Source organism: Zingiber officinale, chromosome 2A, assembly GCF_018446385.1.
Source record: "Zingiber officinale cultivar Zhangliang chromosome 2A, Zo_v1.1, whole genome shotgun sequence".
Classification (NCBI taxonomy): Eukaryota; Viridiplantae; Streptophyta; class Magnoliopsida; order Zingiberales; family Zingiberaceae; genus Zingiber; species Zingiber officinale.
The window spans coordinates 168,162,743-168,213,749 of record NC_055988.1 but is presented as its reverse complement, the minus strand read 5'-3'; the positions used below and the strand labels follow the sequence as shown (position 1 = coordinate 168,213,749).

Below are 51,007 nucleotides of genomic sequence, written 5' to 3'. Positions count from 1 at the left end.
AATGGGCAAGTGAATGTAATCTTCTCTTGATTACTTGGGTGAATTGGAATTTAATAAAAACTTGAATATCCATCCAAGTAGCAGTAATGTGAGTGTTTGGTCAAGCGCTCTAACATTTGATCGATAAAAGGTAAGGAGAAATGGTCTTTTCTAGTTTTCTTGCTCAATTTCTAATAATTGCTGCACATTCGCCACCTTGTGACTATTCTAATGGGAACAGCTCATTGTTTATATTGTTGGTGTAGGTTGTACTAACAGTCTGATTTTGATGTATGACAAATAGGTTAAAGTTAGATGGGTTGTTTGTCTAACGCTTTTACCAAGTGTGCAAGAGTTGACTAGTCTGAAAGACCTGACACCAGGTTAAAATCAAGCTAGGTCTGTGGGGCTCAATAGCTGGTGGAAAATCCAACTAGGTCCGCGAGGTCCGATTGCTGGTGTAAAGTCCAGATAGGTCTGTGGGACCTGATATCTGGCGTGAAGTCCAGTTGGACCCGCGGGACCTGACAACCCACCGAAATCCAGTTGGATCTGCGGACTTGACAACTGGAGAGAAGACTTGGTGGGTCAAAAGCAAGTTGAGTGACTGCAAGTGGTAAGTAAAGGTAAGCAATTGGAAGAGAGATCTAGTGAGAAAGTGTTCCCCGTTGAGAGAACTGTGAGCGTCGGTCCAACTTATGTCCATTTAGGAAACCTAAGATGAGATCTTGACTAGATCCTAGTCTCGAGGAGATAGGATCTAATTACTACTCATAATCTATTATGTTGTGCTAACTCTATTTTGCAGGATAACATATATCTTTTGATTGCCTGGACTAACGAACCTTTTCTTGTAAGTGGAAAGGCTGAAGAAAAGGGGTCCGAGCGCCCGGACTAGGCTCGCCTGGGCAGGGTCGTGGGCGCCCAGGTGGCCCGGGCGCCCAAACTCGGTCCAAGCGTCCGGACTGAAAAATTGATCCACAAGCTAACGTGGAGCGCATCGATTGGCTAAGCCACGTGGTCCAAGCACCCGAAATGGACTTATTTAAAGGTCTTTAATTCGGAGTTTCAGAACGACAACTGCAATGACTTTCTCTTCTGCTCGGTGCTCCGAAAAGGCTCCCGCAACACTGCTACGCTTCATAGACAACTAGACTTCAGCTTTAATTAGTTTTTTATTGTCGGTAATTTATATATATATATAGTTCTTGTACTTGCAATTTGTAACCATTTTGAACTATTAGTGGATTGCCCAATGAAAGCACTCGACGAATGCGGACCTTGGAGTAGAAGTCGTCAAAGGCTCCGAATCAAGTAAAAACTTGGTCGTATTAGCATTGCTTCTTATTTTTCCGCTATGTATCTGTTTTAAAATCGAATTTTCGATGATCGCTATTCACCCCCCTAGTGTTCTTTCTGATCCTATACATATTTTTCACTACTGTCATTCTCCTTTTTTCGAGACTACATGAACCGGGCTCACCCATTCACTATATGAAATAGGGTAATCACTCCTGCATCTAATAATTTAAATACCTCATTCCGAACTACCTCCTTCATATTTAGGTTCAACCGTCTTTGATGTTTTATGAAAATGTGTAATCATTTTCAAGTACAATTTTATGTATTCCATAAGATGGGTTAATGTCTTTTATATTTTCAATTGTGTATCCTAGGACTTTTCGATGAGATATGAGCTCCTCAAGTAATCTCTGGGTTTTTAATTCATTCAATTCAGCATTCATAATCATAGGATAAGTGGAGCTCGGTCCAAGAAATTCATACCTAAGGTTCCAAGAAAGTAGCTTCAACTCAACAAAAGGAACTTTCACCTTTATTTCTCCATTTTTTCTGATTGAGAACTTCTCAGACTCTCCTCAACCATAAATAAATCTAGATTTTCATCTATCCCCCTTGAGGAGTCAAGATCTCCCTCATCTTCATATGCCTTTTCATTTATCTTTTTTTATACAATTCTATGTAAAACTTTCACACTGCAATAAGTATCCACTTCAGATGGTAATTTAATAGCCTTGGACATGTCAAATTTAACTTTTTCTCCCGTTATCATCAACGAGAGTTGGGGGTTCTTGACATAAATTACCACACCGATTGTGTCTAAAATTGGTCTCCCTAATATGAGAGGGATATGCATATCTTCTTCCATGTCCAATATCATAAAATCTATAGGCACTACATAACCTCCGGTCTTTATTGGTATGTCCTCAATTCTTCCCACGAGATATTGGACTAAATGATTCACCAACTATAAGAATACATTTGTGGGTTCCAATTCAGTAAGTCCAATTCTTTTGCATAATGTATGCGGTATAAGACTCACACTAGATTTAAATCACAAATAGCTCTATCAATACTGGCGTTACCAATAGTACAAGGTATTGAAAAACTCCTAGGATCTTTTAATTTGGGTAGTAAGTAATTTTGAATTAGAGTGATATATTCTTTAGATAATGTGATAGTACTTTGTTCCTCCAATTTCACTTTTAGAGATCATCCATCTTTTAGGAACTTTGCATAACTAGGCATTTGCGACATCTTATTTGGTGAAATTGTCTCGGTATGAAGTTTCTTCCTAACTTCCAGGACCTTGCTCTTTTTGCAATCCGACTTGCCCAACATTATCTCAAATGGAGCAAGGTATTGATTTGAACAATCTAGCAAAAGATCTATCCCCTTGGACACAAGTCTCTCAACTCTTTCCTTTATCTTGTTGATTCTCTGATTCATAACCTCAACATTTTTCTTTATTTTCTCCAAATTACTTTCTAGAATCATTCTGTGCTCGACTACACATTGTGTTGTTATATCAACATCGTCTTCGTCTTCATTATAGGGATTCTCTCTTTTATCCTTCCCCCATAAGTTTAAATTTGATGTTTATCCTCAATAAGCAAATAAGCCTCTTCCACATTTTTCCTCGTCAAAGAACTTCATGCTACCAAATCTAGTCAAATCATTACTGCATTGGATATCTCCATATATAACAGATGAATTATGAACCATTCTTTAAGACCATGATGGAGGCACTGCAACAGTAGTCACTTGAGTCTTTCCCAAGCCTCGAACAATGATTCTCCTTTCGACCATTTGAACTTTGTGATTTGGCTTCTCAATTTTGCTATCTTGGTTGATAGAAAATATTTATTAAGAAAATACTTCTTCATTTGTCCCCAAGTTGTGATACTTCCTGATGGGAGCAAATATAATGAATCACTAGCTTTACGTGTTAAAGAGAAACTAAATCCATTAATTTGATTACAGCTTTGGAAACATTATCCTACTTCACTATATCACAACATGTCAGAAAGTTGTTCAAATATCGGTATGGATCTTCTGAAAATATGTCTTTGAATTATTGTTGTTGGATAATAAGGATCAAATCGAGGTTCAATTCGAAATCCCTAGCTTTGATTAGAGGTCTGATAGTGCAAGACCTCAAGAGAGGCATAAAAACATCTTTGAGAAGTTTAGCACAGTAAGCCACCCTCATTGCAATCCACTTGATTTGATAGCTTAATTCAAATTTAAAATCTCCTGAAAAGATGAATAACAATATTAAAATAAATATGTAAACAATTGAAAATGGAAATTATATAAAAAAAAAGTTTAATCCTTAATAATGTAAATGACACAAAATTATTTGGGCTTACTAAAAAAAATTATTTTCAAAAGTATCTGCTACTTGTATCAATTTCACAACATCAATTATTTTCAAAAGTATCTGCTACTTGTATCAATTTCACAACATCAATTATTTTCAAAAGTATACTTTCTGCACAATTGGGGGGGGGGGGGTTCATTCATGGAAGCAAAGGGATTTGGTTTGTAGATTTGTAAAGGGCTTGTCGTTCGTAATCGCTCTTTCGACAACAAGAACGAAGTGTTGGACCCCATGGTTATTTTGATGTGATCAACCAAGTTAAGTTAGGTCATGTTTTGTGTTGATCCTTGTGTCTAAGTGTGCAGGAGCTTAGGAACACAAGAAGTCAAGCGGAAGACGCAACTAGCAAGAAGGATGACACGGGAAGGGAGCTGACGGGCTTGGTGCATCCGAGGGATGAGATACTGTGGAAGAGTACACTGGTGGACGAGAAGAATGTACGCGATGAGGCACGAGAAGCCAGAGTGAAAGTATGCTAGAGAAGAAGGCTAGAAATTGGGTTCGGGTGAGCCCTATTTCGGTTGGCCGCAATCATCCAGGCGATCAGAGCAGCAACGAAACAGAGAGAGACTGTAAAGACTGTTGGAGGCACCCTCAACAAGGGTTGAAGGTGCCTCTGAGGCACGCCCGCGCCTCCGCCACCTTCAGGAGGAAGGCGCCCTCCATAAGCATGGAGGGCGCCCTCCATACTTATGAGAGGCGCCCTCGACCAAATTTCAAGTCGTTGTCAAAGGATAAAGTTTTATCCTTTGACGCCTCGTTGGAGGCGCCCTCCAAGTCCTTGGGAGGCACCCTCAAGCTACGGATAGGATTTTCATGAGCTATAAAAATACCCCTGGAGCTAGGAAATAACACAACAACTGTTGTAATCAATTTTCTAGTCTTTTCTGAGCTTTTCATAGATTGTAAGAGGCTTCTCCGCCTACACGAAGGAGATATTTCTAGTGGAGCTTTGCAATCACTTTAGATTAACAATCACCTAGGTTGTAACCAAGTTAAATAGCCTCTTTTAATTGTATTAGTTGTTTATTTGAATTTATAATTATTGTGATAGTGATACTAATCTTAGTTGAAAAAATAGATAAAGGTTTTGTTTTATTTTTTAACAAACGCTGCACCCTCTTACCGGCCCCGCTGAGCCAACATGAAGAACACAAGATCATCAGAAAACTTTATTCTCCAATTTCTTCGACGGATCACTATAAGTGTTTACAATTTTTCTTTCTTTCACAATTAGATTTCATGCATCTTAGAATCAGCAATGGTATCAGAGCAGTTTGAGTTATAAGAGCATTGAACTTATCCCATTGAATAATACTATTTTCTGACTCGATCATAGTCGTGGATCTATTTATTCTCTCCAACTCAATTAATACTCAAGAGTTGTGAGATCGAATTTATTATTATCTCTCCGACTCCACGAATATATGGGAGTCGTGAGATCGATCTTATTATTCTCTCCCGACTCGGATATAATCGTGGATCGAGTTATCCTCTCTCCGACTCTACGAATACTCGAGAGTCGCAAGATCGATATTATTATTCTCTCCCGACTTGAACATAGTCGTGGATTGAGTTATTATCTTTCCAACTCCACCAATACTCGGGAGTCATAGATTGGGCTTATTATTATCTCTCCAGCTCCGCAAATATTCGGGAGTCGCGAGATCAACCTTATTATTATCTCTCAAATTGGATATAGTCGTAGAAACTAATAGATAGAGGAAAGAAATAGAATAGAGAATAATTCTTTTATATGTGATTTACTAAAACCAATATGCTTATTTATGCAAGTTGTCCAAACAATAATGTAAAGATTAAATATGACACACAATTATAGACATAGTAATAAATATAATAGATTTGAAAGTATTATTTTTGCTATTTGATTCATGTTAATCTTGATTGTGATACTGATTTTGATTATGATGTCAAATATAATAAATCTCAATTGATTAAAATTAATTTGAGATTATTTTCCATTATTGTCATTACCTCCGACAAATTCAACGGGACTGCCTAAATGTTAAGTTTGAGTGCTAACTTAGTAAAACCTTATCTGGATAATAGCTTGGTAAATATATCAGCAATTTGATCTTCAGTAGATATGTAAGAAACTGAAAGTTGTTGAGTTTCCACACACTCACAAAGAAATGAAAATCAACCTCTACATGCTTGGTACGAGCATGAAAAATAAGATTTGCTGCAAGATAAGTAGCTTCAATATTATCATACCATATTTTGGGCATAGCAGCTGGGGAAGTGTAATTCCGAAAAAATAAATTGTAGACAAATAATTTCTAACATCGCATTAGTTATAGCTTTATATTCAGCTTCAGTACTTACTGTAGGTTGCTTCTTTGAAAGTCAGGAAATAAGATTTCACCCAAGAAATATGGCGTATCCACTAGTAGAGTGTCTATCTTCGAGAGATGCAGCCCAATCTACATCACTATAGGCAATCAACTCTCATGAGAACTGATGATATAAAAGAAGACCATATAGAATAGTGTCTTTGAGATATCAAAGAATTCTCTTAACACCTTCCTAATGGTGTTCAGTAGGAGCATACATAAATTGACAGGGATAATTGACGTTGAAAGCAATATCGGGTCGTGTAATTATGAGATATTGTAGGACGCCAACAATACTTCAGTAGATATGGGAGTTAGTCATTGAAGAGGAGGATGAAAGTGTAGTGAAATCACCTTCAATGATTTGTGTGGAAATAGGGCGTGCACCATCTATTTTAGCTCATTGTAGAAGTCCAGTAATATATTTTCTCTAAGAGAGAAAACAACCTTCAGAATGTGAGAAAAACTCTATACTAAGGAAAAAATGAACATTGCTAAGATCCCGAATAGGAAACTCTTGATAAAAAAGATGGAGTAAAGAAGTAATGTCATTTTGATCACTACCAGTTATTAAGATATCATCCACATAAATCAGAATAAATATTGAAAATTCCTCATTTTGTAGAATAGGGAAGAGTCAGTTTTTTAGCCAGAAAATGTTGAGGTTGCAAGGTTGCAAACATAGTCCCACATTAAAAACACATGGGAAAGATCATGGGTTTATAAGAGAAAAGATATCTCCATTGGCATAAGACCTTTTGGGTAGAGCCCAAGAGCAAAATCATGAGGGCTTAGGCCTAAAGTGGGCAATATCATACCATTGTGAAGATATCTATGTAGGACCGTTAGATTCGATAGAGGGGGGGTGAATATCGATGCAAAAACTTAGAGTATAAACGCAGCGGAAAAGTAAAATAGACACAAATGTTTTTTACTTCGTTCGGAGCCTGTGACGACTCCTACTCGAAGGCCCGTGGTCCTTGACCACTTTCGTTGGGCAATCACTAACAAATCGAAATGTGATTACAGAATGAATATAGGAAATGCTAGTGAAAATAAAGCAATACCGACAAGGAAATTAAATAAAAACTGAAGGAGCACTTTGTCGGAGCGTTGTTGGCGTCGCACTGAACGTCGAGCAGCAAGACCAGCAGTAGAAGAGTTCTCAGATGAATTGTTGATGAAGCTCCTGCCTGGGGCTTCTTTTATATGCTGTTCCAGGCGCCTGGAATGCGACGTAGCTGCACAAACTGTGATGCTCCACGTGGCGACGACTCGGCTGGATATAATTTGCCTTCCGGGCGCCCGGATCCCTTCCGGGCGCCCGGACCACCTTGTTCCAGAAATCTCCTTTTTCCTGCAAAACAAAGTTAGTCTGAGGCAATATATATCCTGCAAAACAGATTATTAGCACATTTATAATAGTATGAATTAGCATAAGTTAGTATGACTTAGATTCCGTCTTTCCGAGACCGGAATCTAGTCACGATCTCGACTTAGACATCCGAAATGGATCTAAGCCGGATCGACGCCTAATGTTCCCTTCCCGGGAACGCGTCCTCGCAGTCACTCCCCTCCAGTGACTTACCTCACTTACCTGCCAGACGTCCGGTCAGCCCTTCGACCCGTCTGGACTTCTTGCCAGCTATCCGGTCAGCCCGTCGACCTAGCTGGACTTCTTGCTAGCTATCCGGTCAGCCCATCGACCTAGCTAGACTTCTTGCTAGCTATCCGGTCAGCCCGTCGACCTAGCTAGACTTCTCGCCAAGCGTCCGATCAGCCCGTCGACCCGCTTGGACTTCTCGCCAGCTATCCGGTCAGCCCGTCGACCTAGCTGGACTTATCCTGCACACTCGATCAGAGTGTTAGATAACGACGAACCTAACTTAACCTGATTTGTCATTCATTAAAACCAGAGTTAGACCGTTAGTGCTAACCGCACCAACAATCTCCCCCTTTTTGATGGAATGACAACCTGGTTAAGTTAGTGATAAATATATGCAAAAATCAAGCATGATTTTCGAGGTTTTTAAGTTAGTTTTTCAAGTTTGCATTTAGTTGCTCTAACTTAACCACCTAACCCTCCCCCTTTGGCATTCAACAAAAAAAAACACGGGTACACATAGTGTAGAGTTACTGTAAAACAGCTGATCTTGAAAAATATCTGAGTTCAGTTCAAAAATTCAAGAAAAAATCCAAGTAAAAAAAATTTTTAAATCAGGTTTTTTTTTACTTTTCAAAAAAATTTTGGTTTAAGTAACATTTACTTTTACTTTTCACTTTTTCAAAACAAAGCAAAAATTAAGTGAGATTAAATTTTGCCAAAAAATATATATATATATATATATATTTAAGGCTAATTTGATAAAAGCTAAATTTGTAAAGTTTAATAGTCAACTTTTTAAATCAGGTTTGGAAATTAGGTGGAATTAATCTTCCAAGTTTTTCAAACACTTAGTTAAGTTTAACTTTTTGTAAACATAAAACATTTTTCAAACACACAAATTTTAGTTAACTCTCCCCCTGAACTTGATACTTAAATTTAACCAGCTGTCTAACCAATTAGGTACTAACTGACTATCAGAAGATAGTAGCTTTCACTTGGTTAGTCAGATTAAGTTGACTTGACTGATCAACTTAATCTGATTAATATCTGAGTTGTATTTAACATCCAGACTTATGCTGATGCACTGAAATAAGCATCTTAAGTCCAGACAATTGGCCTATGCATCTCACCCTTTTCTATGTTTGTCAAACACAAGCAAGGTAAACCTAAGGTGTTGGTGAGATGCTCAAAAACTAGACCTATGGGTACATGCTTTCTAAGAATTCAAAACTAGTCTAAGGCCAAAACTGTTTTTGAAATCTAAAAATGAAAAGTTTTGAAAACAAACAAGTTTTAACTTATAAGTTAAAAAAAATTATTTTAAAAGTAGTTTAAAAAAAAATCCTAGTCTATTAGGCACATCCCTAATTGTCGCCGTAAGTTGCTAAATTCACTTTCAGGGAGTGGTTTTGTAAAAATGTCAGCTAAATTTGATTTGGACTCAATGTATTTGAGTTCAATATCACCTTTAGTAACATGATCCCTGATGAAGTGGTGCCTAATTTCAATATGTTTGGTTCTTGAATGATGCACAGGATTCTTGGTTAAGTTAATTGAACTTATATTGTCAATTAATACTTTTACATTTGTGATATTTAAGTTGAAATCTTTTAGAGTATGCATCATCCATAATAATTGTGCAACACATTCGCCTATAGCTATGTATTCTGACTCAGTTGTAGATAGAGCAACACAATGTTGCTTTCTACTAAACCAGCTAACAAGTGATGAACCTAATAATTGGCATCCACCACTTGTGCTTTTGCGGTCTAATTTGCATCCAACATAATCTGAGTCAGAATACCCTATTAGTTCAAAATTATTTGTCCTAGGATACCAGATTCCTACATTTGTTGTTCCTTTAAGATATCTAAAAATTCTTTTGACTTGTGTCAAATGGGATTCCTTAGCACAGGTTTGGTATCTAGCACACATACTAACTGCAAATAAAATATCAGGTCGGCTTGCAGTTAAGTACAGTAGGCTACCTATTGCACTTCTATAATGTTTTAAATCAATTGGTTTTCCATTTGGGTCACTGTCTAAGATTGTGTTTACTGCCATAGGTGTTTTTATTTCTTTTGTATTTTCCATTCCGAATTTTTTAAGTAATTCTTTGGTGTATTTATGTTGATAGATATAATTTCCTTCATTTGTTTGTTTGATTTGTAATCCTAAGAAATAGGTTAATTTTCCCACTAAGCTCATTTCAAATTCTTTTTCCATTAGATTAATAAATTCTTCTAAAAATTCTGAATTTGTTGAGCCAAATATTATATCATCTACATATATTTGTGCAATAAATATGTCTGTATTTAATGATTTAACAAACAAGGTTGGGTCAATTTGACCTTGTTTGAATCCTTTAGATGTTAAGTAAGATGTTAGCCTCTCATACCATGCCCTGGGTGCTTGTTTAAGTCCATATAGTGCTTTCTTTAATTTAAAAACATAATCAGGATGTTCTAGACTTTCAAACCCAGGAGACTGACCTACATAAACTTCTTCTTTAATTAGTCCATTAAGAAAGACAGACTTAACATCCATTTGGTATAGTTTGAATCCCTTATGGGCTGCATAACTTAGTAACATTCTGATGGACTCTAATCTGGCTACTGGGGCATATGTTTCATCATAGTCAAGTCCTTCAACTTGATTAAATCCTTTGGCAACCAGCCTAGCCTTATTTCTAGTAATTTCCCCAGTTTCACTTAGTTTGTTTCTGAATACCCATTTTGTTTCTATTATTTTCTTATTCTTAGGTGGTGGGACTAGGTCCCAAACCTCATTACGCTCAAATTAGGCTAGTTCTTCTTGCATAGCTATAATCCAATCTGGGTCTAGTAAGGATTCATCCACAGTTTTGGGTTCAATTTTTGAAATTAATGAAATTTGACTTAGGTTTCGAAAAGATGATCTGGTTTGAACTCTTAAGTCTGGGTCACCGATTATTTGATCAAATGGATGATTTGGATTGACCCTTATTGTTCTAGGGGGTTGACTCTCTTGATGTTGTTCCTCCTATTCATGACTTAAAGTTTGGTTGGTTTCTGGAACAAACTTAGGTATTTGTGTAGGTTCTATGTCTTGTTTAGTTTCTTCAAATTTTACATTAGTAGTTTCTTCAATTTTTAAGGTAACCTTATTGTAAATTCTGTAGCCTCTACTATTTAGGGAATATCCTACAAAAATTCCATTTTCAATTTTAGAGGTGAATTTTCCTAAGTGTTCTCTTGTATTTAAGATAAAGACTGGGCACCCAAATACTTTAAAATATTTTATATTAGGTTGTTTATTATAAAACATTTCGAAGAATGTTTTGTTATGAGTTTTATTTATTGTTGTTCTGTTCTGTACATAGCAGGCTGTACTAACGGCTTTTGCCCAAAAGTATTTAGGTAGGTTATACTCATTTAACATTGTTCTAGAAGCTTCAAGTAAGGTTCTATTTTTTCTTTCTACAATTCCATTTTGTTGGGGGGTTTTAGGGCATGAGAACTCATGATGGTAACCGTTTTCTAGACAAAAACTGTTAAGGTTGTGATTTTTAAATTCTCCCCCGTTGTCACTCCTAATTCTTTTAATTTTAATATCTTTTTCGTTTTCAATCTGTTTACAAAAATTTGTAAAAATTTCAAAAGTTTCATCTTTATGTTTTAAGAATTTTACCCAAGTAAACCTAGAATAATCGTTTATAATTACTAAGCAATATAAGTTTCCATTTATAGATTTGACTCCATGGGAGTCAAAAAGGTCTAAATGTAGGAGTTCTAAGATTGAGTTAGTTTATGGTTGATTTGTTTGTTTGTGGGTTGATTTAGTTTGTTTGCCTTGTTGACAAGCATTACATATAGTTGAATCTAAGTTAGGTAGCTTTGGTAAGCCTTTTACAAGTCCATTTAGTTTACTTATATTTCTAAAGTTGGTGTGAGACATCTTCCTATGTCATAACCAAGTTTCTTCTTTTTGTGTTAAATAACACTTAATGGAAGAAATGGTTAGGTTGATGGCATAGATGTTGTCTTTTCTAAAACCTTTTAGGCTTATGGTAGGATTATCTAGATGTTTGATTAAACACTCTGTAGATAGAAATTTGACCTTATACCTAGTATCACACAATTGACTTATACTTAGAAGATTATATTTAAAATTTTCAACAAGTAAAACATTTGTAATTATAAAGTCTAATTTTAATTCAATATTACCTATACCAATTACCTTGAGTTTGCCGTTGTTTCCAAAGGTGACTGTTCCTAGGCTTTAGTAAGTGAGTTGAGTGAAATTGGTGTGATCTCCAGTCATATGTTTGGAGCAACCACTGTCCAAAATCCACTTAGTTTCCTACAGTAAATAAGATTTAAAGTTAGTCTTTTGAGCATGCATTACTTAAGTGTAAAATTAATTTAAGTTTGAAATTAATTAAAAATAAAATTTTTAAGTTTTTAAGATTAAAAAAAAATTAATTTTTAATTTAAAATTAAAATTTTGAAAGTAATTTTAAGTTTAAAATTAAAATTGAAATTAATTTTTAAGTTTAAAATTTTGAAATTAATTTTTAAAATTAAAATTTTGAAATTAATTTTTAAGTTTAAAATTTTGAAATTAATTTTTAAGTTTAAAATTAAAATTTTGAAATTAATTTTTAAGTTTAAAATTAAAATTGAAATTAATTTTTAAGTTTAAAATTAAAATTGAAATTAATTTTTAAGTTTAAAATTAAAATTGAAATTAATTTTTAAGTTTAAAATTAAAATTTTGAAATTAACTTTTAAGTTTAAAATTAAAATTTTGAAATTAATTTTTAAGTTTAAAATTAAAATTGAAATTAATTTTTAAGTTTAAAATTAAAATTTTGAAATTAACTTTTAAGTTTAAAATTAAAATTTTGAAATTAATTTTAAGTTTAAAATTAAAATTTTGAAATTAATTTTAAGTTTAAAATTAAATTAATTTTTAAGTTTAAAATAAAATTTTGAAATTAATTTTTAAGTTTAAAATTAAAATTTGAAATTAATTTTTAAGTTTAAAATTAAAATTTTGAAATTAATTTTAAGTTTAAAATTAAAATTTTAATAAAAATTAATTTTTAAGTTTAAAATTAAAATTTTGAAATTAATTTTTAAGTTTAAAATTAAAATTGAAATTAATTTTTAAGTTTAAAATTAAAATTTTGAAATTAATTTTAAGTTTAAAATTAAAATTTTGAAATTAATTTTAAGTTTAAAATTAAAATTGAAATTAATTTTAAGTTAAATTAAAATTTTGAAATTAATTTTAAGTTTAAAATTAAAATTGAAATTAATTTTAAGTTTAAAATTAAAATTTTGAAATTAATTTTTAAGTTTAAAATTAAAATTGAAATTAATTTTTAAGTTTAAAATTAAAATTTTGAAATTAATTTTTAAGTTTAAAATTAAAATTTTGAAATTAATTTTTAAGTTTAAAATTAAAATTGAAATTAATTTTTAAGTTTAAAATTAAAATTTTGAAATTAATTTTTAAGTTTAAAATTAAAATTGAAATTAATTTTTAATTTTAAAATTAAAATTTTGAAATTAATTTTTAAGTTTAAAATTAAAATTTTGAAATTAATTTTTAAGTTTAAAATTAAAATTGAAATTAATTTTTAAGTTTAAAATTAAAATTTTGAAATTAATTTTTAAGTTTAAAATTAAAATTGAAATTAATTTTTAAGTTTAAAATTAAAATTTTGAAATTAGTTTTTAAGTTTAAAATTAAAATTGAAATTAATTTTTAAGTTTAAAATTAAAATTTAGCCTTATTCATCTCACCCGATCTATATTATCAATCAGGGAATCCTATGATTTCGTGAGATGAAATTGGATTTTTAATTATGGAGTTTTGGTTTAACGTGTGTTAGATTCAGATTTAATTTTGGTTTCCACAAATAGGCATTCTTCGGATAAACTTCTAAGCTTGGTGAGTCACATGGACATCATTAGAAGTAACCAACCTTTCGAGGTTTTCCGAATAGTCCTATCCACGGAACTTAGTACTAAATCTTGGTCTAACTGGTTAGGATTCATTTAAGGGTAGCTTCGGTCAGTTCCACTTGGCCAAATGTACCAGATCGAAGCCATATCTTTCTAGACATGCGATGCCCAAGCTTCCCTAACGTACTATCATCCAAAAATTTCACCAGTACCATGATTCAAGTTAAACTTGGTCTCTAATTCTAATTACCCTGTCGGGTAAATTAGTTTTGAAGGTGCCAGCTATTCTGGAGCCTCCCCCTGAATTATTGGCCTTTAATAAATTTTGATTTTAGGCTTGTGTCGATTCTTTTTATAGTTATGGTTAACTTGGTGATAATATTGTTGATTTTTAAACTGTTTAGATTTTGAATTTGATTTAGGTTTGTATTTTGGATTTTGGTTTGGTTTATTTGATTTTATATAATGTATTTTTTCTTTAGGTATATAATATTGATTGAGTCCTACTTGCGTGGTTAAGCACGCTTTCGGAACCCACGCTTGATTAGTTGATTTGTATTGAGTTATTAACGACTTAAAAGTTTTATTTGAGTTTGACTTGTATCCGAGTCCGGTTTTATTATAACATGCTTTTTGATTGTTCAGGATTAAGTCAAGATTTTTTGATCTTGCTGTGAATTTTTCTAACATTCCTTTTAAACTGTTGATCTCATTTTTTAGTGATAAGTTCTCCTCCTCAAGTGTTAGATCTTGAGTTGGATTTGAATTTTTGATTTGTTCCTTGAGGTTTTGATTTTCCTCAAGAAGTGATTTGTTTTCATTTTCTATTTTGGTTAATTTACTATTTAAACAGGAAATAATTCTAAAAAAAATTTTGTTTAAATTAAAATATACCTCATTCGGGCCTTCGGAAACGAGTATGGACTCGTGGCTTGTTTCGGGTTCAGACCCGTCTTCATCTTCCGACTCGTCTTCTGTTTCGTCTTCGCGGGCCATTAGTGCGAGGTGGCTCTGATGTTTCTGCTCTTCTTCCTCTGATTCGTCCGAGGAGTCGTCCCACGTTGCTTTGAGTGCCTTCTTTCTAGTTGGCTTTGGTTTGTCGAACTTCAGTTTTGGGCATTCGTTCTTGTAGTGTCCCTTTTTATTGCAGCCGTAGCAAGTCACGTTCTTTTGTTCTGAAGGAGAACTGATCTTTTGAAGATCCTTTTTGCTGAAGCTCCTCTTTCTCCTGGTGAATATTTTTCTTACCAAGTTCACCAGGTGTTCTTCGTCTTCGGAGTCTTGGTCGGAGTCTTCTTCAAATTCAGGCTTGCTTTTCTTTTCTTTGGAGGAACCTGCAAATAAAGCTACACCTTTCTCGGCTCTAGCATTAGTTTGTTCGTGTAATTCTAATTCACAGAAAAGCTCATCTAATTTTAATTTAGAAAGATTCTTAGAAATTTTGTAGGCATCCACTATTGATGCCCACAAACTATTACGTGGAAAGGCGTTTAATGCGTACCTTATTAAGTCTCTATTATCCATCTGGTGGCCTATCGCATGAAGCCCGTTGAGGATATCCTTGATCCTCGCGTGGAGTTGATTCGCCGTTTCACCTTCCTGCATTTTTATATTAAAAATTTTATTCAAGAGCAAGTCTCGTTTGGTTACCTTGGCGTCGCTCGTTCCCTCGTGTAGCTCGATCAATTTGTCCCACAGCTCTTTAGCGTTTTTGTGTGGACCGACTCTGTTTAGTTCTTCTCTTGTTAATCCGCACTGTAGAGTGTTGATTGCTTTATTTTCTGTTGATGCTTTCTTCTTCAAATCAGCTGTCCAGTCTTCAGGATCCAGTATATTCCCGGAAGTGTCTGCTGGAATTTTGTAGGGCCTCGTAACGCTCATCCACTGGTCGAAGTCTGTTTTGAGGTAGACCTCCATGCGCTTCTTCTAGTACGGAAAATCGTCCCCATTGAAAAGTGGAGGTCGTACTGTGCTGAAGCCTTCTTGTTGGGACATCCTGTACACAGATAAATAACCAAAAAAAATCCCAAGACTTGGTCTTGGATTAGTAGTGCGGGAGGAGAAAATAAAAATAAAAAATCTAGATTGGTGTTGCACCAATTTAGCAAGAAAAAATTATAGAAAATTATAAACTAGTTTGGAGTTTTGAGTGTAAAACTGAAGACCGGAAAAAGAAAGAATTTCACCCCCAGTATGATTGGTGGTTGCACCAAATCAGAGCGGTACCTGCTCTGATACCACTTGTAGGACCGTTAGATTCGATAGAGGGGGGGTGAATATCGATTCAAAAACTTAGAGTATAAACACAGCGGAAAAGTAAAATAGACACAAATGTTTTTTACTTCGTTCGGAGCCTGTGACGACTCCTACTCGAAGGCCCGTGGTCCTTGACCACTTTCGTTGGGCAATCACTAACAAATCGAAATGTGATTACAGAATGAATATAGGAAATGCTAGTGAAAATAAAGCAATACCGACAAGGAAATTAAATAAAAACTGAAGGAGTACTTTCTCGGAGCGTTGTTGGCGTCGCACTGAACGTCGAGCAGCAAGACCAGCAGTAGAAGAGTTCTCAGATGAATTGTTGATGAAGCTCCTGCCTGGGGCTTCTTTTATATGCTGTTCCGGGCGCCTGGATCCCTTCCGGGCGCCTGGAATGCGACGTAGCTGCACAAACCGTGATGCTCCACGTGGCGACGACTCGGCTGGATATAATTTGCCTTCCGGGCGCCCGGACCTCCGGGCGCCCGGACCACCTTGTTCCAGAAATCTCCTTTTTCCTGCAAAACAAAGTTAGTCCGAGGCAATATATATCCTGCAAAACAGATTATTAGCACATTTATAATAGTATGAATTAGCATAAGTTAGTATGACTTAGATTCCGTCTTTCCGAGACCGGAATCTAGTCACGATCTCGACTTAGACATCCGAAATGGATCTAAGCCGGATCGACGCCTAATGTTCCCTTCCCGGGAACACGTCCTCGCAGTCACTCCCCTCCAGTGACTTACCTCACTTACCTGCCAGACGTCCGGTCAGCCTTTCGACCCGTCTGGACTTCTTGCCAACTATTCGGTCAGCCCGTCGACCTAGCTGGACTTCTTGCTAGCTATCCGGTCAGCCCGTCGACCTAGCTAGACTTCTCGCCAAGCGTCCGGTCAGCCCGTCGACCCGCTTGGACTTCTCACCAGCTATCCGGCCAGCCCGTTGACCTAGCTGGACTTATCCTGCACACTCGATCAGAGTGTTAGATAACGACGAACCTAACTTAACCTGATTTGTCATTCATCAAAACCTGAGTTAGACCGTTAGTGCTAACCGCACCAACAATCTAAATTTTTTTCGATCTTATAATTGTTATCAGAGCCCGGACTGCCAAAAGGTTTAACCGTCGATTGTGCACAAGAGTTATGGTCTGATTGAGCCATGTGAGTATAATATTGACCTCGAACAAAGAAAGTGGGGGCTCCTATGTTCGGATCAAGAGGATCAGACACCATGCAGGAAGTCCTAGTAGGTCAGGTGGACCGAGGGGCAGGAAGACCTGGTGGGTCGAGGATCGGACGTGGGAAGTCTGTGATCTTTTGTTTGAGGGGGGATTGTTGGGGTTGCAAGGTTGCAAACATAGTCCCACATTGAAAACACGTGGGAAAGATCATGGGTTTATAAGAGAAAAGATATCTACATTGGCATAAGGCCTTTTGGGTAGAGTCCAAGAGCAAAACCATGAGGACTTAGGCCCAAAATGGACAATGTCATACCATTGTGGAGATATCTAAATTCTTTTCGATCTTACAAAAAATCCCTGAGTGTGAAGTCAGGTAGATAGACAATGAAACCTTGCACGAGATGCTTGCCGAATACTATATATAGATTTATGAAGTTAGCACATGTGTGTTGGAAGTTGCAAGTGGATAATCTCGGTGGTTGCTCCATAAAACAGTTTCTTCAAGATATCCATGAAGAAAAGCATTGGAAACATCTAATTGTCGTATCGTCCAATTAGAGCTAACAGCTATAGATAGTAGCAATTTGATAGTTATAATTTTGACGACTAGACTAAAAGTATCATTAAAGTCAATACCTGGTTGTTGATTAAAGTCTTTAGCAACAAGACGAACTTTGTAACATTCAATAGATCCATCTGCAAGATACTTAATTCAGTATACTCATTTAGAACCCACAGTATTCATAAATGGAGTACGAAGAACTAAGCTCCAGATTGCATTGCGAAGAAGAGCATCAAACTCTGTAGTCATCGCAACACGCCAATTTAGATCTTTGATTGCTTGTGTAAAGATAGAAGGTTCAACAAAATTTGAAGAATTAATAGAGCATGTGGAAAAGGATAACGAGTGGAAACTAGTTGACATCATGCATAAATATCTCTTAGAGGAAGCATTCGCTAAGAAGTATCATCATTAGAGCTACTCGGAGATGAGTGATCAGACTTATTGGAATCGAAACTAGAGAGTAGATCACCACTAGTCGCTGAGTCTACTGGAATTTGTGGAGATGGAGCAGGACTCCAAGATATCATCCCCCTTATACTTTTAATATGTCCTGATGAAGTAATCTATGAGGATTCTAGTATATTACTAGGTGATATTAGATAAGTTCCTTGATTATCTGAAGGAGGAGCCGAGGTAGTAACTGTAAACGGGAAAAGAGATTCATTAAAAGTAACATGTTGAGAAATATATATCTGTCCGGTCGAAATATGGAGGCAATGGTACCCATGATGTAAATTATTATAACAAAAAAAAAATATATTGTTGAGAGCGAGGGTTTAACTTGTGTTTAGAGTAGGGTCGTAGCTAAGTATAACATGCACAAGTAAAGATTCGGAAGAAAAAATAATATGGAGGGCGATTATAAAGTCTCTCCAAAGGGCACTTATTTTGAAGTAGTGGAATGGGTAAAAGATTGATAAGGTAAACTACGGTTTGAAAGACATCATCCTAAAATTGAAGTGGAACTAAGGCATGATTAAGAAGAGCTAAGGCAGTTTCTGTTGGATCGAATGAGTGCGATAGAGGGGGAGGGAGAATATCGCACTTTTAAAACTTTTCTTTTACTCGTTAAAAATAAAGTCGTGTAGTGGAAAAATAAAGAATAGTTCGGTACTTGGTTCGGAGCCTAGGTTGACTCCTATTTCAAGGCCCGCGATCCTTGATCGCACCGATGGGCAATCCACTAAAATTCTTCTTTCCAAAAACCTCGGAAAGAAGTAATGCGTACAGTATGCAATAATATAAGATAGTAACAACCTACTATCTTATATAAGTTTAAGTACAATGCACAAACAAAATATACCGACAGTATGTGAAGTTGAAGCTTGGTCGACACTTGCTTGCATGTAGATGACTTGTAGAGAAGAAGCGTGAACAGTAGCAGTTAGCACAGAGATGAACTTTGAACCCCCGCAGATTTCGTTACACAGCCTCGGACCTCGAGCTCTCTTTTATAAGAATCGTCGATATATATTCGGTTGACTGATCCCTAGGTTCGGTCAACCGAACCAGCTCCCTTCCTTCCTGGCTAAGATTCGATTATGATTCGATCTTCGATAATTAATGATCATTAAGGGTTCAGTCGACCAATCTCTCTGTTCGGCCGACCGAACAGGCTCCTTTCCTATTCGTCGAGATTTACCGAGATTCGCATTTACTATGTCTTTAATGATTAATCGTTCGGTTGACTGATCCTCTGGTTCGGTCGACCAGTCAGTGTATTTTCCTTTACTGCTGATCGTTGTTGATTGAACTGTGCTGAGTCACCCTGGTTCGGTTGACCGATCCCTACGTTCGGTCGACCGATCCCTATGTTTGATCGACCGATCAGGCCATAACCTGCAAAACAATGTTAGACAAAGTATCCCTACAACACATAGGTTAGCACAGTAAGATATAATACATGAGTAATATTAGACAGTAGAACCTGTCTTGATCTCAACTTGGAAACCTTCCCAATTTCTTTAGTTGGATCAGCGACCTTAGGTTGTTCCCTTCAGAAACTCGACCTCTCTATCGCTCCTCTAGTTATTTACCTTAACCTAGCTGCCAAACATTGATCCTCCAGATCTTGTTTGGACTTTTCACTTAGCCTTGATCGGCTCGCCAGGACTTTTTTTCGACCTTCGGTCCTCCAGACCTCTCGATCACACTGCCAATCGTCAGGTCCTCTCTACCCACTTGGACTTTCACCTGAGTTCCCGATCTGCTAAGACCTTTCTTGCCTAGCCTCCAGCTAGGTCTTTTCCCGGTTGAGAAAACAACCTGCACACTCAGTTAACTTTTTAGATCACAACAAAATTTAACTTAAACCTTTGACAACATTGAAACTCAGGTTTGATTCTGGTGTAACTTGCACCAACAGTTTCAACCACATGATGATGTTTTCTCTCGGTGGATCCATTTTGCTCAGGAGTGTGGGGACAAGAGACTCGATGGAGGATGCCATCGAAAGTAAGATGACAATGAAGCGCTTGATAATCTCCATCCTAATCAAAATGGAGGGAGAGTATTTTACGATCAAAATAACGCACAACATACTTTTGAAAATGACAAAAAATATCGAAGAGATCAAATTTTCTTTTCATAGGAAAAATATAAGTAAACTTGCTAAAGTTATCAATAAAAATAACATAGTAAAGAAAATCCTGATTAAAAAGAATAGGAGTAGGACCTCATACATCAGAGTGAATAATTTCTAAAGGAAAACTAGAGTTGCAAGCAGAGGATGCAAAAGGGAGTTTATGAGATTTTACTTTCATATAAGCTTCACATAAATGAGATGATGACGCTAAAGAAGTTGGTAAACCAAAACGATTAATAATATCCTGAATAAGACATAGAGATGGGTGACCAAGATGTGCATGTTAAGAAAATGTGTTCGTACGTTCTCCAACAAAGGTTTTGAGAGAGGTGAGTTGAAGATGATAAAGACCATTTTTAGTGTCCCCTTGGAGTAGAATAGTTCTTGTCGCGAGATCCTTCACAAGACAATGATGAGGATGAAATTCAAAATACACATTATTATCAAGAACAAATTGATGTATGGAAAGTAAATTTTTAGTGATAGAAAGAATATGAAGAGTGTTGTGCATGCAAAAAGTACGACCACATAAATGAAAGGATGTGTTTCTAATGTGAGCAATTTACAAACCTGAACCATTGTCTATTTGTACCATGTCGGGTCCATGATAAGGCTAAGGTTCTGTAAGAATATCATACTCCGGTGTAACATGATGAGTAGCTCCAAAATTCGAATGTCATCCTGGGGTTTCAGAAATCGATGACATTGCATTAGGAGGGATGGAGAGTGAGAATGCTCCAGAATGAGATGATTGAGTACTAGATTGCCAAGATGAGGGAGGGGGTCTATTTGATAATACAGGTCCTCCTCAAAAATTTGAATCATATCTTTTATAACATTAATTTTGAGTATAATATTAATGACTATAGTTAAAGCAAATATGACAACATCCTTGACCTTGAACTCGACCTCGACCTCGACCTCGGCCTCGACCTCAACCTCAACCTCGGCCTCTGAAACCTCTAATCAAATTTTGATGATCATGTTGGGGTGGAGACTGATTATGTTGATCAGGTTATGGACCTTTGCCAATCATGTGTGTCGATAAAGATAGAGAATCTGGCATCCTTTGAAATTGTATTTATAGAAACCTTTCATGAGAAGATAGCATACCATGAAGAGTTTCGAGTGACACTTGATCCATGCGAGTCATCACAATAGGAATAAAACTATTATATTGAAGACCCAAACCTACGAGAACATGCATTAATAGTTCTAGATCAGAGACCGGATGTCCAATTGCAGCTAGGTTGTTAGCAATGGTCATGACTGATTGCATATAATTATTGATAGAGACATCTCCTCATTGTACAGACTGTAATTATAAACGAAATTGGAGAACCCGTGCTTGAGAGTGAGATGCAAAAGAATGATCAAGAACTTCTCAAATATGACGAGAGGTGTTGAGGCCAACGAGCATGGGAAATATAGGCTTAATAATTGATTAGATTAATCAAGTCAAGACTAATTGATCTTTCTTAAACAAAATAGCATAGGATGAAATATCTTTATGAGGTGAGATGAAGTACCATCAACATGACTAAGTATGTCATGAACACAAAGTAACGAAAGATATTATAATTTCTATAGTAAATAATTATAATAGTCAAGTTTAACATAAAAAATAATGAACCGTATAAAAAGGAAAGACATATTTTATAACGGTGCAGGATGTCAATAAAATCTAAAGAAAATAATTTTTCTTTTTTTCCCTTATTTTTATTTTTTTCTGTCTCTGCTTGTTTTTTTATTGCTCTCGTTTTTTTCTCTCTCGGATTTTTTTCTAGTTGTTTTTTTCTTTTTTTTTCTCTCTGTTTCTTTTGTTTCTGCTTTTTTTTTAACACTATGGAGAAGAAAATAGTACGGAAAGGGAAAAAACAAAGGGGGGAAAACAATGAGGAGATAGATAAAACGAAGAAATAATACTTCTATTTTGCTGTGATTGATATTATTGTTGTTGATAAAAATGAGTAGTTTATAAAGGAGACAAAAAGTTGTTGTCGAACAATCTCTGTAAATAATGATATTAAATCAGCATGTAAAAATTTTCATAGTTGCTCTAATAAAAATTCGGAAGAAGAAAATTGAAAGATAGAGAAAATGACTCTAGTATCATTGAAACTAATAAATAGAGGAAAGAAATAACATACAGAATAATTATTTTATCTGTGATTCATGTTGATCTTGACTGTGATACTGATCTTGATTATAATACCAAATATAATAAATCTCAATTGATTGAAATCAATTCGAGATTATTTTTTATTAGTCATTAATAGTCGCGGATCAAATTATTCTCTCTCTAGTTCCGCGGATACTCAGGAGTCGCGAAATCGATATTATTATTCTCTCTCGACTCGGACATATTTGCGGATCAATTTATTATCTCTCTGTCTCCACCAGCACTCAGGAGTCGTGAGATTGACAATTATTACTATCTCTATACTCGGATATAGTGGTAGATCTATTTATTCTCTCCAACTCCACCGGTACTTAAGAGTCATGAAATCGAACTTATTATTATCTCTCCGGCTCCACGTATACTCAAGAGTCGTAAGATCGACCATTATTACTATCTCCTGACTCAGACATAGTCGTGAATCTGTTTATTCTCTCCAACTCCACTAGTACTCGGGAGTTGTAAGATCGAGCTTATTATTATCTCTCCAACTCCGCGAATACTCGAGAGTCACGACATCGACCTTATTATTTTCTCCCAACTCGGATATAGTCACAAATCGAGTTATTCTCACTCTCTAGCTTCGCGGATACTTGGGAATCATGAGATCGATATTATTATTCTCTCCTGATTCAGACATAGCCGTTAATCAAATTATTATCTCTCCAACTTTATAGACACTTGGGATTCATGAGAGCAACCATCATTACGATCTCGCGACTCAAACATAGTCATGGATCTATTTATTCTTTCCAACTCCACTGATACTCAGGAATCGTAAGATCGAACTTATTATTATCTCTTCGGATCCGTGAATATTTAGAGTCATGAGATCGACAATTATTACTATCTTTCGACTCGGACAAATTCGCGCAAATCGAGTTATTATCTCTCCGATTCTATAGATACTTGAGAGTCGCGAGATCAACATTATTATTCTCTCTCGACTCGGATATAATCGCAAGTTAAGTTATTCTCTTTCCGACACCATACACACTTGGGAGTCGTGAGCTATCTTATTCTCAACCACATGGACTCAGATGACCAAATACTTATCTAGTCGGTCAGCCTACACCCTCGGTCTGGCAGGGTGGACTAGTGCGCTGGTTTGGGGGCCGTACTGCCCGCCACTCTGGTTGAATTCACGCTCGGTGAGGAGAAGGATTTCTACAATGTGAGCCTGGTGGATGGGGGCAACCCGCTGGTGGTGTGGAAGTGGCGAGCGAGAATTGCCCGTCGATGGGGTGAGTGGCCTGTTGGAAACAGAAATTATGGGAGAAGAAAAAAGAATTATAGAAGGAAAAATGTGGATGAGAAGAAATAACTCTATGTGGAAGAGGAGTAGAAGAAAATAGAAAACTCAACTTGTTCATTCATGAGAAAGAAGTACATATTTATAGGCTTATTGGATAAGCACTAATATGAGATAATCATGATATTTTAAAAAATAATAATAATAATAAATAAATTCTATCTCCACGAACTCTTATCAATTCATCAAGTTCTATCTCTATCCTATCTCTAGTCAAGACTTGCCACATCACCATTTTATCTCCATAAAATTTTATCAACAAAAAATCAAGTTTAATTTTCAACACCCCCTCTTAAACTTGATTTTGTGACTCCAAGCAAATATCGCATTTTGATGAAGTCTTCAAATTTAAGTGGCTTGGTAAAAATATCAGCAACTTGATCTTGAGACTTTATATATTCCACTTGCACCTCTTTTCTTGTAATGCATTCTGTAATATAGTGAAAGCGCGTATCGATGTGCTTGCTTCTATCATGGAAGACTGGATTTTTTGCTAGTGCTATTGTAGACTTGTTATCAACTCGTATCTTGGTTGCCTCTTCTTGTGGTAAACTTAACTCATTCAATAAATTTCTGAGCCAAACAGCATGACAAACACATGAAGTCGCAGCCACATACTCTGCTTCACAAGTAGAAAGTGTGACAATAGGCTATTTTTTCGACATCCAAGTGAAAGTTGTATCTCCCATAAAGAACACAAATCCTGTAGTGCTCTTTCTATCATCTATATCTCCACCCCAATCACTGTCACTATATCCTTCAAGTTTGAAGTGCTTAGATGTTGAATAAAGTAATCCAAAATCTATCGTACCTTTGATATAGCGCAAAATTCTTTTAGCGATCTTAAGGTGGGTAGTAGTTGGATCTTCCATGTAGCGACTAACAAGTCCAACAGCATAAAGAATATCAGGCCTTGTACACGTCAAGTATCGTAAACTTCCAACTAAACTCTTAAAAAATGTTGGATCAACTTTTTCTTCTTCATCATGCTTTGATAGCTTGACTCCACATTCTACTGGGGTATTTGTAGACTTACTGTTATCCATCCTGAACTTCTTTAATATCTCTCTTGCATAACTTGCTTGTGAGATGAAGCTTCCATCTTCCCTTTGGTTCACTTCAATGCCCAGATAGTATGCCATGAGCCCAATATCAGTCATTTCAAACTCTTTAGTCATCGCTTCTTTAAATTCTCCAAACATACTTGGATTGCTTCCTGTGAAGATCAAGTCATCGACATATAGGCATACAATCAAAACATCTTTATCCTTACTCTGAATGTATAATGCATGTTCATAAGGACATTTGATGAAGCCTTTCTCTTGCAGGTGCTTGTCTATTCAGTTATTCTATGCCCTTGGTGCTTGCTTTAACCCGTAGAGAGCCTTCTTCAATTTTAGAACTCTGTCTATTTGTCCTTTAACTTCATAACCTGATGGTTGCTGAATATAGACTTCTTCTTCAAGAACTCCATTTAAAAAAGCAGATTTTACATCCATTTGATGTATTTTCCACTTATTTTGAGCTGCTAAAGCAATGATTAGTCTGACAGTTTCTAATCGAGCAACGGGAGCGAATACCTCATCATAATCAATGCCAGATCTTTGACTGTAGCCTTTTGCCACCAATCTTGCTTTATATCTTTCAACTTCTCCTTTGGCATTCTTCTTTATTTTGTATACCCACTTCACACCAATCGCCTTATGCCCTTTAGGAAATGTCGTTAACTCCCATGTGTCATTCTTCTCTATCGCCTTGATTTCTTCATCCATTGCATCTTTCCACCTTTTGCTTTTTACAGCTTCTTGGAAATCTATAGGCTCGCAATCCGCAAAGAGACAAAATAGAGTAAGATTATCTTGATTTTCAGTTACCTCATAAATTTCCCGTAAGCTTCTAAAGCGTGGTACTCTTTCACTTGAAGTTGATGCAGATAAATTCTCTTCAGTACTTGATGTTGGTGTTACTAGTAGAGTAGTAGGCTCCTCTCTTGTTTGCTCTACCCTTGGTTGCTCCACATTTTCTTCTTCAAAGTATGGGAAGAAGTTGTAATCTTTATTTTGAGATTCCCAATTCCATTCTTCTTCTTCATTAAATATGACATCTCGGCTGATGATTGTCTTCCCAGTATCTGGATTGTATAACTTATACCCTTTTGAGTTAGTATCATAGCCAATAAAAATAAATTTCTTACTTTTATCATCCAGTTTGCTTCTTGCTTCATCAGGCACATGAACGTGTGTTATACTCCCAAAAACTCTTAGATGAGAAATTCCAGGTTTCCTTCCGCTCCACGCTTCTTGTGGTATCTTGCCCCCACACACTCCTAGTTGGTGATCGGTTGGATAAGTATACTGCACATGCAACCACTTCTGCCCAAAGTTCCTTTAGTAGCCTCTTGCTTTTGAGAATGCTCCTTGCCATGTCAAGGATGGTTCGATTCTTTCTTTCCGCCACTCCATTTTGTTGAGGAGATCTTGGAACTGTCAAGGGTCGTCGTATTCCGTTGGCTTCACAAAATTCTTGAAACTCATTTGAGGTAAATTCTCTTCCTCGATCGGAACACATAGCTTTGACCTCGAGACCGCTCTCCTTTTCTATGGTAGCTTTAAATTTCTTGAATATGCCGAAGGCCTCCGATTTTTGCTTCAAGAAGTATACCCAAGTTTTCCGAGAAAAATCATCTATGAAAAGAATGAAATAATTACTCTTACCAAGTGAACTTGGCTTTATCGGACCGCAAACATCTGTATGTATAAGTTCAAGAGGCTTTTGTGCTCTTGAACTTGACTCCTTTGGAAAACCTCTTCTAAATTGCTTCCCACGTAGACATGCTTCACATACTTGATCAGGATGTTTGATGTAAGGTAGTCCTCTCACCATCTCCTTCTTTGAAAGCAGTTCTAGTCCTCCGAAATTCAGATGTCCAAATCGAAGATGTCATAGCCAAGTGATGTCTTTGTAACAAGCTTTGAGACAGTTGACGACATCATTTTGAATATTAAGTAAGAACATTCTATTTTTTTGACATAGGCACCTTAGCAATTAAGCAACCAATATGATCTTTCAAGATGAGCATACCATCTTTTAGATGAATATCATACCCTTTTGCCAAAAGTTGTCCTAAGATTAGGATGTTGCTCTTCATATTTGGTACAAAGAAAACATTTGAGATAAATTCGTGTTTTCCATTCTTCAAACGGATGAGAATGTTACCTTTGCCTTTTACCTCAATCTTTGATTCATCTCCGAAGGATACATTACCACCAACTGATTCATCAAGCTCTACGAACATGCTTCTTTTCCCGCACATATGATTGCTTGCACCAGTGTCGAGATACCAAATTGTATCTTCTTCTCTTTCATTATCTTTATACGCTAGCAGTAGGGTGCCATCTTCTTCTTTCCTTTCTTCCATATAATTTACTCTTTCATATACTTTATTCTTGGGTGATCTACATTCTTTTGCATAATGTCCAAATTTGTCACAATTGTAGCACTTAACTTGAGATTTATCGTACCTCGAGTTTGTATACCCTCTTCCACGCCCTCTTGTTGAATGTTCTCCTGTTTTATTGTTGTTGTTGGAGACCCATCCTTGCTCATTAGAACGGCCTCGTCCATATCCACGACCTCTTCCCCGTTGACTTCTATTATTACTGGAGCTTTCATCTTTCTTTGTCGGTTGAAGAGTCATCTTTAGGAGTTGTTGAGTAATTTCTTCATTATCCCAGGAGTTGCTCAATCGTCATGACTTGTAGATCCTTGGTCTCTTCGATAATGGTTGTAATGCTATCAAATTTTGAATCCAATGATCGAAGAATTTTCTCAATGATAGTTACTTCTTCTAGTTTCTTACCATTTCTCTTTAGTTGATTGGAAATGGTAGAGACTCTAGAAAAATAATCTGATACTAACTCACCTTTTTTCATACGAAGAGCATCAAATTGACTTCTTAATGTCTGAAGTCGTACCTTTTTTACTTTTTCTTCTCCTTGATATGAGACTTGGAGCTTTTCCCATGCTTGCTTGGCTGAAGTAGCACTTGAAATCTTCTCAAAACCATCCTCATCTAAAGCTTGATAAATGAGGAAGAGAGTCTTCTTGTCTCTCTTTCTTAAATCTCTCAGACTATCTTTTTCAGTTGAAGATAACGTCGAGTCGTCACGAGGCTCAACGTAGCCTTTTTCTATAACTTCCCAAACATCATGAGCTCCAAGAAGCATCTTCATCTTGATACTCCAATTGTCATAATTACTCGCTTTGAGTACTGGAACTTGGAAGGGAACCATACCTCCATTAGCCATAGCTCTGATACCACTTTGTTGGAAACAGAAATTATGGGAGAAGAAAAAAGAATTATAGAAGGAAAATTGTGGATGAAAAGAAATAACTCTATGTGGAAGAGGAGTAGAAGAAAATAGAAAACTCAACTTGTTCATTCATGAGAAAGAAGTACATATTTATAGGCTTATTGGATAAGCACTAATATGAGATAATCATGATATTTTTTAAAAAAATAATAATAATAAATAAATTCTATCTCCACGAACTCTTATCAATTCATCAAGTTCTATCTCTATCCTATCTCTAGTCAAGACTTGTCACATCACCATTTTATCTCCATAAAATTTTATCAACAAAAAATCAAGTTTAATTTTCAACATGGTCTGTGGGCATAAATCGACGATGCCCTGTGTAGATCCGGGCCAGGGATGGCACGGCTTGCCGGAGCGCTTAAGACGCGTTAGGCCGATCGGAGTTCTACAGCGGGGAGTATAGGAACCCACAGACTTGCTGGTCATCGACGTATGCTCAGATGTTCAAGGCAACGTGCCCATGATCCTACAGCTTCACCTTTGATGATGTCACCTCCACCTTTACCTGCACCGCCACCTCCTCCTCCTCCTCCTCCTCCTCCTCCTCCACCGGAAGAGAGCGGCCTACTCCATCACCTTCTGCCCTGAAACCTCCCCAAGTTATTACTTTACTTTGATAATTTCACTTTAGTCCTTGCAATTTAATTTACTTTCAAAAATCTCTGTAGAAATTTTAGAATTTTTCTATTATAAGGTATTTTGATGATTTTAAAATTTTAATATATTTTAAAATAATAAATTTCAGGAATTGAAATGATTTTATTTCTTTTTACCTTCTACACATTTGAAAATCAAAAATTAATTTCTAAAATTGGCGCTGATCTAGTGATTACTTGGAATTATTATTTAGAGGGTGTTTTACTAAATTTATTAAAAATAACTAATAAGTCCGTACAACTTATAAGTTATTTTAAAGCTTATATAAAGACATTTTAGAGAAAAAAATATTAAAATAAGATTTTTTTAAAAAAAAAATAGTATCTCCCTTACTTTTATAAAAAAAAAATAATTTATAAGTAATCAAACAACTTATTTTGATAGTTTATAAGTTATTTGAAAAAAAAAAATTATCAAACAAATTTAAAGAGCTTATAAACTCCAAGTTATTTTGTAGAGCTTATAAACTCAATCATACACCCTCTTAATCGTTGTTTAGATTGATTCATACTTTGAACAAACTACTTACAATAAGACCTTCAATAAAAATTTTGTACAAATTCTCCTCGCTTAAGCTCTATTCTATAGAATCTCTCCGGGCAAGTTATCATATCAACAAATATGACAAGAAGGTACATATCATTATTTGATAGAAAATTATATTATATTTTTTTATATGTTTTTCCAAAAAATATGGAATATTATTTTTTATTATTATTAGTTTGCAGCTAAAAATCCACCAAAAACAATACCCGTCCAAAACTTGAAGGAGGGGAAGAAGAAGACAGAGTCATGGCTTGCAAGCCTCGCCATCGGCAAAGCCAACCCCTCGAGAAGAGCCAGAAGGAAAGAAATAGTTTATTCAATTATAAGTCTCCTCCTGTATTTTTCCTTATTTTGAGGGTGTAGCTGTTTGTTTAACAATTAGGCATCACATTTTGTTTTCCTTGTTTGAAAATGAGAGGTTTATTCCTTGTTTGAAGTTGATATAAAAGAGAAGGTATTAGATGTGCCTTAGCTCCTAATGTCTTCTGTAGGATTCTTATTCTCCATGTTTAACAATAACATTGCTTCTCTAATAACCACATCTACTAATTTATTTATTTATTTATTTTATCCATAAACTTTTCAATAAGTTAATTTACCGTTCTCACGATCGATGATAACTCACGTTAATAAGTCATAAAATATAACACATATTCACTTCTTGTGAGTTGTTTTAATACTAAGTTACTTGTGTTCATGAGTCGGGATAAGTTTAATTTCACCGAATTAAAACTACTTTTATCCCCCTAAAAAAAATCCAAATCGAAATCTAGATCATGTTTCCCTTAATTTTATCTTTTAAAATAAGTTTATGAGGAGAGGAGCAGGGATTAGTGCAATCAACTGATTATGACCTATTATTTTCACTTTTCACTTATATAAGAGTTTACTATCGGCTTAACTTTTTGTTTTACAACATTTGGATTAACATGAGTTAATTTATGTGAGCTTGAGTTTGGACGGATTTTGGAAACCGTTTTATCTTAAATAGAATTATCTCGTAATTATTTTTTATTTATAGCATTTCCTAACATAGAAATTATGAAAACAAAAATATCGTTATAGATCTCGTCCTCGACCGATGTGGGCTCCACTAATTTCACTAATGCCTTTGGAGGTTGTTGTGCCCCAATGATGTTCACACATCTTCATAATAATATGATATTGTTCATTTTGAACCTAGACCCTCATGATTTTGTTCTTGGATTCTATCCAAAAGGTCTTATGCCAATGGAAATATCTTGCATCATTTTAACCACATGATCTTTACCGAATTTTTCCGATGTGAGACTTTGATTGAACTTCAACAATTCTCCCCTCAAACGAAGGACCACAATTACTCTCATGGTCCGGACCTCCCCGCGAGCATCTAGTCACTCTGACCTGCTCTGTGCCTGCCTGCAAGTATCCGCACCCAGTCACCTTGACTTACTCCGGGACTCCCCGCGAGCATTCGGCCACTTTGACTTGCTTCGGACCTCACTACGAGCATCCGATCACCCTGATCTACTCGTCTCCCCGCGAGTATCTGGCTACCTTGATCTGCTCCAAGCCTCCCATAAGTATCCAGTCATCCTGACATACTCCAAATCTACCCACGAGTATCCAATCACTCTGGTATATTTCCAACCTCTCCGCGAGAATTAGTAATTATTTTTTATTTATAGCATTTCCTAACATAGAAATTATGAAAACAAATGTATCGTTATAGATCTCGCCCTCGACCGATGTGGGCTCCACTAATTTCACGAATGCCTTTGGAAGTAAACTTTGGGAATATAAAAAAATCATGACATGGTGTGCCCTGTCATATGACGAGTGGGCCTAGCTGTGTAAGTCAATAGAAATGAAGGTAGAGTTTTGGGTCTGAATTGTTAGTAAGAGAAGAATCGATGAGTTTAGCTGGCACCGAGGGCAAGAATATTCTTTGGCGCTCTTCTTCGGATCCGTTTCTCTCCTTCTCTTCTAGTGAATTTGAAACACCAACTACCGACCTTGTCGCTCTTCTCCTATAACTATCTTTGTTTTCCTCACTGCCTTGGAGCTCAAGCCAACGCCGATTAGGAGATCGGAGGAGGAAGCTATGGCCGATCCCTGGCTCATCTCCTTCCTCTTCTTCACCATCATCTTCTTGCCCGTGGTGGTCGTCTACTTCGCTTACAAGCACGAGGAGCCGATTGCCGCTCCCTGCTTGGCCGAGATCGGGATGCCCCCGGTGCCCGCGACCGCCGCACTCACCTCGCCTTCGCTGCACAAGGATCGGACAAGGAGGAGGAGACGAACGAAGAACCAGGAGTCGACGGTCGGCGATTTAGGGCCTCGGTCGACAGTGCCTTCGACCGCCTCCGCTGCTGTCGTGAGCTCCGACCGACCGAGTAGGAGGAGACGCGGTGGCGTTAAGACCCTGGGCGAAGCCAGCGGATCAGGTGGTGTTCCCTCGCCACCTGGTCTCGGTGAGCAGAGGATGATCGTCCAAGAGATTTGTGAGGTTGGACTCGAGAAGGATGTTAATATGGAGGGTGATCTGGACGTTCTTTGCTCCAAAGAGTATTTCGGAAGAAAAGAAGATAAGAGGGTCGAGGTTGGTAGAGTTAATGATGATTCGTTTAAGGATGAAGAGGAAGAGGGCGAGAAAGTTGTGGAACCGATTGAAGGCGATGCGAAAGGGAAGGTAGATGCTCGGGAATTGAGTGAGACGAGAGGAGCATCTTTGTTACACTGTGACGATGAGTGGGAAGGGATCGAGTTGAGTGATGCGGAAAATTTGTTCAGAGTTGCAACCCAGTTTGTTGATGCAAATAACGGCGCGGATGCAGTGTCGAGACTGAGTAACGAGTTGCAGATGCAGTTGTATGGACTCCGCAAGGTTGCGATTGAAGGTCCATGCTATGAGCCACAACCCATGGCGTTCAAGGTTTCTTCTCGCTCAAAATGGTATGATCTATAACGTCGCTTCTTTATTTAAACACTTCTACAATATTGAAATGTTAATATATTTAGTGCTGAAAATTTTGAAGGTCTTATGTTTTCTTAGCCGTCATGTGTTATCCTTATCGTATTTCTATTAAGGATGAGGAATGGGGGATGCTATGTTGTCCCTAGGAAGCCTGATGGATCTTAGTGGAGTTTGGATTGAGAACTTTTTTCTCAAAACAAATAGGCAGGTTATAGAAATTTAATACACGGTAAAACATCCCAGTGATCTCAGTTTGAGGTTCCTATTTATATATATATTTGAAAATTATTATGATCTTCTACTTCGATTGAATTTTAACATGCACTCAAAATGCGGTTTATGTTGATGCATAGGGACATTAATCTTTTGCCAACGAATTTGTTCTGTAAAAACATTTACTCTTGAATGCATCCTTTTTGTTTAGATGTAATTGTGTAATTGGCTCATCTTGAATTGATCATATAGACAACTAAGGATAGAGCATGACTGATGAAATTACTGGGTCAACATGAAATAGTTTTTTGAAAATCTGTGGAAAGTATAATTATCTTGCATGATCATGTAGACAAGACTGAACCGTGTGTAATAAAAAACCTTTGCAATCATTTAACTGGATCAGGATGAAACTGGCCAATGAAAATCAGTATCGAACCTATCATATATGCTCAATCTTGTATGATCATGTAGACAACTAAGGCAAGACCATGACTGTTGAAACCTCTGTAATTGTTTAATTGGGTCAACATGAAACAGGCCATTAAAAAATCTTTATTGTATCTATCAGATATACTCATCATGTATGATCATGTAGGCAACTAAGGCTAGCCTTTGACTGATGAAACCTTTGTAATTGTTTAATTTTGTCAATATAAACTAGCCAATAAAAATCTTATTGAATCTATCAGATACCTTATATGATTATGCAGATAACTGAATCTCGACTCTGACTGAGAAACCCTTGTAATTGTTTATTTATCTGAACATGAAACATACCAATGAAATCTGTATTGAATCTATTAGATATACTCATCTTCTTTGATCGAAGCTTGGAGAGCTGGTTCAAGTGTCACAACAATGCCAAAGTTTTTAAGTTTCCTCCTTTAACAGTAATTTCAGTTGTTATTGCAGCGCATAGAACTGCAATTGTGAAGATATTTAGTATATCAATTAGTTTTGGAACAGCAGACCTAATTATTTTTCTTTTTGTCTGTGTTAGATCCGTATCTTGGTGCTAGATAGCAGTGTGATAGGTGTCGATTCACATACTAGTGTTTAATAATAGATTTAATGAAACTTAATAGTGTAGATGGGACAACTCAGTTAAACTGTGCAGCCAAATTTTATATCTAGACCATCATGTCTTTTGTGGTGTCACGGGACCTACAGTGATATTGTCTACTTTAGAGATATTAAACCTTCGTGTATTTATTTTTAGGTTACAATTAAAAAGGACGGTTTGCTCTTGACAAAATGCAATCACATTCACGCCGAATTGTATGTCCTTCCTGTTTTTTTTTTTTCTTTCTAGATTCGATTTTCTAGGGGAAAAAATCAGCGTAGATCACGTCTAGTTTATCTGTGCTTTAGTCTCTTGTTTACAAAGTGGACGATGTACCTCGACTATCGCACTTTTTATAATTTCTATTTCAGAATGTTGTTCATCCTTTGACTAGTTAGGTAGCTGTGTGCAAAAACATATATGATCATGGAGGATACCTTTCTTATTGTGGTAGGCATGCTTGGCAAAGATTGGGGAACATGGATCCAGACGTTGCCATGGAATTGTACATCCGTCTTCTTACTGAAAATGTTCCAGAATGGATTGCAAAAAAATCATCGGTAACTAACTAAGCAACACATTCCCTTTTGTATATATATATATTCATTCATTATTTTGCTGGCAATGCAACTTCACCATAATGCAGCCGTTAATTTAAACAACCCTCGTGAATTCTAATATTTTATTATTTAATTTTAAAACATGAGCAGGTTGCCTTTAGGTTTTAAAGCACAAATTTTTAAAAAATTGTATTTTAAAGAAAATGCCGGGTTTTTTTTACATGTTGATAAGAACAAAGATTTTGTTCATAGAAATAAACTTTATTATGCAGAAAATAAGATGACATCAAATTTTTTAAAAAAAAACCAAAAATGAAAACAGAATAGTTTTAATAAAAGAAAACTGGAAAAGCTTCGATGTTTTAAAATAAAATTCGCAGCAACCGAAAAAGAACGTATTAAAATCCTAAACAAAATAGTACAAAAAGGAATATAGATACGCTACGAAAGAAAGAATCACCATCAGTGGCGAGCAGACACGGCAGCTTTCATGTTCTTTGACCTCTTGGTCGAATAGATCTTCCGGTAAAGCTCCTTGGTCCTGTGCGCCAGCAAGACATCCAACCCGACGCCGACCAGGCACACAAAGGCCATCACCACGAAGACCATCCGGTAGCAGTGCGCTCCCACGCAGGTATTAGCCCCGCCATCCGTCTTCGTGGCCTCAGCGTCGTACAAGATGCCGGCGAGCAGGCCGGAGAAGAGGAAGGAGCCGAGGGGAAGATTGAGGATGAGGATGTTGTAGATGAGGCCGTAGTACTTGAGCCCAAACAGCTCGGACGCCGTCGGCACTGAGATGGCAAGACGGACACCGTAGCACAAGCCCACCACCACGGAGCCGATGAAGAGGGAGCCCGGCATGCCTATGGCCATCACCACATAGCCGGCGGCCATTAGTAATTGCGAGACCGCGTTCCATATGGGTCTCGGTGTCCCATGCTTCCTGCAAGTTTGTTGGAACAGAGTTCGTATATCAACGACCGTCAACGATAAAAACTGAGAAATATTAAATTACAAACATGGAGAATATTCCTATGTAGAACACATATCCGATCACACAAATTAGTGTATCATATATCTTCAAGTTGATTATGATTGAATTTAACTAAAAACATATTAATCAAAAAGCAAATGAGATGATACATTAAATCTAATGGTCAAATCCTATATGACATATTATGTACACATATTAATGTTGACAACTGCACAATTCAATTAAATTTCTTTGGGTAGCTACTGTAGAGTTACTAAAACGGACCTATCACTGAGCATTTAAAAAGATAATGGATGCATACACGTTTAAATCGAATACCCAAATCCATTTAAAATGATAATGAGTGCACTGAATGGTAGGTCTAAAATATGAATAAATAAATTATACGTGCGTCTCCCCGTCATTCCTAAACCAAAAAATTGTATCTAAACCGACTTGAGAATGCTCGATCTGATTTGTACTACGGTTAAGAGGTCATCCCATCTAGCATATTGTCGGATGTTATAAACATAACTATTAAAAGTTTCATACAACCTCAAAATATAATATACAGTTTATATTTTTGAACTATAAGCTCTTTATCTTCCAATAAAAGTTGGGACAAGCAATAACATGTTGGCAAACTGTTTGAATATTTAAATGACAGCTTGATAGTAAAAATATCAAAAGTATATTTAAAAAACAATGATAATAATAATAACTCAACTATCAAAAAAGTTATCACAGCTATTTCCAAATTAAGTGAAAAAAAGGTAAATGACAGAACAATTTAGTCGACTGCTTAATTAATTAACTAGGAGATAAATTGACCGCTAAATTAATTAGGATATGAGGAGTTTTTTTCAATAACTCAACTATCACGGACAGTGAGGTGTGAGTAGAAAGCGATGCACAAAACGTACCATCACTAGGCAGGTGGGAAATCATTTTCTATGCGACGACATGTCAAAAGGCCATTCTCTGAGAGAGACGAAATAGCTATAATAATAATAATAATAAAATAATAATAATATGATCTTATCTTATCTTATGCACTAAGACAAAAACGAAAAACACGAACCATGCACTGATGCACGTCCTAATTACAATAGATGCGTTTTATTTAATTAGATGACAATTGCATCATGTGACAATCTAATTAGATGCAACGACGGATGTAATGGATCACGTGTAATGGCCTAGTGTTTTTTTTCCTTTGTATATAATTTTTTAATCTTCTTCAGTGATCTGATTCGGGACTCGTTACGAAAAAAGGTACATCATGCAACCTACGTGGTCTCAACGGCTACTGTTGAAGCCAGTTACGTACTAAAAAAAAATGTAATGAATTTATACGAGGGAGGGGAAAAAAAACTCCAAGTAGTTATGCTTACAAAAGAATATGCAGTGCAGATGCTACGTTAAAATATAGGGCAACCCAGTTACTCCAGTCAAAAGATAAAGAATTGGCACGATTTGCAAACTATGTTTGAATATTTAATTAATAACTTGATATATAGTAAAAATATCAAAAGTATATTTAAAAAACTATAATAATAAAAACACAACTAGGGCATAAAACGTAGCATCACTGGGGCAGGTGGGAGATCATTTTCTATTATATGACAATATGGAAAATGACATTTTAAAAGAGAGACGAAATAGTCAGAAATAAACATCAGGTCTGAAAGGCAACAAACGAAAAACGAAAAATAAAACCGAATCAAATTTCAATTCCAATTAAATTTATCTCTTAATTAGATCAGTTTAGTTCTTCGTTCAGATTAACTGTCTTACTTTGATATAATTATATCATCACTTTTAGAACCGGATGTAATGGATCACATGTACTGGCCTAGTTTCTTTTTTGTATATGAACTTTTTAACTTCTTCAGTGATCTAAGCAGCAGGTCTGATTTATTGTTCATCTCAGGCACAAATAGAAGCAGGTAAGCATCATGAAATGGGACTCGTATTACAAAAATTATAAAGGTACATCATGCCACCTGCGTGATCTCACCTATCATTGTTGAAGCCAGCTATGTCTTAAAAAAATTAATGAATTTATAAGGAGAGGGGAAATGTCCAAGAGAAGTAGGCATGCTTATAAAAGAATAAAAAATTATATGACAAACCGAATCCACTCCAGTCAAAAGAAAAATAATTGATCAACAATCCGCCCATCGAATTCATAGTGGCGTGACTAGTAAGGAATACAAGGAGACAAATAGGTGGCGAAGAAATTGAGGCGAAAATAGGTGAAAATTTGAGCGATCCACTGGACGATTGGACTAAGTAACTAACACATGCAACATGTAATATACAATAACACTAAATTTTATTGGTCAGAATATGACCCATTAAAAATAAATTGTAATGTATATATATAATTAATATATAAATATAATATTATTAAAATATTTTTATGACTATTTATAAAATATATTCTGACTGTCAAATTCTAATCATTTAATTCTATCAAAATTTCTTAAAAAAGGACTGATACATGCAATTAATATTGCAAGCAAGTTGGATTTGACTACCACATCCAACTGTGCGAGAACAATAATCTACAATTAATTTACAAGTGCCACGCCCCTCAAAAACGAGAAGATAGAAACTGAAAATATTATGATGAACAAGCAAGGAGTGCCTTACCCGTGCCACCCTGTGAAAGTGAAAGATCAGTGGAAAGGGACGACATGATTTAGAGGCATGTTCTGTCCCAGAATGAGACAGCGAGAAAAGGTGCTGGTCCACCGAAGGTTCATCGATCACCGTTGAGACATTTGTTGCAATTGTCTAATGTCCGTCCATAAGCAAGCACAAAATCAAGACTACTTGCGCCAAGCCTGTTTGCTAGGCCTGCAACTCCTACCCTACCCCCAATTGTAGTATTGAAAAAGAAGATAACAAATATTTTTGCAATATATTTAAGAAACTAAGCCAAGTGTCCGATTCGTTTACTCTAAAAACACAACCCAAATGGTTGCAATAAATTGTAAGGCTTGTTTTGTTTACTCTAAAAAGTGAATTTGATGGTGATCACTAGGACTTTGAGATCAAGAAAAATGACAAATATCTACCTATTTTATATTTTTATTTAATAAGTGGCTATTTATACATTAACATCTTTGGTCGCTCATAGAAGTTCTCATTTTTTAAAAATAAAAATGAGAGAAAAATATTCTGAAAATAAAGGTATATAATAGACAAATTAAATCATTCTCGTTAAAATTATTGTCAGAAGTTTCATTATCCATCCAACTTCGATCTGACAATGAGCTTGTCGTGATGTGATCAACCTTTTCAGATAAATATAAGGCCGAGATTAGGGCAACCTTATGTACTTAAAATGACATTACCTCGCCTAAGTACCTAAGAGTTATTGCAGTCCTCATCCAATATACCTTCTACTCAAAATTCAAAAAAGAAACATACTTTATTACTAGAAGCATATTAATTTCTTATTCCTAGTGATAAGATTTTAAGATGAATTGAACGGTGACAGAAGGTTTAGGCAATCCATCTGAAATAGTTGGGATTCATGATATGATATGGTGTTTTCATGGATCGTTCTTCAAGAAAATTTGAGTGTATGATATGATGCGTTAAATTGTACCAGGTGGGGTCGTGGGGATTCATTCTATCACATCGTAATTGAGAAAAAACAGAGAGCCGTGGTAGCTAGCGGTGAGTTGTGGCTTTCAGCCATTGCACAATTAAAACACTGAATAACGACATGATGTGGAACTGCGGTGCACATACCCCCTCCTCCATTTATATAACTTGGAGAGCCGTGGTGTCATGTTGGCTTGCGAAAAGAACTTGCCAACAAATTAATAGTTTAATAAAACGAAAAGATGTTAACTCTCAAATCGGTAAGGCAAAATAAAACAAATTAAACTGCACCTATGGGAACTCCTGGCTTATGGCAGTTACAAGAACAATCATATCATCGAGCAATTGAATCGGATTCTAGCAAAGACCAAGTCAAACTATTTCTGCTCATATCTCTGTTCTAAGAAGGAATACTCTGATCCATGGATCTAATCTACTAGATCATGATGGTAAGACTATCTATGTAATCTTACCATATATTCCCAAGTTACAACTAATAAATTAGCAAAATCAAATAAAATCAAATAGACCTACTAGAGCAAAAACGTTGCGCAATACAAAAATGATACGCCAAAGTAGTAAACTAACGAACGATGGATGCAAAAACGACTAGATATTAAATGGATAGAAATAAATAAAGAGATGTAACTAATGCAGTAATTAATTAACGTACTTGATGAAGTATTCCGATACGGTTCCGGATGCGATCCGCCCAAAAAAGCCCCAGATGCTAAGCATGGAGACGAAGATGGAAACATCCGTATAGCCCATTGCCGTACCCATCTGCCCCATGTTGTTCATCACTGCCAACCCCGTTCCAACCCCGCATAGAAACGACAAAAACAAGACCCAGAAGTCCACCGTCTTCACCACCTCCACTATCGTGTGGTCCTCTCCGATCTCCGGTCTCCGCCGTCTCGTCCCCTTCTCAATTTTTTCCTCCACCACCGCCTCTTCCGCCCTCGGACTATGGCTATCCTCTGCCTCCGTCGTCTCTGCCTCTGCTGTCAACAATAACTCGCTCACTCCTCCGTCCTCCACATCAGCTTTCTCGCGTATCCCCGATCTGCAAATCGACTTTAGCGCTATGTGGATCGGAACCGCCACCGGCGCCACTAGCAGGAGTAGCAGAACCGCTGCGAAGACCCTGGAGACGACCGCTCCATGTTTGCCTGTCAGATCAAAGGCCAGCAAGTACACTGCGATGACCACCGCCATCGCGTTGATGACCCCGAAATACTGTGAGTCGGTGCCGTCGTCCTCCGCCTCCACGTCCTCCGGCGGTGACTCACGGAGGAAGAGCATCGCCGTGGTGCAAACCACGGCGGGGACGACCGCAAGCAGGAAGAGAAAAGAGGCGGGGTCGTCGGAGAAAAGGGCAGAGCAGATGTCGGTGAAGATGGCGGTGCTGAGGCCCACGTAGCCCTTCAAAATCCCTGACACCGGCCCTCGGTTCCGGCGAAAATTGCGGATGCACGTTACGAGCACCGCCGTGTTCATCCAAGTCGTGCTGTTCCCGCCCATGCACAAGAAGATGCACATCTGCGAGGGATCGAAGCAAAGCAACCATTATACCAAAGCGATCTCAAAACTTCGACCAAATTCTTCGTCAGGAAATTAGATCGGCGACGAAGGTAGAGACGGTAGTAGTACCTGCCAGTAGGGGAGGGGGCGAATGGATTGGCGCACGACTAGCCACTGGGCGCCGTACCCGACGAGGCCCTCGAGAGAGCCGATGAGAAGGATGATCGGGGTGGCGAGACGGTCGGAGGCTAGGCCAGCGACGATGCCGAAGGCCTTTCCGATGTCCTTGGCGACGGAGAGATTGTTGAGCTGGAGCTGGGTGAGTCCCATGAGCGTCTTGAGGGCGTCAGAGTAGTTAGAGAAGGTGTAGTTGTTGCCGGAGATGCACTGCACCCACACCGCCGTGACGAGACCTAGCCACCGCCCCGTCGCCGCGCCCGAGATATCCATCGTATCCTCGCTGCCTCGCTGTTTCTGCCTCTCTCTCTCTATCTCTCTCGTTCGATCGTTGTCTCTCTCTCCCAGTCTGAAAGGTCTACTTATAGAGCAAGCAAGGTCGGAGGAGAGATTTGTTTGAAAGAAGTGTGTGAACGGGGGCGACTTTACTGACGGAATCAAAAGCACGTCCGTCGTCCGCACGAAGTTACCGGACGAGTAACGAGACCCTGCTCTGCGTCTTCGCACGTGTGACCGAGGAGGCGAGGCGGTTACTGACGCCTGGCGGTGGCGTTGCTATTACGCTTCTTGTGCTATTTTATTTGGGTTTTTTTATTTAAAAAAAAAGCTCAAAATTGCCATTCTAGTAATATGTCTATTTTAATACTAAGGACTAAAACACAAACTAAACCCCAGGAGAGAAAAATACGGTAAAGATACAAAATTATCGGAAATAAGATAAAATAAATATTTCACTAATTTACAAAACACATGAAATTCACTTTATCAATTATTATTTTGGATTTTAATTAGATGTTATCCTTAGACACGTCCATTTTATAGATATTATCCCCTATAAAAACGTATAATATCAAAATATAAAAATTAAAATTATAGAGCAACCACCCAACTATCTTTTTATTTTTAAATATTATTATTATTATTATTATTAATTGGTAACAGATATCTCATTTGACAAATCTAGGAGTCATCGATCTAATTCTTCCCATCGATCAAGATAAATTAAGAAGCATTCAACAAATAATATATCACACATTTTGGTATTTTAATTAACTGTTTATTAAAAAAATTATTTCTTAATTCATCGAAACTAAAATTCAATTTTTAAATGCTGTAAAAACTAACAAAGGATTCTGCCGCTGCACCCGAGGTGGGTAAGTGTAACCATCCAACTTGATGGTACACTTGGTATATAATTAAATCCACTATAATATTAAAATTTATTCATTGTGAACTGAACAAAAGAAAAGATCTTAAGAGTTGACTTCCTTTAATAAATATAAATTTCAATTAGAAACGTTAGTGAATTTATATAAAATGGTACACTTGGTATATAATTAAATCCACTGTAATATTAAAACTTATTCATTGTGAGCTGAGGAACAGAAGAAAAGATCTCAAGAGTTTACTTCCTTTAAGAAATATACATTTAAATTAGAACCGTGAGTGAATTTATACAAAATAAATATTAGAGTTTATGCATATAGCACAAACAATAAAAATTACAATATTGTTTTCCCAATTTTAATATAAATTGTGCGATTTCAAATTAAATTGATATATTTTCTAGTTTATTTTTTCTTTAAAAATGATAATTATTTATCTCACCGTGTTCATTAGAAGGAGAGTCTTGACGCAACGATAAAATTATTATTTTGTGACCAAAAGGTCAGGATTTCGAATTCTATAAATAGCCTCTTGTAAAAAGTAAGGTAAAATTACGTACAATGGATCCTTTCTCGGGACCCCGCATAATGAAAGATTTATGTACAGACTATCCTTTTTATTCACTGGACATGGATTCGTTCGTAATTGTGACGACTGTGAGCTAATTAACATAGTTTTTTTTCTATAAGTATGCAACTTTCCATCCATCAAATAAATCAGAAAGTACAAATAGATCGTCACGCGTCCCAACTTCACGTTAGGATGTTATTTGCTTAGGAAAGCACCCTGCTTGGGGAGGCTGTGAGCTAAGCAGCATAGTGTGTAAACGTTAAGATGTCATTTGCAAAGGCATTAAAGCCAAAACTAGGCAATGAAGGCAGGTGTTTTTATTTCCTACAGATGTTCGTCCCCTAATTTGTAACATTTAAGTTTGAGGATTCAGTTTTCTTTTTATTTTTAGTTTTGAATTTCTTTGAGCAAAGACATCTTAATTTTTTTAATAAATTAACTTATTCAAGGTGTTTTACATTTGTTAAGACAGAGGAACACGTTTGAGCAATCTGATTTTGCTCAGTTTATTTATATTATCACTAGTAGAGTTAAGCTGAGATTGAATTTGTTCAAATTTACTTGTCATTAAAACAAACTTCTATTAAATTAGTTAAATTTTAATTTATTTATTTTAACATACAACAGATGAATAATAATAATCTTGGATTTCATAGAAATATTCAAACAAAAATACAGATCTTTGAAATCAAATATTAATCTTTGAAACTTGTAGAAATTCTAACCAAACTAAATCTTCCAAAGCATATGCAACGTTTGACACACAGGATTCAGTTTCATAATATCGATGACAAAATTACACTTATGGCAACAGCAACTATTCAAGATTCAAAACATATTGGGCTTTAGCACTAGATAGCAACGAAGCAAAACTTCAAAGGGCAAAATCTTAAGCCCCGCGGATGTTTCCGATATGAGAGTTATACTGTGTGGAGTCTGATGACAGCTGAAATCATTGGATTCTTCGTGGTCTCTAAAAGATCCTACTTTTTCAACTTGAACTCTGTGTTGGATGGGAACACTTTGCCACGGTGATTGAAGATGACGAAATCCAAGTTGGCTGGTAAGGACACAACCCTACAATTCATTTTACTACCGATTTATTATAAGCATCGTAGATAAATAACAAGTAGCTATGTTACTCAGATTCCGGCACGAGCACCGAGATAATGGTCGATCCAACTGTCCAATACAATCATGTTTTTTCCAAAGAAATTTATATGTGATTAATAGAGATATACGGTAGATATATAGGTTACGTTTGTTAAGGTGTAATCTAGCTTGTAATGTAATCAGGATTATATTATAAGATTGATTATTTTGTTTGTTTTAACTTTAAACCTGTAATGTAATGTAATCTCGATTACAAAAGATAGTGAAGTTTTATAATCTGGATTACAAAGCAAATACTATGTAATCCGATTACATTACAAGGTCGCAGTTTAATCAAAATTTGAATGTCGAATATACTCCTAGTCAACCATCGCCCGTCGATCGCCTGTCGACCACTGGCCGCCGCTGCTGCCTTCACCGGCCGCCCCCGCCGGTCGTCGGCCATCACCTCCGCCGGCCGCTGGTGCCGTCAGTCGTCAGTCGTCGTCGACCACCGCCACCGGTCGTCGACCGCCGTCGCCGTCGACGGTCGCAAGCTCCGACAGAGGTGCGGCGGTCGTTGGTAGAAGTCGCAGGATATTTTTGTCATTTTATAATAATATGAATTATATTTCTTATAAAAAATAATTGATACCAAACAAAAGAATGTAATCATCCTTGTAATCAAATATTACATATATTATATTACTAAACATAGTAATGTAATTAAGATTACATTACAAATTTGATTACAAATTTAATTACATTACAAACTCGATTACATTACACTCAACCAAATGTAACTATAGGATGTACAATCTCATGGAATCCCCTTCTTTTAAAAAAAAAAAAAAGAATAGAAACATCTTTCATAGGAAAAAAAATAAACCTGATTTGACGCTGTGCCTTTCACGGAATAAATGCACTATCAATGAAAGGCTTTTAGATTGCCTCCACTTGATCGAAAGACTCCTATATCCTATGGATGATCCAAGCATTTTCGTGGGATCCTAAGGCGACGGAGAATTATCTATCGATACAACTGATAACACACAATCCTTAATTCAACAGAAGAATTATTGACATGGGAAATTAATTTGGGTTGAACATCAAGAGATTTGAAACGAAAATTAAGATGTTGCAGTAGTAGAGTGGAAGAGGGGATGTTTCTTAGTCATGAAACTATCATGTACCACTAAGCGGATTAGATATGTTTGGATGTGATACTATGGCAAAGAGTATTGGAAAGAAGAAATAGATTTCTTGATGTTTCATTCATAGTACATGAATGAGATATTTATATCAGAAATATGAGACTCATTCTATTACAGTTACGAGATCAATTATATCCAAATATGGTGCTATATTATCCAATAATTACAGAGAATAACTCTATCTAAAATATGGGGAAAATCTCCTACAATTCTGAAAAATAATTTTTAAAAAGATATGCATTTTGACACTTTCTCTACGGTAATTTCTGTTTATATACAAGGTATTTAGTTCATAAAAGTCTAGATTGGTCAGAAAAAGTAATATCTTGCAATCTAGTTGAAGGGAAACACCAAACTCATGCTAGTTCCACAAACTAATAGTATTTCACAGTTAGAGTAGTGAATTTTATCTCAATATTTCAAGACGATAATGTGCAAAATTAGTTGGAACTGGACAAAATAATGACATCAGAATTTGAAAAGAAAACATAGATAAATTTTTCTTCTGATTCGTGACTGTAGTAAAATACTTATTTTCTGTTGGGTGTAAATTCGTTACAATCTGTGTGATCTTCTCAGAAGTTCTTTTCCACATTTCTGAGTGCGTACTAGAGTCACAAGAACTTACTATTGGAAATGGGGATAGTGGGGAACGTGGCCCATGTTCCCATTTTCCCCACTACACATAATGGAAAAGTCCATTATGCCCCTAGTGTATTTCCCTATATAAAGGGGGTCTGTCCAAGGCTCAGGGTGTGTGAAATTGGGCGTTGGAGACGAGAGTAAGAGGAGAACATCCAAGGCGGCGGGATTTGGTTTGTGGAATTGCGGAGGGCTTTCCGATCTTGTGATCGCTCTTCCGACAGCGAGTTTTCGACACTGCCGACTGCGGATCTACGGGAGATCGCTGTAAGTTTTTATCGCATTTAATTAATTCGTCTATCATGCATTTAGAATATATTTTCTACATTGGTATCAGAGCCAAGTTAGTTCTAAATGCATGTACGATCTTCTATTTAAAATTGTTGCCGTGAACGGAGTTCGTCTCCGTCTAGTTTTGCCGTAGTCAAGTAAGATTGCGTCCATGTCGCGATTTGCTTGAAATTGCTGACACGATAGGCCTCAAAGAACACCCAAAGAATTAGTCTCCGATATTGGTCGGTAACCATGTTCATGGCAGCCCCCTGCAGAAGGTTTACGTCTTTAGTGGACACTGGTGACAACGATCTATGACCGGCGACAATATTTATGTTGGCCGGCGGCATGCTTGAGGAGGCCTCTTGCAATTTTTGCACAGTGTTCGTCGCTATGAGGTTGGCTGCAGAGGGGAGGCGATCTGCCGTGACCAGCGTTCGTCACTGTGTGAGCGGCGTGTGTGGCTTGAGCGGTGTGCGACGTGGGCAGTGGCGGAGAAATCGGTAGTGCGTGCGAGAAAAAGTCAAAAAACAAAAAACAAAAAAAAACAAGGCAGTAGGGGTCATGGCGGCGAAGAAAACGGAAGAAGACGTGTTCGGGGGTTTTTTTTTTCTTTAATCTTTTTGAATAGGATAAGTTCTATTTAAAAGAAAAAAAGGAAACTGTTTTTTTTTTTGTTCGAACAGAACAGTGCAAACTCATGTGCTTTAAAAACTATTTATATATTAATATATATAAATAATGCATGTTAGAATTAATTAAAATTATGATTATTATTCTAATTTTAATTAATTAGGTGGGTTTAAACTGGTTGGTCCAATTAGATCCGGTTTAGATTAAACCATTGGGTTTAATCAAACCAATTTGATTCAACCCCAAATCAATTTGGGTTGATTAATTGGACTTAGACCAAATATGATCAAATGACCAGATTTGTTCTATTAGGTCAGATTTGATCAAAACAATTAGATTTGTTCTAATTGGTCGGACTTAAACCAATGGACATTGGTTTGATCAAACGAACCTGAGTTTGATCAATAAGTCTGAAATTGGTTGAAATGGACTTAGAGAAAAGTAACAGAACATAGGTACAAAAATCTCTGTCCAATTAGATTAGTTCTAATTAAGGACAATGGACTGAGCTTAGGATCTGGATCCCTAATCAACCGATCCGATGGATCTGACCAATTAGATTAGTTCTAATTGTCGACTTAACTCCTGAAAATCGAGAAGATTTGTTTTTCTTGATTTATTATGTTGGTACTATGCCTGTATAAATTGAAATAAGTCGGTTTTGTACTGCTTAGTCGGTTTTGTACTGACTTATTTATTTTCAATTTTTCAGATGGCTAGTCGTGATTTACGACAACATGAGCTTTGGGAGGAGATTAAGGAGCTTGATTTCGACCCTGTTCAAGGACTCGGATGGCTTATTGGTCGGCTCGATCGGTTGTTCTGGAAACTCGAGCGAGAAGAATTTCCAGTAGAAAACACACACAGAAGATTTGCTCTAGTCTATTCACTGCTAGAAAACCTTAGGCAGATAGCATTCCAACTTTGGGATGATTATGATGGACACATCTCGTATTCAGAGATGTGCAGACAGTTGTTTCATCTCTATTGGGGTCCTGAAGACCCAGAGGAGGATCCAGATGAATCTGAAGAGGATTCAGGAGATCCTGAAAATCCTCCAGAGGAGGATCCAGAAGAATCTGAAGAGCATTCAGAAGAGCCTGAAGATCCAGAGGATCTGGGAGAGTGTGTGTGGGAACCAATAGAGAACTTTGAAGCTGTCTTGCCTGGGATTACCCCAAATGAGTCCAGGCTGAGAGGGATTATTTTGGCCACTGCACTAGTGTCTGTCCTAGTGGGAGTGGTAGTTGCCTATCTAGTTTATTAGAGTTCTGTTATTTTTATTGTCGTTTTGTATGAACAATAGTTAGTCCATTTCATTCATGTCAGTTGGTTATATGTTAACAATTTGCAGCATAATTTTATATTAATGATATGTTCATTTATTTATGCTGTTTGCTTGACATGATGCATGATTAGTTCATGATGTATTAAATGATTAGTTCATTTAATTAAAAAAACATGATATATTAAATGATTAGTTCATTTAATTAATGAATTTATGATATTATAAATGATTAGTTCATTTGTTAGGATGTATGTAATAGAATTGATTAATATTAATTTGATTGGTCATACGGATGATGAGTGAAAACATAGTTGTCACTTGATTTTGTAAACCAACTCAAAGTAATATTAAGTCAATCATAAATTGCATACATATGATATACACTGAATACTAAATAATTTGTTTATTTATGATAGATTATGGCAACCAAAAACATAATAGCTGAACTCAACAAAGGTGAAAAACTTAATGGGGATAACTACAAGATCTGGCACCTCAAGATACAATATGTACTTGAGGAACAAGAAGTTCTAGAGGCTGTAAATCAGGTTATGGAAGTACCTGTAGATGGTCCCACTGCACAACATAGACGAGATCTTGATGCCTATAAGGCATGGAAGAAAAAGGACTCCACTGCAAAGGGTATATTGATTAGTTCAATGGTAGACGACCTAGCTTTTGAATATGAGTCATATCTTACGGCTCATGAAGTCTGGGTTGCCCTTAAAGAAAAATACAATGGAGTAAGTCTGAGCAAGCTTCGACAGCTGACAATTAAATTTGACAGCTACAAAAAGCGTCCGAACGTATCAATGGTTCAACACCTCAGGAAGATGTCGAACATGATTCGGGAGCTTAAAACTGCTGGTCATGAGTTGACTGATGAACAATAGGTTCAAGCAGTTATTCGTTCACTTCCAGATTCTTGGGAGACCATGAAGCAGACCTTAACTCACAGTGAGAGTATCAAAACTTTCACTGATGTCTCACGCCATGTAGAATTGGAGGCGGAGAGAGTTGAATCCGCAAGGATTTCTGGACAAGCCTATGTGACTGTAAGTTCTGCTGGATCATATGGATCCAAGAAAAAGAAATGGTTCAAGAAAGGGAAGGCAAAGAAGAGGGAAGCTGCTGTTGTGGGACAAGGCCCAATCAAGAAGATAGTCAAGAAGACTGGAAAGAAACCTAAAAACAAGTTGACTTGTTTTAACTGTGGCAAAAAGGGCCACTTTGCTCGGGAGTGCACTGAGCAGAAAAAGGTAAATCCAAGTGTGTCTTCTTTTCAAGAGTATTTTGTTGCTAGTTCAGTGTTGTTAGCTGATTCTTATCCTTTGTGGATTATAGATTCGGGAGCAACCAACCATGTAGCTCGAGAACGAGTTACATTTGTTGAGTACCGTCGGGTACCAGCTGGCAACAAGTGGATCTATGTGGGAAATAATGCAAGAGTTGAAGTCAAAGGAGTCGGCACTTGCAAACTCAACCTACGTGGTGGTAGAGTTTTATTTCTACATGATGTCCTGTATGATCCTGAAATTCGACGGAATCTTGTTTCCGTTACATGTCTTCTTGATTTAGGGTATAGTATTAATTTTTACAGTCGGTCTATTGAACTTAAGATTGACTCAGTGTCAATCGGATATGATTTTTTAACAAATGGTTTTATGGTTCTTGATATAGAACCAGATGTCAATTATGCTATTGATGGTTGTTTTTCAAACATTGCTTTAACTAGTGATGCAGATATAACTGATGAAGTTTGGCATGCTAGATTAAGACACATAGGACAAGAACGTATGAATCGATTAGCTAGAGAGGGTCTATTGGGCACTCGAGCTAAGATTCAATTGTCTATATGTGAGCATTGTCTTGCTGGAAAAGCAACTAGGAAACCATTTGGTAAGGCTATTAGATCTGAATCAACATTGCAGTTAATTCATTCGGACATTTGTGGTCCAATGAATGTGAAGGCTAGACATGGAGCTTCCTATTTCATTACATTTATTGATGATTTCTCTAGGTTCGGTCATGTGTATTTGATTTCTCACAAATCTGAAGCATTAGATTGCTTCATTCATTATATGAACGAAGTTGAGAATCAAACAGAACGTAAAGTTAAGACTTTACGCACTGACCGTGGTGGGGAGTATTTGTCTGATATGTTCAAGACAATATGTAATGATAGAGGGATTATTATACAGCTGACAATCCCTGGAACTCCACAGCAAAATGGGGTAGCTGAAAGAAGAAATAGGACTCTTCTTGAAATGGTTAGGTCTATGATGGCACAAGCTAATTTGCCAATCTCCTATTGGGGAGATGCATTATTAACTGCAGCCTATATACTTAACAAAGTGCCTTCAAAGTCAGTTCCATCTACCCCATATGAACGTTGGACAGGCAGAAAACCAGATTTGAGTAATCTGAGACCTTGGGGGTCAGCTGCTTATGTTCATGATAGTTCTCACAAGTATGGAAAACTAGGGCCTAGAGGTAAGAAATGCATCTTTATAAGATATCATGCGACCTCCAAAGGTTATGTTTTCATAGGTGACAACTAGATGAAACCATCTCCGAAATAGACACGAGAGATGCGACTTTTCTCGAAACAGAGTTCCCAATCAGAGGTGATGTTGATAAAAATGTTCCTCTATTTGAGGAGAATGAGATATTATCAACAAGAGAGGTGTCAAAAGGGATACCTGAGTCTAGTCAACCGAGTGGGAGTGATATGTCGAGTCATGAGTTGACTTCTCAACAGCCCAACTTACGGAGAAGTGTTCGTAAGATCAAACCTAAGAAGAGGTTTGATATTGAGAATGAGGCATTGGTTACACTTCCAATTGACGATGACTAGCCTCAATCCATTGAGGAAGCATTGGAATGTAGAGTTAGAGAAAAATGGAAAGCTGCAATGGTTGAAGAGATGGAGTCCATGATTCAAAATCATGTTTGGGACTTAGTCGATCTTCCTCCGGGCCGAAGGGCTATTGGGAATAAATGGATTCTCAAAATAAAGAGGAAAGTAGATGGATCGATTAACAGATACAAAGCTCGTTTAGTTGCAAAAGGATATACTCAAATGGAGGGTATTGACTTTGAAAAGACATTTTCTCCCGTAGTGAAATTTGTATCAATAAGAGTTATTTTGGCCTTTGTGGCACATTATGACTTAGAATTACATCAAATGGATGTAAAAACCGCTTTCCTTAACGGTGATCTTGACGAAGAAATCTATATGGTTCAACCAGAAGGTTTCATTGCTGAAGGCCAAGAGCAAAAAGTATGTAGACTTAAAAAGTCTATATATGGGCTAAAGCAAGTGTCAAGACAATGGAACATAAGATTTAATGAAGTCGTTTTATCTTATGATTTTGAAATGATCAATGAGGATCATTGTGTTTTCCTGAAACAGGAAAAAGGAAAGTATGTCATTTTATCATTATATGTTGATGATATGCTGATAGCTGGAAATGACATAGGATATGCGAATGAAGTCAAGAAGTGGTTGTCATCACAATTTGATACAACAGATATGGGAGAAGCTGAATACATCTTAGGGGTGAAGATCATAAGAGATCGTCCTAAAAGACTTTTGGGTCTGTCACAAGAGTCTTATATAAATAAGATGTTACATCATTTCAGCATGTCTAATTGCAACATAGAACATACACCTATTGTGAAAGGTACTATGTTGAGCAAGAGTATGTGTCCTAAAACTCCAGAGGGAATAGCTGAGATGAATAAAAAATCATATGCCAGTGCTATTGGTAGTTTGATGTACACTATGTTG

General features: G+C 36.7%; 2 protein-coding genes across 2 annotated transcripts; one reads left to right on the top strand and one right to left on the bottom strand.

Annotated features, from left to right (window-relative positions):
- The first annotated feature begins 31,218 nt into the window (after positions 1 to 31,218).
- On the top strand, positions 31,219 to 34,139 carry LOC122043152. Its single transcript, XM_042603633.1, has 2 exons — positions 31,219 to 32,179; positions 33,935 to 34,139. The coding sequence occupies exons 1-2, from the start codon at positions 31,329 to 31,331 to the stop codon at positions 34,050 to 34,052; spliced, it is 969 nt and encodes a 322-aa protein (XP_042459567.1). The 5' UTR covers positions 31,219 to 31,328; the 3' UTR covers positions 34,053 to 34,139.
- A 214-nt stretch (positions 34,140 to 34,353) lies between these two features.
- LOC122043150 (protein NUCLEAR FUSION DEFECTIVE 4-like) lies at positions 34,354 to 40,704 on the bottom strand. The gene is made up of 3 exons (XM_042603632.1): positions 40,288 to 40,704; positions 39,308 to 40,176; positions 34,354 to 34,983 (listed from the first exon to the last, which is right to left on the bottom strand). Exons 1-3 carry the CDS (start codon positions 40,606 to 40,608, stop codon positions 34,503 to 34,505), a joined length of 1,671 nt encoding a protein of 556 aa, XP_042459566.1. The 5' UTR covers positions 40,609 to 40,704; the 3' UTR covers positions 34,354 to 34,502.
- Between the last annotated feature and the right edge of the window lie 10,303 nt (positions 40,705 to 51,007).

Bases quoted from the DNA above. Each gene is read 5' to 3' on its own strand.
- LOC122043150 (XM_042603632.1), bottom strand. From the start codon at position 40,608: ATGGATATCTCGGGCGCGGCGACGGGGCGGTGGCTAGGTCTCGTCACG. The intron at 40,177-40,287 runs GTACTACTACCG...GATCCCTCGCAG, and splicing joins GCCCCCTCCCCTACTGGCAG to ATGTGCATCTTCTTGTGCAT. The intron at 34,984-39,307 runs GTACGTTAATTA...ACAAACTTGCAG, and splicing joins GTATCGGAATACTTCATCAA to GAAGCATGGGACACCGAGAC.
- LOC122043152 (XM_042603633.1), top strand. From the start codon at position 31,329: ATGGCCGATCCCTGGCTCATCTCCTTCCTCTTCTTCACCATCATCTTC. The intron at 32,180-33,934 runs GTATGATCTATA...TTATTGTGGTAG, and splicing joins GTTTCTTCTCGCTCAAAATG to GCATGCTTGGCAAAGATTGG.